This window comes from Mesoplodon densirostris, chromosome 5 (assembly GCF_025265405.1).
Source record: "Mesoplodon densirostris isolate mMesDen1 chromosome 5, mMesDen1 primary haplotype, whole genome shotgun sequence".
In the NCBI taxonomy this organism is placed as follows: Eukaryota; Metazoa; Chordata; class Mammalia; order Artiodactyla; family Ziphiidae; genus Mesoplodon; species Mesoplodon densirostris.
In genome coordinates this window covers 115,783,274-115,845,735 of record NC_082665.1, presented here as the reverse complement: position 1 = coordinate 115,845,735, position 62,462 = coordinate 115,783,274, and the positions used below count along the sequence as shown (strand labels likewise).

At 47.5% G+C, this 62,462-nt stretch overlaps 1 protein-coding gene across 5 annotated transcripts; it reads left to right on the top strand.

Annotated features, from left to right (window-relative positions):
* Window positions 1-6,573: 6,573 nt before the first annotated feature.
* On the top strand, window positions 6,574-55,497 carry TMEM44 (transmembrane protein 44). Of its 5 annotated transcripts, none has more exons than XM_060099314.1 (11): window positions 6,574-6,981; window positions 9,840-9,966; window positions 11,681-11,774; window positions 12,871-13,037; window positions 13,244-13,330; window positions 17,978-18,148; window positions 20,748-20,876; window positions 22,500-22,604; window positions 27,724-27,882; window positions 37,444-37,476; window positions 40,543-41,467. In XM_060099314.1, exons 1-11 carry the CDS (start codon window positions 6,845-6,847, stop codon window positions 40,651-40,653), a joined length of 1,320 nt encoding a protein of 439 aa, XP_059955297.1. In that variant the 5' UTR covers window positions 6,574-6,844; the 3' UTR covers window positions 40,654-41,467. The 5 variants fall into 5 exon arrangements, with proteins under 5 accessions (XP_059955297.1, XP_059955296.1, XP_059955302.1 ...); XM_060099313.1 differs by having other exon boundaries at window positions 20,748-20,888; XM_060099319.1 differs by lacking the exons at window positions 37,444-37,476; window positions 40,543-41,467 and adding an exon at window positions 53,879-55,497 and having other exon boundaries at window positions 20,748-20,888.
* Window positions 55,498-62,462: the final 6,965 nt, after the last annotated feature.

The following is a 62,462-nucleotide window of genomic DNA, read 5'->3' as shown; positions in this document are numbered from 1 at the left end:
CCCGTGCGCCACAACTATTGAGCCCACGCCCTTAGAGCCCATGTTCCGCAAAAAGAGAAGCCACTGCAGTAAGAAGCCCGTGCACCGCAACAAAGTGTAGGCCCTGCTCACTGCAACTAGAGAAAGCCCTCGCAGCAACGAAGACCCAACGCAGCCAAAAATAAATACATTAATTAATTAATTTTTAAAAAAAGCTGAGTTGCCTTGCTTTAAAGCCCCTTTAAAAAAGGACTTTCCTTGATGTGACATCTCAATATCTGTCCGTTCCATTAGCCCTTGCCTAGCTTCTGAGTGACACGCAGGAAGTGACTTTCAGCAATCAGATGTTACGAGGAACTTGAGGGGAAAAAGGTGAAGAAACCCTCACAAGATCCTACAGTGTGTTGATGACAGAGTTTTAAATAGAACCCAGGACCCCAACAGTCCTACCACCTGCTTCAATCACAACACTCCAACTTGTCCACAACGGGACTGATTAAGATTTGGAAAGGCCAGGATAAACAACAAAGTCCTACTGTCTAGCACAAGGAACTATATTCAATATCCTGTGATAAACCACAATGGAAAAGAATATGAAAAAGAATATATATGTATAACTGAGTCACTTTGCTGTACAGCAGAAATTAACACAACGTTGTAAATCAACTCTATTTCAATAAATTTTTTTAAAAGATTTGCAAGAGTCAGTATTGCATTCTCTTAGAATTAACTTCTCTATTTATAGCAGGTAAAACAAACTGATGCAGAACTTTTTTTTTTTTAAACATGAGGGTTGAACATTGAGTGATAAGTTAACTCAAGGAGAAATACATAGGAACTAAGAGAGGAATTCTCATCCTCATTGTACTCTTATTCTAGGACAACTCTTTTTTTTAAATTAGTTTCTGCTTTATAACAAAGTGAATCAGTTATACATATACATCTGTTCCCATATTCCTTCCCTCTTTTTTTAAAATGTTGTTTGAGGAGTAGCCCCAAGCCCTTCCTCTCAATAATGCGTTTTAAAGAACACTGGCAGGAGGCAATGTGTCCTCAGAAGAGAAAAGCTGTTGAGCTGCTAGCCTGTCCCAGCCACCAGCACAAGTGGCTGGGATTTACGGCCTGATTGGCCACCCATTCCTCAGAAATGCCCAGCCCACTGCAGCCCTTCCTTCATCAGGATAATGCCGATGGGCGCGGTGCCTCTACCAACAGGACAAGTTTACGAGCTGTGAGGGAGGACGTGTGTTATGATCCTCTTGTTAGTTTTTCTTTCTGGCAAACTCTGGACCATGGCCAAAAAAACATTCTCTTCTGGGCCTTGGAGGAGCCTGGTAAAGGAACTGAGACACTTCCTGAGGGCGGATCAGGTGGAGAGCCCTATGGAAGGTACTGGAAGAATTTGGGAGGGGTCCTAATGGTAGGGAGGGAGTTGGTTAGAATGCATCATCCTAAGTGTTCCCTACAGGATGAAGTCCTGGCTCCTTCAGGACCGGACCATCTGCCCCTCTCACCCATCTCCCCTCGCTGCAGAACCACTGCTGTTTCCTGTGCCCATAGGCCAGCTCTTCCCACCTCCAGGAGCACCTTTGCAGGACTGGTGCCATGGCCTTGCCACCAAAAGCAAACATTCTCCAAAGCCCAGCTCATGCGCTTCTGGAAAGCCTTCCCCAATGTACCCACACATGCAATGTTAGGTATCACCTAAGCATTTTCTTTCTTTTTTTTTTTTAACATCTTTATTGGAGTATAATTGTTTTACAATGGTGTGTTAGTTTCTGCTGTATAACAAAGTGAATCAGCTGTATGTATACTTATATCCCATATCCCCTCCCTCTTGCGTCTCCCTCCCACCCTCCCTATCCCACCCCTCTAGGTGGTCACAAAGCACGGAGCTGATCTCCCTGTGCCATGCAGCTGCTTCCCACTAGCCATCTATTTTACATCTGGTAGTGTATATAAGTCAATGCCACTCTCTCACTTCAGCCCAGCTTACCCTTCCCTCTCCCCGTGTCCTCAAGTCCATTCTCTACATCTGCGTCTTTATTCCTGTCCTGTCCCTAGGTTCTTCAGAACCATTTTGGATTGGAAGAATCAACATTGTGAAAGTGACTATACTACCCAAAGCATTTTCAATATGTTCTTAAGTACATATCACATTTCTTTGGCCTGTTTAAAAATCAATATTTTCACTCTGTAAATATTTTTCTAACTATGTGCCAGGCACTGAGCTGGGGAGACAGGTAGGAACTAACCAACCCCGGCTGCAAGGTGCTCACGGCCTGGTAGAAAGACAACACTCATGGCACTTGAGAGGCACCCTAACAGAGGAGGAGAGCAGGCACCTACCCCCTCAGGACCAGGACGCCCAATCACCTTCGTAGGGAAGACCACCGGTGGAGCAGCTTTGGGAAGGAAAATCACCCAGTTTGGTGTTAGACGTGCTCAATTAAGACATGCAAGACATGTCACGCATAGGCAGTTGCATATGTGAGTCTAAAGTTTGGGAGCTCTGAGCTGCAGATAACTCACTCTGGAGGCACAAGCACAGAAGACAGATGCTCCTGGAACGTAGTGGGGAAGGGAAGAGAGCTAAGAACTGAGCTCTGTGTCTCCCTCCATTGTTGATCTTCCTTTTCACATTTTCTTTATACCTCTTTTTTTTAGTGGATCTGAGGTTCTTCCTAGGAAGGACAATAACAATAATAATTGCCACTGTTGACATGTGCCAGATGCTTTATCTGCAGGATGTCTAATAATCACAGTAACTCTATGATAGGTACTCCTATTCTCAGTTTACAGGTAAAAATACTCCCATGCAGAGAGAATCAGTGCTTCGTCCCAATCACACCTGCAAGGATGCAGAGTGAGAATTCCAGTCAAGATTCTCCAAAGCCCACGTCTTCCCACTGCATCATCCAATGAGCCAAGATACACAGACTGGGAACAGCTCCCCGCAGCTTCTCCAGCCCCACTGAGGGCCATCTCATAACCTAGTGTGTCTCATAAGAATCTCCTAAGAAGGGACTTCCCTGGTGGCACAGTGGTTAAGAATCTGCCTGCTAATGCAGGGGACATGGGTTCGAGCCCTGGTCCGGGAAGATCCCACATGCTGTGGAGCAACTAAACCCATGCACCATAACTACTGAGCCTATGTCCTAGAGCCCGCGAGCCACAACTCCTGAGCCCGCGTGCCACAACTACTGAAGCCTGCGTGCCTAGAACCTGTGCTCTGCAACAAGAGAAGCCACCGCAATAAGAAGCCTGCATGCTGCAACGAAGAGTAGCCCCCGCTCGCCACAACTAGAGAAAGCCCGCATGCAGCAATGAAGACCCAATGCAGCCAAAAATAAATAAATAAGATAAATAAATTTAAAAAAAAAGAATCTCCTAAGAAGCTTGGGCAAAGCAGTGTAGTTGACTAAATAATGGCCCCCAAAGATTTCAAGTCCTAATCCTTGGAACCTGTAAATGTTACCTTATGTGGAAAAGGGGTCTTTGCAGACGTGATTAAGTTAAAGAACTTGAGACAGGAAGATTATCTGAGTAGGCCACAAATGCAATCTTTATAAGAGAAAGGCAGAGGGAGATTTAACACACAGAAGGGGAGAAGGCAATATAGCCATGGAGGCAGGAGGCAGAGAATGATCAGAGAGATGCAGCCATAAGGCAAGGAACGCTGGCAGCCACCAGAAGCTGGAAGAGGCAGGGTAAGAAACAGCTTCTCCCCCAGGGCTGCCATGGAGAGGCAGCCCAGCCAACACCTTGATTTTGGTCCAGTGAAAACTGATTTCAGACTTTTGGCCCCCAGAACTGAGGAAATACATTTTTGTTTCTTTAAACCACTGCATTTGTGGTGATTTGTTTCAGCAACTGCAGGAAACGAATCCACGTAGATTCCAAGGACACATGCCCAGGGAGTTGGATTTAGTAGGTCTGCTTTTTGACAGGCAGCCAGGGTGATTCTGATACCAACAATCTGTGGGCCACACCGCCTCAACTGCTCAGGCAGGGTACCTGTAGGACTTAAACCCTTAAACTAGGGATTTTTAGTCTGGGTCTATTCTGCTATGGAATCCATAGTTGAATTTCAGGGGTTCCATAAATTCCTTAAGATTATATGAGAAACTGTGTGTGGGTGTGCACACAAGTTCATAGTTTCATATTTTTCAGGGATGAGGTTTTTCTTCGGATTCTCAGAGGAGTCACAGAAAAGGTGGAGAATTAACTACTAATTTAAGAAAAAGACGTTAATGTGTGTAAACCTGGTCCAAGGTGGGTGAGGAGGATTGGCCAAGCAGGGTTCTTAGTTCCCCGACCAGGGATCGAACTGGGGCCATGGCAGTGAAAGCACCGAGTTCTAACCACTGGACCACCAGGGAATTCCCTGAAGCAACTTTTATTTATTTATTTTTTTTCGGCCGCACCATGCAGCTTGTGGGATCTCAGTTCCCCGACCAGGGATCGAACCCGTGCGCCCAGCATTGGAAGCACGGGGCCTTAACCACTGGACAGCCAGGGAAGTCCCCGCAACTTTTAAATTAGGCCCACCTCCCCAGGGTCTATGCTGAGCCTGAGAGAGAAGGAAACCGTAACAAAGATTGAATCAACTTAAATAGTGGTATCTTCAAGTCAAAACAAAACTGAGAGCATAAGGCAACCTTAGGGCCTGGTGAGAGAGCGACACAAGATTGTGGGCTGTGTCCTCACTTCAGTGAGATAATTAGTGGAATAGATTATCTTTGGATAGGACTGCCTTTGGGAGCAGTAAGTAGACAACATCACTAGAGGAACCCAGGATCTAGGCAGTCACCGGTCAGCACCCAGAGGACAGCAAGGCAGAGATGACCATTTGCAAGCACAGAGGACAAACAACGGAAGAGGGAAGAGCCTGAAAAGAACCAGAAGGCAAAAACAAAGAAGAAGAAAAAAAAAAAAGAATCAGAAGGCAGAGGTTTCAGACTAGGAACATCTTTTGTTTATACACTATGAGAAACTTGGGTTACATATATTTTTCCTTTTAATTTAACCCTTTAATCTTGTCTTAGTTGGCATGAATTTTATATCAATTTATCTTAATCATTTTACTAGTTGAATTTTGGCCCTTTTTGTTTAATAACATATTTTAATTTTATCTTTATTTGCTCGATTGCCTGTTTAATATCTCTCTCTTTTCTACTGGACTGTAAATTCCACTGAGGTAGAAAACATCTGTTTTTCTGAACAATGTGTCCCCCGCTCCTAGCACAATGCCTGACAGATAGTGTTTTATTTCTCCCACGTGTGGTCATAACTTTTAAAAATGAATGAACCAATAAAATAGTGTAGCCCCTTTGGAAAAGAGTCCAGTAGTTCCTCGAAACTTGAAACACAGAGTTACCATGGGACCCAGCAATTCCACTTCTAGGTATGTGACCAAGAGGACTGAAAACCTATGTCCACACAAAAACTTGTAGAGAAATGTTCACAGCAGCATTATTCATAACAGCCAAAAAGTGGAAACAACCCAAATGTCCATCAACTGATGAGAAGATAAATAAATGTGGTACAACCATACAATGGATTATTTTTCAGCCATAAAAATAACATATGGATACATGCTACAACATGGATGATGCTTAAAAACATTATGCTAAGTGAAAGAAGTCAGTCACAAAAAGGTCACTATTGGATGATTCCATTTATAAGGAATATCCAGCATAGGCAGCTCCATAGAGACAGAGGTAGATGTGTGGTTGCCTAGGGCTGGGAGTGCTTGAGAGGGGTGGAGAGTAACTGCTAGTAGCTACTAGGTTTTTTGGCAGGTAATGAAAATGTTCTCAAATTAGATAATGGTGGTGGTTGCACAACTCTGTGGATATATTAAAAACCACTGAATTGTACACTTTAAATGGGTGAATTTTATGATATATGAATGGGATCTCAGTAAAGCTATTTTTAAAAATAAAAAAAGAAAGGATATAGTCATGTCCTTTAAGAAAAGTTATTAAAATCAACAAGGAAAATTTTAAATCATCATAATAGTTTGTTTTCAAGAACAATAGCCCTGTGTACTTGAACTGATGGCAGTGTGGCTGGATGGGAGGGGACAGATTTCAAAACTCACGGGGCTCCCTGGCTGCGGGGGTCGCGGGGTAAGTGGACTTCGCCTCTAGAGCCTGGCTTGGGCAACGGAGCAGGGACACAGGGTACAGCTCCAGCCTCAGAAAAGAGCGAGGGAGGATGCAGAGGGGCGCGTTTGATTCCTCCTTCTTGGCCTCCCACAGCACCCTTTGTGCTGTGCCATTTTAACGATCTGGACCAAGCCCCACTCATCGTGGGATCCCCAGCGTCCAAGCAAGCTCCCCAGGCGCCAAGTATGTATTGTTTGACTCAGGAAATATGGTGGGTTAACGAACGGACGAGGTGCCTCACAGTGCGCCGGCAGGTCACTGTATTCCGCTCTGGCCGCCGGGTTTGGGGGTGCGTGACAGCGAAGGGGTCCGCGGGAGCCATGCTGCCGCTGTCTGGGGGGCGTGGGGCGCCGCCTTTGTGCAGAGGCTGCTCCCGGCTTCCGCCACTGGGGGGCGGCCTCCCGCCCGCCGACCCCCGACAATAGCGCGAGGGGTGGGGAGCCGCGCGTTCCCGGAAACTTTTCCCTCGAGTCTTGACCGCCGCCGCCCGCCCCCGGGAGCGCGGAGCTGGGCGCGCCCATCTCCGGCCTGCGGTCGGCGCGCTCGGCTGGGACCGCCGCGAAGGAACAGAATCGGAGAAGGGGACGCGCGGGGAGGCAGCGCCCGGGGCGGCGGGCAGCGGGGGGAGGCTGCGTGCGGGTCCCCGGCCAGGCGGAGGCGCGGGCACCGGGCCAGGCGGAGCCGAGACAGCCATGGGGGAGGCGCCCAGCCCCGCGCCCGCGCTCTGGGACTGGGACTACCTGGACCACTGCTTCGCCCGCCACCGTGTCTGCATCTCCTTCGGCCTGTGGATCTGCGCCTTTTCCTGCTGGATCGCCGTCCACGCGCTGTAATGGGGACTGGGGCCGGGCGGCGTCAGGGCGGGGACCGGGGCGGCCGCGGGGGGAAATGGGGCGCTGCCCCCTGCTAACTCGCACTTGGAAACCTAGAGGGAAGGGGGCAGAAAGGGAGGATGCAGGAGGCAGCACAATTGCAGGATCAAGAGGAATATTTTGCTGTTGATTGAAATCAGATACTTCTTTCCGGATTCCACGCACAAGGAGGCTGGGCTGGGAGCCAGCAGGAGGATGCTGGGTGGTGCAGTGGACGGGGCCGTGGACTGGAAGCAGCCAGTCCTGGGTTCTAGTGTCAACCTTTCCCCGTTTACTGGCCTTGTGAGCTGGGCGAGCTATAAGATCCCTGGGGCTCGTTTTACTCAGGTAAATTGGGATGATAGCACATAGGACGGCTGGGAGGATCAAATAGTACTGGTGAAGCTCTTACTAAGTGCTCATTAAACAGCATTATTATTGCTCCAACACTGCCATCAACCCTTGGCGGAGGACAAGGGCCTTGGACGAGTCTCTCAATGTTTCTGGCCTCAATTTACTGGCCCTCTTAGCTGAGAAGAGGGGAGGCTAGTATCCGACTCTGGCCACAGACTTTGCCCTGGTCTGTCCGACACCTGGAGTGTTTTGGCCAAGTGGTCCCCATAACCTGGGTTCTAAGGGTGAAGTCTGGCTAAAGATGGTCTCCAGATCTTCTGCCACCCTGTCCCAAGCTCTGGAGGATGGTGCCACCCACGTATTCACTGGTAGGGGAGAAGGACCACCCCTGAGGGAGGCTGACACCGGCTCACCTTTGACAGGCAATCATGTTCCCCTCAGGCATTTGACGCTGGTGGAGAGATTCTGCAGCCCCACTGCCCAGTCCCTGGAATATGAATAAGAAGACACTTAGAACGGTTACTGAGGGCCTAGTGCTGCGTTAACTCACTGATCCCTGCCACAGCCCCATGGGGTAGGGACTGTCATTGACCCCGCTTAGATGAGAAGCCTGAGCTGCTGAGAGGTTAACTAACTTGCCTGAGTAAATGGGGAGAACCGAAATCCCAGAACCTACTAGAAAGGGGCAGGCTTGTGAGGTAAACTACCCAGATCAGAGGATGGGAACTAACAAGGCACTTTATGTGCATTATCTCACTTGTCCCTCACCGCCACCCTCTAAAGCCAGTATTATTAGACGTCTTACCCTCCAGGAACGAAGGCTTGGAGAGGTTAAGGAGCTCCCTCGAGAATGCCCAGTGGCCAGGCTGAGAGCACAGCCTCTGCCTTTTCGCCTTGCCTCAGCTGTGTGGGGACTGGGTCAGAGTCAGCCCTAGATCCCTGACCCCTGAGAGCTGGGGAAGTGGCCAAAGAGCCGCAGGGCACACGCAGAGCCGCCATACGTGAAGCAGAAGGCCTGCCGTTAACTCACCTTTCACCATAGACCTCAGTTTTCTCCTTCTCAAATGGGAGGGTTGAAATGAATTATTTCTTTTTTTAAAGAAATTTATTTATTTATATATTTATTTTTCTGGCTGTGTTGGGTCTTGGTTGCTGCGCGCGGGCTTTCTCTAGTTGCGGTGAGTGGGGGCTACTCTTTGTTGTGGTGCGCGGGCTTCTCATGGTGGTGGCTTCTCTTGTTGCAGAGCACGGGCTCCAGGCACGCAAGCCTCAGCAGTTGTGGCACGCGGGCTCAGTAGTTGTGGCTCGCGGGTTCTAGAGCGCTGGCTCAGTAGTTGTGGTGCACGGGCTTAGTTGCTCCGTGGGATGTGGGATCTTCCCGGACCAGGGCTCGAACCCGTGTCCCCTGCATTGGCAGGCGGCTTCTTAACCACTGCGCCACCAGGGAAGCCCTAAATGAATTATTTCTAATTTGGGTCCAACTCAGAGAGTCTCTAATGTAAGAGTCTTCACTCCTGGGCCTTGAAACAGTTTCAGGACCCAAATTAACAGCTGGTGTTCCCACTGTGAGCTTTGGGCTTCGGCCGGCCGGTCGGGGAATGTTTGGGAGCCCAATGGCCTTCTGTCCTCACTCATTAGTCCCAAGGGCTGACGCTCAGAACCAGCCAAATGGTCCTAATGATGTAGAGTGAGTACCGCCCTGTGGTTAAAGGAAGTGAGACCAGAGCTGCAATCATGCCTCAGTTTCTGCATAGAAATGGAGCAGGGAAACATCTAGAACAAAGTATTTCCAAGATCCGATCAATGATGCTGACAGAGAGACATCTGGCCCCTTCCAGTCTGTCCTGCCTGCCTGCGCTTGTTCCTGGGGGTGGAAAGCGGGCAGTAAGGGAGAGAAGCCAGCAGTGGGGCCCCTAGGGGGAGGTCAGCCCAAAGCGCCGTCGCAACTTAGAGGAGTCTCCCCCGGTGTGTGAAGAACATGCACCAAAATGAAATCAGTTTGGATGCAGCTGGCAGAAGCCAGGCCATTGCACTGCACAGATGGATTAGAAGGATTTCATTTTAATTTCAAAGAAGCAGGTTGCCTTTTTAATCCAGGCAATTAACTCTGCTCTGCAGTTAAACTGCAATGATTGGGTTACTTTTATAACCCTCCTGTTTCCTTTCAAAACATAAAAGCTGACAGCTCACTTGTCAGCACTGAGTGGTGGGTCATGAACTTGAGGCAGCCAGATTTGTAGGAGGAATTTCTTTCCTCCTTTCTTAAGGTCTGCCTCCTGCCATGGGCTTGTTGGTCAGAGGCTCGGAGGCTTTCCATCCTTTCTTTAACCATCTGTAAACTAAGGTCAAAACCACCTGCTGAATATCAGGAAGAAAGTGATTCTGAAGGACATAAAGTCACAATTGCCCTTTTCAGACACCTGCTTTGGGAACCCAAACTCACATGTCTGTGTTCTGCCCACACGCCCGTCTGTCCCCGCAGGCTTCTCTATCTGAGATGTGGGAAGAAATCCGGACGGGACCAGTCGGCGCTGTGTGCTGCCTGCTGCCTTCTGACCAGCCTGTGTGACACCATCGGGGCGATTCTGGCCAAACAGCTCACCATCCAGGTGCGTTGAGCCCACAGGTGACAGTGGTTTCTGTCTTGTTCCTTCCCCATGCGAGGCAGTTTCACCTCAGGGCTTGTGCCCCTGCTGGTCTTCCTGCTCCTCCGGTACCCACGTGGCTCACTGCTCACCTCCTTTAAGTCTTTGCTCAAATATCTCCTTCCCAATAAGGCCTCCCTGATCACCTGTTTAAGAGTGTGCCCTGCCTCTACCACAGGTGCTCCAGACAACCTCATCTTGCTCCATTTTTCCCTAATATACCATCGACTTTACTTATTCATTATGTTTATGGCTTATTGTATGTTAGCCCCTACTAGAATGTCAGCTCCATAAGGGCAAAAATTTTCATTCGCTACCATATCCGCATCACTTAAAACACCAGCTGACGCATAGTAGATATCCAGTAAAAAGGGATTGTTGCTGTTACTGTTTTTAGAGCCCAGGTCCCAGCCACAGCGCAGGCAGGGGTGTCTGAATCCTTTCCCAGGTGGTGATGTGGGCTTTGGAGCAAGTGAGAAGCAGTTTCAAGTTTTTCCAAAGTCTAGACCCTCAAACAAATCTGTGTAGAAGGGGCTTATCCCAAAATACATATCCCAAGGAGGATCTATGGGTCCCACTTCAGGGGGCTGGTCCTGGCCTTTTGCCATCCAGGTAGATGTGAAGGAGGGGAGCCTAGTGGTTGGACACAGATTTGGAGAGTTCTAGACCCTGCTGTGAGCAGCCTTCTATCAGAAACAAATCACCTTTCATTCTAGGAGCCCATTCTCATTAGCTGATAGACTATAATGAGGCCTAGCTCAAGTCCAGTAATAATAGCTGATATTTATTAAATACTTAACTATGTACTTGACATTAAGGGCTTTTCATGTATTAACTCATTTAATCCTCAAATCGACCTATGACATGGGTGCTCTCATTATCCCTGTTTTATACATGTGGAAACTGAGGCATAGAGAGGTTCAATAACCTTGCTAAAGTCACCCTCTAGTAAGTACAGAGTCAGGATTCAAACCCCAGAATGCATGCTCTTAAGCACTAAGTACAGTGGGCCCTTGAACAACATGGGTTTGAACTGTGTGTGTCCACTTACACGTGGATTTTTTTCAATAAATACACACTACGGCACTACAGGATCCACAGTTGGTTGAATCCATGGATGCAGAACCTCGGATACAGAGGGATGACTGTAAAGTTATACTTGGAATTTCCACTGCAGAGGAGTCGGTGCCCCAACCCCTGAGTTGTTCAAGTGTCAACTATACTGTCAGTAGCTAGTGCATGTATGGGTGGGTGCATTTTACTTTCCTCTAGTCGCTGGCCTAAGCAACTTCCCGTGTATCGGCCCATACAATCTACTTAACAATGAGGGAGGCACTGTTATTATCCCTGCTTTATAGATGGGGAAACCAAGGCCCAGGGAAGTTCAGTGGCTGGGCCAAAGTTGCACAGCAGAGACTATGCTGTCCCCTGGAAAGTGGGGCAGGCTGAGTTCTTGTCCCATCTCTCTGATGGGCGTCTGCATAATGGGATTGGTTACTTAAGCACCCCATCTCCTCGTTAGTCAAGTGGAGGTGATAACCAACCTTTCCTGGGGTTGGAGGTATCCCTGGAAGCCCTACATCAGTGGAACACACGTGGTAGAGGAAAGCCAGAATGAGAGGTGCTACAGTTGCTGAAAGGTGTTTGAACACCAAGACCCTCTTTCCTTTGCTCCCAGGTCTTCACTGGTGCCTACCTAGCAGCTGTTGACCTGGTGAACTTTGTGTCCATTCTCTTCCCAGTCTGCAGCTCCAAAGTCAAGTCCAGTTCAGGTAAGCGTGCTGCCATCTGTTCCTGTCTTCATCCATCCACTCATTTCATCCATCAGTGTGCTGAGTGCCTCTCCCTGTCACGCCCGAGCCTGGACCCTGCCAGGCACAGACGAATGGGCGAGCTCCCTGGCTTCATCCAGAGGGGGGAGTCAGGGGCCTAAAAGGTAGTTAGCGCTGCTAGTAAGGGGGTGCGGGCACACAATGGGCAACCAGAGGAGGGGAGGGGCTGCAGGTGTCAGAGAAGGATGTGACATCGGAACTGGGACCGCGAGGAAGGGCATTCCAGGTGAAAGAGCAGCATGGGCAGAGGTCAGGAAAGGGAGGGGGCAGGGCTTTGGGGGTGGACAGTGATACTCAGTGTGCAAACCCAGGGGCTCCAAGCGAAGCATCCGGGCTGCCTCAGGCCGAGTGGGGGCTGGAAGTGACTGAGATGGGATGAGTAGCCTTAAGTATGTGGGACTGGGACGTTCCTGAGAAGGGGCAGCAGTGTGCTCGGACCCTTGTCCCAAAAGGAAATGCTTGCATCAGGGGTAATGTAAGATGCTCTCAGCTGCTCGAGGCTGCCCAGAGGAGGAATGTTCTTTTTGGAATTGTTCAGAGGCGGATCTGTCTTCTATTTCAAGGAGACTTTCCAAGACGATGCTTATCCTACTCACAGCTTTGGTGCCTTGGCACCAGTGTGCCCACTCATAATACATTCACCAAGCTTGTGCCGGTTCCACTCTGTGCCGGGCTCCGTGCAGATGATAGAACTGGCCGGGCACAGTGCCTGCCTTCAGCGGTCTCCAGTCTAGGACGGGCGGCTCTGTGTGCATGCAGATGCATATGATAAAGGATCACGTTGCCCTGCCTTGAAACATAAAACACTATGAGAGGCTGAGGACGGGGAAGAGTGCCAGTCATGGGGGGGTGGGGGGGAAGGGGAAGGGGGGAAACCCAACCGCAGGCCCTTGAAGGGGGGTGAGGGGCTGGCCTGTGGAACAGCGTGGGAGCCCATCCTGGCCTCGGGTCTGGGGTCAACACCAGTTCTTCCCACGCAGCTGTCTGTCGAGTTCCAGATCCCGGGAGCCCTGTGGGATCTTGGTGTCTGTTGCAGGTCGGGGTTCCCGGGAGAGAAAGAGGAAGCGGCAGCTCAGGGCCAGCATATTTGCCCTGGTCCTGCCTCTGAGCCTGGGCCCAGGCTGGGCTCTGTGGGCCGCTGTCCCGAAGGCTTCAGGCCCCATCCGAGGGCCACAGCGGAGGCTGCTGGGAAGCCTGGTACAGGTGAGGTCGAGCCTGCTCAGGGGGACCTGACGGGGTTGGGGGGCGGGGAATGCGGGCCCCTCCCCTTCTCCTAGTTCCAACAAATGCCCTGGGGGTGGGCGTCAGGGTTAGGCCTTGTTGGGAAGAACCTTCTAAAAGCAGAAAAGGACGGGCCTGGGGTGCATGGGCATCTCCTCAGGGTGCTGAGTGTATCACTGTTCCCGCAGGACGATACTGAAATCTTTGGCTACCTGCTGGGCGGCATCGCAGCCTTGGGCTCCTGGGCTTCCCGGATCCCCCAGCTCTCCAGAATCGTGAGTCTGGGGCCAGGACTGTGGTTCACCCTGGCAGGTCTTAGGGCATCTGGGAGCATCCTCCCAGCTCCAGGTCACCGGGGTGGAGAGGTGGTGTCTCCGTTCACATGTGCGCCTGTGGGTGTGTACGTGGGTGTGTGTGCGTGTATACACGTGTGTGCAGGCAGCGAACAGCTGCCCCCAGGCCTCGGAGGGTCCTGAGGCTCACAGGGAGAGGGCACTGTGTTCTCTCCATTTCTTGTAGCAAATAAAAATCAGGCTCTCCGGAAGGAGCCCCTAAGTTTGGATGGACAGGCACCCCATTAAGGAATGAGCAGATCTGAGGTTTTAGAGAACAGGATCGTGCAGCTCCTGGGGTCTGTGTATTCAAGAGTGTCTTGTTGGCAGATATTTTCCAGGCATCTGGGGTGAGGGAAGTCATGTGATGGCCAGTCCCTTGGGGGAACAGACGTGCCTTGAGATGCCTTGCTTGTCCTTGGGGAGCTCACAGTCTCCCCAGGGAAGACACAGAAAGGGAAAACAGGATGTTTGAATGCTCTAAGAAAGAATCAAATGTTTGGGGTTTTGGAAGAAAGAGAGAAGCCTCCTACAGTATTCAAATGAGCGAGGGTGAAAACTGTTCACACTGCCAGGCACTGGGTGCTGGCGCGGCCCCAGGTTGACAGCGAAGGCCAGGTGGGGTCTGAGGAGGCAGAGGCGAAGGGAAGGCACTCAGGGCAGAGGAGAGTGTGCGGGAAAGGCCACCGAGGCCGGAGAGCGCCTGCCGAAGAGCCACGTATTATGGATGCGAGAAAATGGCGGGGCCTGACACCAGAAATGTGACGGCCCATCATTTAGTCTTGCCCAAGAGCACTGTGGTTTAATAGCAATCCCAGGAGAACAGGATTTGAGGAGGTGGGTGCTTAGTTGACCACTCGTGGGAGCTGCAGCCTGAAACCTCCTGGGCACAGGGCCTCATCAGCAAAGATTCTGTCTCCAGGGCAAGGGAGGGGAGCGTGGGAAACACTGTGCTCAGTTCAGCCACCGCTGGGATGGGCCTCCAGGGTGTGGTCAGGGCTGGGAAGCCGTGTCACGTGAGGACCTTTGAAGGAACAGCTGCAGTGCCCTGCCCACCTGTATTAGTTTCCTGCCTGCTGCCATAACAAAGTATCCCAGACTCTGAACAACAGAAACATACTGTCTTTAAGTCCTGGAGGCCAGAGGTCCGATACCAAAGGGTCAGCAAGGCCACACTCTTTCTGAAGGCCCTAGAGGGGTATCCATTCCAGGCCTTTCTCTAAGCTTCTGGTAGTTCCTTGGCTGGTGGCAGCACAACCCCAGGATTTGTGTGGAGTTCTCCGTGTGTGTGTGTGTGTGTGTGTGTGTGTGGTCACATGGCTTCCCTCTGTACGTTTCTGGGTCTGACTTTCCCCTTTTCACAAGGACACAGTCATCTTGGATTAGAGCCCACCGTAATACCCTCAGCTTACCTTGATCATCTGCAAAAACCCTATTTCCAGATAAGGCCACATTCACTACTTCTGGTGGCTGGGACTCCAACATCTTTTGGGGGGGGACACAATTCAACTCATAACACCATCCCACCTAAAATAGCCCCAGGCCAGCCCCACCTCTGTGTCCCTCCCTCTGCTTCATTTTCCTCATCGCATTTATCACAGCCTGAATTAGCTCCTTTAGTTATTTACCAGGCTGCTGCCTGGTCCCCTAGCAGAGCATCAGCACCGTGAGAGCAGTGCCCTTGTCTGTTTTATTTCTCACTGTGTTCCAGGTGCTTGGGGTCTGCCCAGGGTAGGTTCCAGCAGACACTTGTTAATGAGTCGCTGCATTTGGCCTAGAAAAAAGGAAGCTCATGGATACAGGAAACAGAGGGCTACCTTGGGGCAGAAAGAGCAGCCTTGTTCTTTGCAGTCTCGGAGAACAGGACCAAGACCAGAATCAATAACCAAGAGGTTACTGGGAGGCCGCTTCCCATTCGGTGAAAGGAAGAATTCCATGGGTTAGACGCTTTTCCCAGTGCCTGGCATATTGAGAACAATTGGTATTGTTATTCCTGCTTTAGGAGGTAGTGGGCTCCTCATCACTAGGGTCATTCAAACCTGATGGCCCCTTGGCAAGAAGATAGAGGGAAATTGCAAGGGGACTGAGCTGGGCAATCTCGGAGGGGCTGCCAGCCCTAAGTGTCTCTGGTCCCATGAATAACCCAGAGCTAGGGTTCCCTCATTAGGGAGAAAGCCAGCAGGGTTGCAGTGCTATGGGAAGCCAAGCCAGCCTGGAGTTGGACCCTGGATCCCCCAGAAGCCGCTTCTAATTTACCCCTGGAGGGGGCGCTGAGGAGCAGCCTGGCTGGGTGGCTTTGGTGGGAAGAGTTCCCATTTTTCCAGGAGCAAGTCTTTGAACAGGACAAAGGGTGTGAAACACGCACTGATCAGTAAAGCATTGTGCTGACAAGACTGGGAGTCACTGCTGCTGTAAGCGTGTCTGAGGCAGAACCCGCTTCCAGTCCCCAGCGCGGATTTGCCAGGAAGCCACCAGGCAGGTCGTCCCCCCAGCCGTCTGTCCTGACCTGCTAGACAGGCCTGTGTGTGCTGGAGAAATTCATACCACATCTCGAGTCACCAAGCCAGTTCCAGTCTTCAAGCAGTGGTGCTTGAAGCAGAGCTGTGTGTTCAGCGCCGCAGGCGGAGCCCTCTAGACCCTAGTACCGACCCTGAGAAGAGCTTGAGTTCTGAGTCAGTGGGCGCTGGGCGTGGGTTGGCATGGGAGTGAGAGCAGAGGGCTTCCCCAGCTTGGCCTCATCCAGCTCAGGGCCTAGCCCGGCTCTGCAAGTCACCTTCCCCTCTGGCCATCAGTGTCCTCTGTAAAATGGGGGTGGGTGGGCTGGAGGACCCCAAAGTCTTCCCGCCATAGCAGTGCTGCTGGGCCGTGTGAGGTGGGACAGGCTGATGGGAAGGGGTGACACTCCACCCGCAGCCTCTGGGGCCAGTGGGCCAGGGGCCACCGTCCGCAGCTGCGTGCCGTCTGCTCAGGGGGTGACAGGCCAGAAACAGGGAGGCCCAGGAACAAAACAGGAAGAGATGCAGAGGGAGACGTAACACTCCTGAGGAATATTTTTTTTTTCTTCCCCTTTCCTTGGCCGCGCTGCGCGGCTTGTGGGATCCTAGTTCCCCAACCAGGGATTGAACCCAGGCCCTTGGCAGTGAAAACATGGAGACCCAACCACTGGACCACCGGGGAATTCCCAGGAATCTTTTTTTTTTTTTTTTAATTTATTTTTGGCTGTGTTGGGTCTTCGTTGCTGTGCGCGGACTTTCTCTAGTTGTGGCGAGCAGGGGCTACTCTTTGTTGCAGTGCATGGACTTCTCGTGGTGGCGGAGCACGGGCTCTAGGCGCGTGGGCTTCAGTAGTTGTGGCATGTGGGCTCAGTAGTTGTGGCTCGTGGGCTCTAGAGTGCAGGCTCAGTAGCTGTGGCACACGGGCTTAGTTGCTCTGTGGCATGTGGGATCTTCCCAGACCAGGGCTCAAACCCGTGTCCCCTGCATTGGCAGGCAGATTCTTATCCACTGCGCCACCAGGGAAGTCCCAGGAATCTTTTTGAGGATTAAAATTAAGATGGAGAAAATCGGCTAAAACATGCTTTTTCTCTTGAATTTTTTCCATTCCTTAACCAAGGCCTGTATGTCTCTAAGTACAGTCATCTAATGAGCAAACTAAGTTTTATATATATATATAATATAATTTATATTTATGTATTAATTTAAATACCTATGTAATTGTATATAATTGGAAATACATAATATTTGTATATATACTTAATGTGTATATAAAGTGACTTTATACCCGTAAAGGATACTTACATATAAATATTGCATGTTTCCTTTTTTAAAAACCAATATTTCCATTGCTCATTCTCCAGAAATATCCCCTTGGCTTCAAAATTTCCAGAATGTTATCTCTAATTTTCCTGACTTTCCCATCCCGCCTGGTTCAGAGCCGGTAGCCCCGAGATGAGAAGGGTGGGCCCTTGGCTCTCCATAATTCAGTCTCCGTCCTGCTCTCCCCACTGACATTCACGAGCCCCTGCCCAGTGCTGGGTTCCAGGGCACCAAGGTGGTGAGGACCTCAGCCCTGCTCTCAGGAGCCCTCTGTCTGTTGGACAGATGTGTAAGGAGCTAAGTCATGATCAGGGTGAAAGGCACTCCAATAGAGGGATATGTCAGAGGTGTGAGGGACCCTGAAGAGGGAATAACTTGCTCCCCTTAGGGTGGAGATGTTAAGGGATGGTTTCCCAGAGTTGGGTTTAAGCCAGGTTCTGAGGGATGAATAGGAGTTCACCAGACAAAGGAAACAGCTTTCGTTTTTTTGGCCATGCCGCGCAGCTTGTGGGATCTTAGTTCGCCAACCAGGGATCGAACCCATGCCCTCTGCAGTGGAAGCGAGGAGCCCTAACCACTGGACTGCCAGGGAATTCCTGGAAGCAGCTTGAAGCCCAACAGAAGTGGCACCTCTGGGGACTGGCCATGGGCAGAGGGCTTGCCCTCCAACCTCTTACATCACCAGGGGCCTGGGTCTTAGAATCAGCTTTAAGGGAGCTGAGGGAGGTAGGTGGCAGTGTTCCTCCCAGCCCAGCCCCCTTCTCTCTCTGCCCAGTGCTGGGGTAGGACATTTCCCTGCATCTACCTGTGGACCCGGCTCCTGTCGGCCCTGGCTGGCCTCCTCTACGCCTCGGCCATCGTGGCCCATGACCGGCGGCCTGAATACCTGCTACGGGCCACACCCTGGTTCCTGACCTCCCTCGGCCGTGCAGCGCTGGACCTCGCCGTATCCACCCCTGGCCCGGGGGCTTGGCTGCTGTGTCTCATCTGCCCTCCTACCCTCTTGCCAGAAAGAATTCTTTCCCAGTAGCCAGGGTGGTGGTTTGAATCCTGGGGGAGGCAGACACAATTGCAATGTTCAGTTTTGTGCTTTGTGTCCTTTTTTAATTTTATTTATTTATTCATTTATTTGGTTGCACCGGGTCTTAGTTGTGGCAGGCTGGCTCCTTATTTGCAGCTCGCTGGCTTCTTAGTTGTGGCATGCGTGTGGGATCTAGTTCCCTGACAAGGGATCGAACCTGGGTTACCTGCATTGGGAGTGCAGAGTCTTACCCACTGCGCCACCAGGGAAGTCCCTCCTCCTTTGTTTTTTTTAAATAAGAAGAAATATCTCTTGACTGGAGCTTTGTGAAACAGCAGAGGGGAGTATGAAGCTTCCTGGCCTTGGGATCACAGAAGAGCCAGGCTCCTGGCTCGGTGCTGCTCCCCACCTGGATTGGTCCCCGCCCTCTGTGAACCTGTTTTCCTCACCTTTGCCTTGTCTTCTCACAGGCTGGGAAGGGCTTTGCAAGCTGACCCGCCCTACACGGGTGATCATCTGCCTTCTGTCCTCTTCGGTGCTGGAGCCTGGGGTGGGAAAGCAGAGAGAAAAGCTGTCAGTGATCGCTGAGCCCCTTTCTGATCCCCAAGGGGGTGTTGCCTGGTGTGCTGACACCCCAGTGACCTTGGTGTGAGGGCCTCAAGGGCAAGCTAAGCTCAGACAGTGACGAGTGGAGATGCTGGGTGGGGTTGGGGGAGGGGTGCAAAACCTGTGGATTTAGCATAAATAGTTTAGAAATGGATTTTCTCACATACTATTTGAGTCTGCGAGGGCTGCTGTAACACATAACCGCAAACGTGATGGCTTAAACCACAGGAATTTATTTTCTCAGCTTTGGAAGCCAGAAGTCCGAAATCCAGGTGGAGCCATACTCTCTCCAGAGGTTCTAGGGGAGAATCTTTCCCTGACTCCTCCAACTTCTGGTGGCTCCTGGGGTTCCTTGGCTTCTGGCAGCATAATTTTTTTTTAACATCTTTATTAGAGTATAATTGCTTTACAATGGTGTGTTAATTTCTGCCTTATAACAAAGAGAATCAGCTATACATATACATATATCCCCATACCCCCTTCCTCTTGCGTCTCCCTCCCACCCTCCCTATCCCACCCCTCTAGGTGGTCACAAAGCACCGAGCTGATCTCCCTGTGCTATGCGGCTGCTTCCCACTAGCTATCCATTTTACATTTAGTAGTGTATATATGTCCATGCCACTCTCTCACTTCGTCCCAGCTTACCCTTCTCCCTCCCCGTGTCCTCAAGTCCATTGTCTACATCGGCGTCTTTATTCCTGTCCTGCCCCTAGGTTCGTCAGAACAATTTTTTTTAATTCCATATATATGTGTTAGCATACAGTATTTGCTTTTCTCTTTCTGACTTACTTCACTCTGTATGACAGTCTCTAGGTCCATCCACCTCACTACAAATAACTCAATTTTGTTTCTTGTTATGGCTGAGTAATATTCCATTGTATATATGTGCCTCATCTTCTTTATCCATTCATCTGTCGATGGACGTTTAGGTTGCTTCCGTGTCCTGGCTATTGTAAATAGAGCTGCAATGAACATTGTGGTACATGGCTCTTTTTGAATTATGGTTTTCTCAGGGTATATGCCCAGTAGTGGGATTGCTGGGTGGTATGGTAATTCTATTTTTAGTTTTTTAAGGACCTCCATACTGTTCTCCATAGTGGCTGTATCAATTTACATTCCCACCAACAGTGCAAGAGGGTTCCCTTTTCTCCACGCCCTCTCCAGCATTTATTGTTTGTAGACTTTTTGATGATGGCCATTCTGACCGGTGTGAGGTGATACCCCACTGTGGTTTTGATTTGCATTCCTCTAATGATTAGTGATGTTGAGCATCCTTTCGTGTGTTTGTTGTCCATCTGTATGTCTTCTTTGGAGAAATGTCTATTTAGGGCTTCTGTCCATTTCGGGATTGGGTTGTTGGTTTTCTGATGTGGAGCTGGCAGCATGATGTTAATTTCTGCCTCCATCTTCACCTGGCCTTTTTCCCTTTGTGTATCTCTGCGTTACTTCTCTTCCTCCCGTGAGGTTCCTGCCACAGGACTTACCTTATCCACCCTAATCCACTACCACCTCATCTTAACTAATTATATCAACAAAGACCCTGTTTCCAAATAAGATCACATTCTGAGGTTCCGAGTGGATATGAGTTTTGGGAGGACACTATTCAACCCACTACGTGTACTGTCCCTGTAAGCCAGGGAAAATGGCTTTCAAAATCCTTTTGTGTAGCAAGTATCTACTAAGTGCTTGTTAGAGGCAGCGTCTGGCTGGGTACTGGGCCCTCAGGGGGACAGGAACTAGGAAGTGTTGGACCTGGCTCTGTCCTCAGATGAGCTGTGTCTGTTCTGGGGCCGACCCGGCAGGATGATCCCGGGGAGGTAAGGGACCAGCCCAGGATGGAGCCCTCAGGGTACAGAGGTGAAGGCAGCACCGGTGGCTGAAGTTCTCCACCTCCGTGGACCTTAACTTCACTTCTCAGATCATTTTCCTTTCCTGGGTGATGAAGAGCAAGATGAGGCACGCCTTGGGATTTGCCTCTGAAGCCACAGAGAATGCCGACACCCAAGCCCTTTTGACCTGTGCAGAGAAGGAGGAAGAAAACCAGGAGGCAAGGACCGAGGCAAGGTCTCACAGCTGGACGGGACCCCCGGTGTTTGTGCACAGCATGGGCAGAGGCAGCGAGCCTCACCGGGGCTGGGCCTGGGAATCCTGGGGGTCCCCACGAGCTTGGCCAGTTGGTCACTTTAAAAAACTACTGTTACGCGCAATGCTGAGTGCCCTGAATAAGTAGGATCCTCTGTTTTCCCAAGTACAAAATATATTTTTTTCAAGTTTGCTATTATGCTATTTGGTAATTTACATATATATATTTAAGTTCACATACTATATAAATTAATACGTTAGTTTAGAAGTAATGTGCTTTTTGCCCTCATTTCGTAAAAACTTAAGTTCCCACTTTTGCATGCATCTGACATCCACGGCATCGCCACCACTAACACAGCTTTTTTTTTAAGTTGGTATTACTAAAAAGCTGATTTTTAAAACTGCTGTTTACAAATAACATCCACCCTTTACAATTATGTCATACCAGTAAATGTGTCTGTCTCTGTCTTTTGCTGATTTAATCAGGTGACCCCTTTAAGTAAGCAGAACTATGCTAACTGAGGCAACTTTTCTTTGTCAAAAGTCCTTGGTGGCAAATAATTGAGAAAGTGCCTCATAATAATAAGAGAGCTTGTAAAGAGTTGAACATAAAGCAGCTCCCCCTTTTCTAAGATCATTTTTTGAGGAAAAAATATCTCACCTACTACCTGGACTCCTCACTACCTTCATTTCTTTCAGAGTAGAAATGAGGCTCCGTGTGAGTGACCCGGGTCCCCTCCTCCGAATTTTCTAGGTTTAACGGTGTAATCTGACTGAGTTAATGAAGTAGAAGATAGTGTGGGTATGACCAAGGTAAAAGGGGAGATACAGGTGATTAGACCAAAGATCCAAGTTCCCAAGAAGGCTCTAGTGGGAAGTTATTTTCATTCCATTCTAGAAACTGTTAGGAAATTATATCCCAATGGGGAGCTAAGGTATTTAAAGAGAGCCCCGTGTGTTTAGTATTTTGAAGAGAGGAAGTGGAGCCTTTGTAATCTCTTCAGCAGTCTTTCCATCAGTGGTTCTCAAAGTGTGGTCCCCGGACGAGCACTGCCTGGAAACTTGTTAGAAATGCAAATTCTAGGGCTCCACCCAGCTCTACCAAATCCGAAACTCGAAACTCGGGTGTTTTTATAAGTCCTCTGGGTGCTTCTGGTATGCAGTAAAGTTCAAGAACCACTGCTTTACAAAAGCATTATTTAGCACCCACTCGAGTGATTCCCAAACTTTGCCATACTTTAGAATTATCTGGGGGGGCTTTTAAACTCTGCAAGTCACATCCATACCAATTAAATCAGAATGTCTGGTGTGGGGCGGGGTGGGGGGTGAGAGCTAAACTTCAGTTGTTTGGTTTTTTAAGAAGCCCAGGTGATTCCACGGTGCATCAAAGTTTGGGACCCACCCACCTACTGTGACCTCAAAGAGACAGATAAGATACATCTTATAGGAAGCAGAAAGGGAGATGTGCCATAAAAGAACAGGAAAAAATACTGTAGGGGTTCTTTTGAAGAAACTGGGATCCTGTTTTTAGAAAAGGTCTCCTGACTTTAAGAATCCCCCTTTCTGTCTCCCCATCCCCGCTTGAAAGAATTCGGACTGGGTGCCTCTCACCACGCTACCGTACTGCAAGCCCCTCAAGAGGATGGCAGCTGTCAGCCGCTACCTGGAGCTGACCATCGAGCCTGTGCAGCAGGTAAGTGGCTGTGGGCCACAGCTGGTTGTCCAGAAGGGTGGGAGGTAGTCCTGGAAGGCTTCCTGGAGGAAGTGACATTTTAGCTGCAGGAGGGGCAGAATGAGGCAGGAAAGCCTGTAAAAAGAGGAAGGAACTCTCGGAGGCCTTGGTGGGGGAGGCCTTGGTGGGGGGCGGGCAGTGGCGGTCAGATGAAGGGGTGCTCGGAGATGAAAGGGTGGAGGCGAGGTAAGTGTGAGATCGTCACACTGCGGAAGCTGACTATCGTCGGAGGGTGACGGGAGTCCAGGAGGCTTCAGGACTAGAGACTTGGGGTCAGACGTGCATTTTAGAGCCGTCACTCAGGCAGTGTTGGGGGGCAGACTAGGGAGTGGAGACTAGAAGCAAGGGGGTCAGTGAGGGACAGTTGTAAGTCCAGGAAAGACATGGTGTGGCCTGAACCAAGGCTGCAGCCGATGGAGAAGCAGAGCTGCAGTGGAGTCGGCAGGTAGAGCAGTGGGGGCAGTGAGCATGTGGTGGTGAGGAGGCCCGCGTGCTCCAGATGACTGCCAGGGTTCTGCACGGGGGGCCTTCAGGAGGAAGAGGGTTGGAGGGAAAGAGGCGACAAGAAGCCCACTCCATGTCCCACACCCCACTAAGTCGTTCCTGTCGAGGCTACAGCGACCTCCCAGTTGCTAAATCCCGGGGTCATTTCTGTCCAGTTGAGGTTCAACTCGTTTGGCCGCCTGCTTCTTCTGATTTCTGGGCCCCTCCCTGTCCTGGTTTTTCCGCCACCTTCCCCTCTGCAGGCTCCTCCTGGTGAGCGGACTTCAAGGTTGCAGTACCCCAGCTCCGCCTCAGGAGGGCTCCCTTCTCTGGGTACACTCTTCCAGTCCCATAGCCCTACCTGCCAGCTCTGGCTGATTTCCCTGGCCTGTGTCTCCATCCTTTTCCTCTCCTTCAGTTCCAGTCTTGACTGCCCCACTACCTCTTCGTCCTCCCTCTTCATCGTCACCATGTGGCATCTCACACGTGCCGTGTCCAATACAGAATTCTGGATTTCCATGTCCAGACCGGCTCCTCTCCCCATCTTCCTCATGTCAGTAAGCGACACCACTGTCCGTGCAGTGGGTCAAACTCAGATTCCTCTCTTTCCCTCACTATACGCCCGTGCCCATATCACCCATTTGTGAGTCTTGCAAATACTTCTTTTAAAGTAGGTCCAACCTAGAGATGATCGTACTGAGGGAAGTAAGACAGAGAAAGACAAATATCATATGATACCACTTATATGTGGAATCTAAAAAATATTACCCCCCAAATTACAAATGAACTTATTTACAAAACAGAAACAGACTCACAGACGTAGAAGACAAACTTACGGTTACCAAAGTGGAAGGGTAGGGGGAGGGATAAATTGGAAGTATGGGATTAACAGATGCACACAACCATATATAAAATAGGTAAACGACAAGGTTTTACTGTATAGCACAGGAAACTATATTCAATATCTTGTAATAGAAAAGAATTGGAAAAAAAGAATCTAGGTATATTCATATAAATATGTAGAAATGAATCACTTTGCTGTACACCTGAAACTAACACAATATTGTAAATCAACTATACTTCAATAAAGAAAGAAAAAAACAAGTAGATCCAGGAGCCTCCTAACTGGTTTTCCACTCACTGCTATTCTTGTCCCACCCCCTCTATTGACAACCAGTAACCAGAAGGGTCTCTTACAAATGTAAATGACATCTTGTTCCTCTTTGGTTTAAAACACTCCTCTGGCTTCCCATTTCATGCAGAATAAAATCTAATCTCCTGACACAGCCCCGCGCTTTCCCCCCCACCACAACTGCCTCCTATTCTCCCCTCTTCACTAATCTCTGCACAGAATTTCTCTCCGTTCCTCTGCCTACATGCTCTTCCTCCTGATTTTTTGCATGGATGCTTCTTTCTTGTCTTTCCAATTTCAGTAAAAATGTCACCTTCTCCTTCCCCCACCACTCATTCTGTGGAAAACTCGCTTCCACCCCTCTGCCATTTATTTTATTACCTTTTAAAATGCTCTGCAAAGCACTTATCGTGATCTTTTACTTTTGTTTGTTTTCTGTTTCCTGCTGGGATATAAACTTTGTCTCCTTCTGTCTTGTTTGCCAAAACCCTGGTGTGTCAGGTCACGGGCTCTCCGTACAGGTGTGTTTGGAATGCAGAGTGCAGTGATAGCCGCCCCACTGGGCTGCCCCTGGGACGTGCTGACGCTCAGACTTTGGGCCTGAGAGAGAGGTTTTACTCTTTGCTGTTGTTCCTTGGAAAGTGGGTGTAAATAACCTGTATGTGACGTAAGTGAAGTTCTGGGAGGTTTGGAGCACGCTTTCACGATTAAAAGTCCACTTCGGCCATTAAACTCTTCTTCTGTCCAGAGGGTGGGTGGGTGGGTGGGTGATGGGAAGCCCTGGGGAAAGCACAGGGAGCCCTGGCAGCATCGGGCCAACGCTTTGCACTAGAAATTTTTAAATCGTGGAACTTGTGAAAAATAATAGTGCAAAAGTTGCATTCACTTGAACCCTTCCAGTACCTGAATCTTGAGTGGATGCCCGCTGGAGAGCAGACTCCTTGAGAGAAGCCTGTGTACCTCTTCCGTTCTCCTCCACTGAGGCCGGCCAGCACATTTTTGAGCAAATACTTCCATTCGGCCTCTTCCTTCTGTGTCCACCAGAGGGCGAGAGTTGCCTCCAAGACAGCTCCCAGCAGGGAGCCAGGAGCCCCGCCCTCTAGCCTGGGCAGAAGCCACCTCCCTGGGCTCTAGGGTCATCATTCGCATGGTGGTCTGTTTACTGAGGGCTAACCACTTGCCAGGCTCTGAGTAAATAATAACAGCCAACACTTCCATGATGCTTATTGTACTTACTGGTCACAGTGCTTGGAGTACTGGTCTAAGTGCTTTACATAGATCAACTCATTTAATCCAACAGCCAACCCTTGAGGTATTATGCTCACTTTACAGAGAAGGAAAATGGGGCCCAGAGAGGTTAAGCAACTTGCTCAAGGTCACATGGTTTGTTGGTGGTAGAACCAGGATTCAGACCTGTCTCTGACGAGTCTGTGCCTTTGACCAAAATGCTATGCTGCTTCTTACTCGGCATGATGGCTGACACCAAGTAAGCGCTTGATAAATGGTTTTTACAATTATTAGCAACGCAGATTCTTATAACAACCTGAGGTAGATACTATTATTATTTCTATTGTCATTTATTAATAGTTAATTATTTTATTTTATTTATTTATTTTTTTTTTTTTTGCGGTACGCGGGCCTCTCACTGTTGTGGCCTCTCCCATTGTGGACCACAGGCTCCAGACGCACAGGCTCAGCAGCCATGGCTCACGGGCCTAGCCGCTCCGCGGCATGTGGGATCTTCCCAGACCGGGGCACGAACCCGCGTCCCCTGCATCTGCAGGCGGACTCAACCACTGCGCCACCAGGGAAGCCCTTATTATTCTTTTAAAATGAGGCACAGGGAAGATTAACTCACTTGCCCAAGATCTCATAGTTAGAAAATCACAGAAATAGGTTTCAGACTAATCCTGTCTGACTCTGGCACCTGAGCTTTTATAGAGAGGACATGCTTTTTATGCCTCCGTTTCATGCCACCATTTCATGCCTGCTGCATTAGCAAATTATTCTCTTTTTTTCATGAGAATGTCCCGGTGGGCATGTTGTGGTGATATTGGTACCCTGTTGCCATGTGCCTTGATACACGTCCTGTTTGATCTACCATCAGGAAGTGGGCAAAAGAGCCAGAGTGGTGCTCACTCTTGCCAGCATCACCTCCCGAGCACTGGTCAAGGAGAGATTTTCCAAGAGATACAGCTGGGGTCAGGCTGAGCCTAGGAGGCCGAGGGTGTGGGGTCCTAGGAGTCAACAGCTTGCAGCATTTGAAAACTCCATTTTATCTGTTGACTCAGGTGTGGTCAGACCTGAGGGATTTATAGATTCTTTCCTTTGTTGTGGCCTGGGAGGCCTCTGCTGCCCCGCCTTCCCCCCCTCTCCCACCCAGAAAGCTGTCTTTGTCTCCTTTGTGGACTTTCCTCCCTTACAGCTGACTCTCACAGGGAACTGTGCCCTTGACCCTTCCGGGGCTGGAGCCCTGCGTGATTTGGGGACCAGTACGAGCAGCTGTTCTTCTCATGTGTCCAGGACGTTTACTAAACCTGAGCCCCATGACACCAGTTCAAAGGAAGCAAGGCAGGGATTACCAGCCCCTTCTATAGATTAGGAAACTGAGACTCAGGAGGATAAGTTTTTTGCCGAGGTCATATGGTTAGTTGGTGGAAGATACGGTCCAGAAGGTGGGTTATTCCCCCTGTGCTGTGTCAGTGGGATGACTGCCCGGCTCTGAGCCCAGCCCAGAGCCTTGAGGATCTCTGGGGAAACCCCTGTGAGGCCTGTGGGAGGGAGCTCTCTTCTGAGATAGATGGACAGACAGACAGACAGGTAATCTCACAAGTTTCTTCCTCCCTTAACCCTTCCCAACTCACTCTCATAGGCTGCTGGCAGGTGCGTTGGTTGAGCCTCTATGGAACACACTTTTGACAAGAGCTATCCAAATTACAAGCGCTCGTGCCCTCGGATCCAGCAAGTCCACTTCTAAGAATTTATCCTTTATATCCTGAAATTTTTAATGTACAGTATAATTTACTGCAGCCAGGATTGATTGTAAAAGCAAGAGACTGGGAATATCCTAAACGTCCATCAGCAGGGGACTGGTTTAAATAGATTGTGAACATCTGTACAATGCTACCAAAAAAAAAAAAAAAACTGCTACAAAACTATTTCTAAGGCATGTTGTTAAGTGAGATAAAGCAAGATGCATAAGAGAGTATAGAGTGTACTACTGTTAGTGGAAATGGGGGAAATATGTACATGCGTTTGCTCGTGTGTGCACAGACTCTTGGGAAGGACACACACAGGAGGGCTGGCTGCCTCTGAGGAGGAGCTGGGTGGCCGCAGGAGGAGGGTGGAGGCGGCTGCGTCCTCTCGTGCCTTTTGAATGCTGAAGCCTTTTGGATGCTCTGACAGTGCAAAAAAACAAAGATGCCAACCAAGTCTCCTGCCTGCTCTTCCCCGCACACCTTGCAGGCGAGCTGCAGTGCCACCAGGCTGCCTGGAGATGGACAGACAAGCACGGGAGCCACGTCCCTGCAGGAGCCCCCCTCGTACCCTCCGGTCCAGGTCATCCGGGCGCATGTGTCCTCCAGTAGCTCCTCCCAGGTCTCCTCCATCAACTCTGACCTCGAGGTAGGTGCTGTGTCCGCCGGCAGGTGCGCGGGTCCTCCTTCACGCCTGCTTGCCGGTGCCTCTGTGGTGCCTGCACTGCTCTGTTCTCCTTGGCCCACGCCAGCCTCATGCCCGCTCAGTAGTGAATAAGCATCTGCCCGAGAACTTTCCCATGCTGTCCGCGCTGAGGAGAACTTTCCACAGTCAAATGAGTCATGGAAACACCGCACGCTGAATCACGGGGCCCATTCAAGTCTTACAGAAATAAATGCTGACTAACACACTTTTTTAAAAGTCTTGGTGTTTCCCAAACCCATTTGACCATGGAAGCCTTTCTTACCCCCCAAGGAGCACCAGGCTGTTCCCTGTGGTGCTGTCAGGTTCATACACAGGGGCCCTCAATGGGCATTGTGCCTGGCACTTTCATAAGCTTTGCCTCATTTTGAATTTTTGGATCTTTGAACAAAACACATCACATTTTGGATACCGGAAATGGGTCTGACTCTCAGGTCTACGGTCCTGTCACTCTCGGCCCCACAGCTGTGGCTCCCAGCCCTGGTCAGGAGGAAGTTTCCCTTTGTCTGTGGCAAGTGAGAACAAGGACAGCATAGTGGACAGGGGGTACCAGCAGGGGGAGGGACTGTCCTTCTTTCTGGGTTTGTTGGGGTCTCCCACTCTTTTGATATTTAAATGCCCTTTTTTGAATTGACGATAACAGGAAGTGCTAAGTTGCTATTGAGGGTTTGGTGTTGGTCTTAATGGCCTTATTTGGCAAAGTAATCAATCATCTGTCCTGAGTCAGTCCCCCAGATTCGTTCAACTCGTAGTGGACCCTGAAATCCGAAAGACTTAGAGCCCCTGATCTGCGGGGTAGAGTTCAGATCCCTTAGTGTGGGGTTCAGGCCTTGCACACCTGCCCCAGCCTCGTGCCCCTCCCCTGCCCTCACCTACATGTCCTCCTTGGCTGTGGACTCTTCCCTCATCCCCAGGGCTCTGGACCTTTCTTCCTGGGATTTCCTCTGGCCCAACTGCCGTGTGTCAGAATCCTACCCAGATGCCACCTGCTGTGTGAACTCCCCTCCCCTCCACGTACACACCAGAGATTAAAGCCTCCTTCCCTTGGGTGCCCAGAGCATACACCTCTCTTCCACCCCTGCTGTTGTTTGCCGTGTAGCCTGAGGGCTGCAGGGACCTGTCTCCCTGGCCAGGCTGTGCACAGGCTTTTAGGTCTAGGGGCCTGGGCTGCCCTCATCTTTATCTCTTGATTCTGGAACACACACAGCTGGTCATTGAGAGGTGGGTTTTGAGGGAGAAATTCTGCTCCAGACCAAGGACCATTTGGTGTCCGTGTATCCCCGAGTCCTTCATTTGGTGCTGTTTACTTCTTGGATCTGGTCTCAGAATGTGTCGGACAACCCAAGGCGCGTGGCTTGGCAGCCCGGAGCCAGCAGTCGGGGCAGAGTCTAAGGCTAAGGGGCGAGAGGGAGAGTGTGTTCAGTGAGGGGAAGGGACAGTTGAGTTGGTGACATGGGGGAGGGGGCTTGGGGAGGGCGGGAAGTAATCTCGCTCTGTGGGAACCCTCAACTGAGCTGAGGATGGGACAGTGACCTTGAAAAATTCAGAAATTTGTCTCTGTGGCTGTTCTGGGCCGTTTCTGTGTTTTGCAGTCCTTTTTCTCCCTCTCCTCTATTCGCTCGTTCCTTTTAAATTCCAAGGGCACAGGGTCGCGCTCATACACGAGGCAAATGGAGATGAATGCTTTTGCCCTTGTTAAACAAGGGGTATATTTTTAGAAGCCCGGGTGCCCCCATCTACCCCACGCACCCCCTCCAGAACCCCCAGCACAGCCTCCTACTTCATTCCCCAAAACACCCATACGCTACACATGACAAAGCGCTGAGTCCCGATTGGAAGTTACTTAGAATCTCACTGAACACAGACACTGAGGAAATATGAGCAGGGGACAGTGTAGCTTGTCAGGCTTGTGGCCCATCCGGCCTTCTGGTAATCTATATATTCTCTCTCTATATTCTCTCTCTAATCTATATATTCCCTCTTAAAAGTAATACACGTTTATTGTAGAAATTTTGGGAGATGTAAAGAAGAAGATTAAAGTTAAGCCACAAGCCTATCAACCATCAGCTGCCTCAGGGTGGTGGGATTGGGTGGGCTCCCCAGTTTTTCAGAGCAATATTCCTTAAAAGTTCTGGCTCCTTGATGGCTGAAGGGGAGCAAGAGGGTGTCTCTTAGCCGACGAGTGTGACACTGCATGTCACCCACCTGTTTGGGTCACTCATTCAGCAAACATGTTCTAAGGGGGGGATTTGAAAGAAAAATGCATGAGGGCAGGGGGGCTGGCCTGACCCACCACACACGGTGGGAGGTACTTGGTAGATTGGTCACAGTCTGATCATGGCCTTGCTCCTCCAGACCACACCTCCAAGGGACTGAAGCCGGGCCCCAGGTCATCACCTCTTCTGGTTTGTGACTTCTCTTACTCCCAAGATGGATTGCACAGTTCAGATATTTCCTAACACTGTGCTGAGACACCCAGGGCATCTGTCTGTACTCTCTGGCTACAGTCCGTCTGTGTCTTTCGCCAGCCAGCTGGGCTTCTGCTTGACCCGCGGGTCCATAAGTGAATGCTTGCGCCTCCCACTCTGGAGGCCTGGGAGGCACTCTTTGTCGCTAAGGTGTTGTGTTTGTCACCTCTGTGGTCCTTTGTGACTTAACTCTCAGAGGGTGCTTTTGTGTCCATGTCCTTGGGGCACATACCCACAGGTTTGGAGACCTACTTCCTGCTGTGCTGGGAGAGGTGGAGAGAAGAGAGGTCCCTCAACACCACGACATACACTGTATCCACAGCACTCAGCTCACTACGCGTTTTTTATTTTTTATTTTTTTTATTTATTTTTTTTAATTTTATTTATTTTTTATTTTTTGCTTTATAACAAATTTAATCAGTTATACATATACATATGTTCCCATATCCCCTCCCTTTTGCATCTCCCTCCCACCCTCCCTATCCCACCCTTCCAGGCGACTACGCGTTTTTTAATTCATTGCTCACAGTGACTGCGTGTGTGTCATGAGGCAGGCGTGGGATGTTCTATACTTTACAAGCACTGTTTGGTATAGTCCTCCTAACAGCCCTGAGGCAAGTACCTTTAAATATTCTTGTTTCCCAGAAGAGGAGACTGGGATTCATTGAGTTTAAGTAACCTGCCCAAGAAATCATCATCATCATCATCATCATCATCATCATCATCATCATCATTGTCATAGTTATAATTGGCAGACCTGGGGATTTGAACCCAGCTCTGTCTGGCTCTGAAACCCTGTTGTTACCCACCACACCCCACTGCCTCGGCAGGAACTACCCAGGGCCGAGTTTCTTATCTATCATTCCCATTTTACAGATGAGAAAACTCTCTCCACAGGACTCTCTCCACTCACCTATGCGCTACCTGTGTTCTTAGGCAGGGTCCTGTCTAATAGACAGGATAAAACATTGGGATTTACAAGGAATTCCAGTGATGCAGAACACCCACAAAAAGAGGGGAAGCAGAGACAGATAAGGCATGGGAGCTTGCGTGGAGGGAGAACTGGGTCATTTTCACCTTTTCTCAAGTGTCCACTGGATGGGCTTGTCAGGGCACCAGACTAATGGCAGTGGAGCCTGAATGTGACCCATGACTTTGTAGACAGGCCATTTGTGTGGGCTGTGTGGATTTCTGGACGTCTCCACAAGACAGGGCACACTCCACGGAGACTGTGCACCTACTCACTCAGCCACTCGACACCAGGCAGCCTGTCTCCTGACACAGCCGTCCGAGAGCGTTCTGAACACATGTAGAGGAAGGGTCACTGGCTCATGGTCTGTGGGTGGGGGACCAGGGCCCAGAGGGAGCAGGGCTTTCCGGAGCGGCCCGCTCACTTGCCAGGGCAGCCAGCACCTGTTTTATGAGTGCAGGGTCGACATTCCCTCAGTGTTGAGACTGCTCCTGTGCCTTTTAAAGGTTTTTTTTTTTCCTCCTAGCCTCTGAGATGCAAGAAAAGACTGAGTCCAGCTTTGTGTTTAGTCATTTTTTCCCTTCTGTGCTTCCTAGCAATGCCATTGAAGCTTTGTAGGAATTCTGCAAGGAGGCTGTTTCTGTCAACAGAAGAAAGTCTGCATGTTGAGAATGACTGTGCCTGGAGCTGGCTCAGTGTGTGTGTGTGTGTGTGTGTGTGTGTGTGTGTGTGTACAGAGCCAAACACCAGACACCAGACTGCTGTCTGAAGAGGCTCGCATCCCAGGCCCCCGTGTCCTGCTAATTCTGTGCCTAAGGCTCTTGACAACCAGGACTGCTTGTTCCCTCTCCAGACCCTGCTTCCAGCACCAGCAGACCGGACACAGTCCCTTGGATGTTTGTCATTCTTAAAGCCAAATCCTTCTTTCAAGGAAAAAACAATTAATTAGTTAATAAAAAGAATACACACCCACACACTGACTCTAAAAGTGCTAATTTTAGAAGTAAATACATATAAGTATGAAGAAAGAGGCCAGAAATTTCTAATAGGTCCCAAAGATGAGAAATTAAGTTCAGGGCATGGTATCTGCCCTGCACAGATCTGTGTGCCCCTATGTGCTCTGCAGCAGTGAGAGATGGTGCGTCTGGAAATGGGTGGACAGTCAGCTAGTTCCCCTGGGGGTAAGGAAAGACTGTACTGGGACCCCCAGGGCAACGGGGCTGAGCAGGAGAGAGAGGGCTGACCAGGGGTCGGGTGGACACTGGCTTGTCCAGGCTCTCGCTGACCTGCCAGGCAGGCGGCCTTGGCTCTGCCTGGACTTCTTGGGTTTTAGTTTCTCCCTCTGTAAATGGGAATCAGGAGACCTGCCCTACTTACATTACGGAGTGATTCTGAGGATCCAATGGGGGTGCTGCTGGGGCCCTGCAAGCCTGCCGATGGTGCTAGATGCAGTGCAGTGGACAACGGGCTGCAAGTGGGCTCGGACACCTACGCTGGCCCTGAGAGCCTTTGAACCAGGCGACGCCGTTCATTTCTCTGGACTTGCTCTGTAAGTGGAGATAATGAGCTCAGGGAGCTGGTGAGGCTCTGACAGAGCACTGTTCCCGCAGATGCTGAGCTTTGAACTGGGCCATCTTTCAGGTCCCATTTAGCAAGTGACCTTAAGTGAGCAAGTGTACTGGGGGAGTTAGGCTGAGGTTAATGACACTGAGTCAGTTCTTAGAAGCGGAAAGGCTTCCATCAGGAAAACAGCAGGGTCAACCACCAGCAAAAGGGGCTGCTGTGTCTGCCTGGGTGCCACTCAGAAAACCTCTTCTGGCTTCCGCAGTCTCTAGAAGCATTTCCATCACGCTGCGTGAAATCCAGGGAGGAGCTCCTGACTGAGCTCCTGTCTCCGTCTCCTCTCCTTTCAGTGCTGTCCTACCCAAGATCTTCCCAACACTCGATCAGCCCCATGGCCTTCCTGCTCTAAGGCCCTCTGTGGCTCCTTACTGCTTACAGTGTATGTCCAGACCCCTTAGCCTGACCTCTAGGACATTTCATTGTCTGGTTCTGGGCTAACTCTCCAGGTTTTCTTCTGCACATCCAGCCAGCTTTCCCTTCTCTGGGTTCCTTTGCTCATCTGTCTTCTCCTGCCCTTCAAGGCCCTGGCTAAATCCTGCTTCCTCCGGGAAGCCTTCCCTGTGTGCCTGAGTAGGGTTGCTAGATTTAACAGGCAAAAAGTACAAGAGGCCAGTGAATTTGAATTTCAGATAAACACACCTATACTAAAACATTATTATCTGAAATTCAGATTTCATGGTGTATCCTGTGTTTTATCTGCAGCAGCCCTGCTCCTGAATCCAACTTGATCATGGCCATTTCCTGCCCTTCCCTGGGCCACTTCTTCGGTTCTGAGCAGCATGTGAATAGCAAAATTTCTTCCAAAAAAATCAGGAACATACAATGTTTTATGTCAATTATATCTCCTGATTTTAATGGGAAAAAATAATTTTAAAAAAATCAGGAACAGGAGCCAAGGTTGTCAAGGACTTTCCCACTGGTGGTCTTGGAGTTTGGCCTAAATACAGTATTTGCATCTCCTTGTGAGTGGAGTTCAGGGGCGCTCGCTCCCAACCCTTGCTGCCCACCGTTGTAATACATAGGGCTTCATCTCGGCTTCCCCTTCATCCCAACCTTGGGATGTCCCTGCAGTGAAACTGTCATCCTTATAAGGGAAACCGGCCCAGTGTGGGTCAGAACTTCTCTCTCACTGATCCGGTTCACCATGGGCCTTGCATACAACACTCCACGGCCTGTGATCCATTTTTCCTCACATCCCATATTCCTCACGACAGCCTAGGAAGGAAGAGCTGAGTGGGGAGTTTGGGCTGGTAGAGAGGAGGAAAGAAGGTATGGAAGGTGAAACCATGCTTGATCCAGAGTAGGTGCTATAGAACTGCTTAATTAACTAAAGAAATTGAAAGGATGAGATTTTTGAAGTGTATGGTGTTAAGATTTAAAAGCCTGTAAGGTACTAGGAAAATCAAAAAGGAAATCTACTTGATGAAATCTAAGATGTAACTATAGCTGGCGTGTATCTGGTCAGTCTCAAAACTTTATGATCAGAAAAAACAAAAAACCTTTATAATGGGTCCTGAGTCCAACACCATTTCACCTCTGCCATCTTGGGGAAGTCACTTCTCCCCAGATATAAGAGGAGGGAGTTGAACAAATGGTCTCTGAGGGCCCATCCAGCTCCCAGTCCTAGAAAGTGACCCTGTTTCCTCAGTGGCTGAGACACACCTCAGAGTCTTCAGGAACAAAGGAGAACTTACCACATGCCCTGTGGACAGGGGCCTATAGGTTGCTTCTTGGTTTCAGAAGCACGAAAAAGTGTGCTTTTAGAAATGAGGTGAATTGAAACCCTACATGCTGTGGTTCACGGAGATGATGGAATTGTGGTCCTAAAGACAATTCAAGGATATGTGGAAATGCTCACTATATTTTAAGAGAGAAAAGTCATTTGCATAATTTGTGTGTGTGTGTGTGTGTGTGTGTGTATTTCAGAGGGCTATTCAATAACTGTTCATAGAGGCCCTCTTTTAGGGATAGAATTCTGGGCAATCTTTATTTGGGGTTTTGAAAATAATTTCTATACAAAAATGAACAAATTTTGCTCTTGAAAGAGGGAAAAGACTACACAAATGTTTATTTATTTTTACTTCTTTGTGGGGGGTGGAGAGAGACCTCAGTTACAAAGATTTGGGTTAATTGTATTCCTTAGGCACATTATCATTAGTTTAGAAAGTAACTTTAGAAAGAAATCCTGGCTACTACTTCCACTAGAGGGTACTCTTCTGAAATTTTAGATTGCTTGTGATGCTGAAGATTTTGGAAAGGTTTCAAGGTTTCATTTCAAATTCAGTTGGAGGACTCTTAAACTTCTTTATTTGTTTGCTTGTCTTTAAATACACGTTTTCTTTTGGAATAATTTTAAATTTACAGAAAAGTTGCAAAGGTAGGACAGAGAGTTCCTGTATACCTTCACCCAATTCCCTCTAATGTTAACATCTTGCACCACCATGCTGCATTTGTCCACACAGAGAAATTAACATTAGTACATTACTGTTAACTAAAGTACAGACTTTATTTGGGTTTCACCAGTTTTTCCATTAATGTTCTTATTCTTAGCATATTTTCTTTCATCTCTCTTTTTATTTCTATTACATTTGCAGAACTTATGTAACTTTTTCCACCCGTGTTGTCATCAACATTTCTGTCTTTTGCAGTGTGTGTGGAAACATCATTTTTAGTAATTTTGTGTGTTCTCCATTTAATCTTTTTTTTAGTTTATGTTCTCCCCAGCAGGATGTCATTAAAAGATGAATGCTATGGAATTATCACAGTTTTGTTAGGTATTAATGGCATTGTGCTTAGGATTTTTTAAGTCCTTATCTATGAGATACATACTGAAGTATTTACAGATGAAATTATTTACTTTAAAATACTTCCGCAAATAAAAAATTGGGGGAGCTAGAGCAAATGAAAGAGAATATGTCCACAGGTGTTCATTAGATTATTCTTTTGCTTTTGCGTATGACTGAAAATCTTATAATTAAAAAGTTGTTCAAAAGAAAAAGGCATGGTACAGCTGAAGTCAGTGGTGACTCAAGTTTTCTAGGTCCATTCTGTCCTCCCGTGGAATGGGGGAAGGAGTTCATAGGTACCAGGCTGGAAGCATGTGACCTGGAAGGGGTGGGTGGGAGAGGGAGGGAAGAGGCAGAAACTGGGGAGACGACTGTCAAGCTTCATTTCTGCCACCCACATCCCCATATCCTGCCCTCCCTCCTGCAGCGGCCACCACATCCTACCCAGCAGGGGGCAGGGAATTCTTGTAGGGGGTACTGACCAAGGACCCAGCTTTGGTGCCCCTTCCCTGCCCTCCTCAGTTTCAAGGTGGGACCTCTGCCCTTCGCCTCCAGTCTTCCAGGTGCCCTGCCACTGAGCTTGGGGCCCAGCTCTGCCAGCACAGCCTGGGTCAGACCTCTGTGCCTGACTCCACCCCTACCTCCAGCTCTGACCCAGCATGGGACTTGTGCAGGCCCCAGAACAGAGCCCCATCTCTGGGCTAGCACAGTTATCAGCAGACAAATAGAGGTGCTCAACAAAGTTTTTATAATCTTAACAGATACACAGCTGCACACACGCATGCACATACAGATTCACGTAACAGACTTGCTGAGTGCATTCCGCCAGCCCTGGCAGTCCTGAAGACTCAGAGTTGAGTCAAACTGCAGCCCTCAAGGAGCTCAGAAAAACCAAACAAAAGCAAACAAACAGAAGTTGTTCAAAATGGAAATTTTAAAAGAATTGAACAGTAGGGGCTTTGTTTCAATGTGACAATAAAGCCAAATCCTGTGTACTGGCAGCAGTTCAGTGTAACAGACATACACAGATCAGTATAACAGACATTTGCAGATTCATAGCTTATGAATACACACACACACACCACACACACACACGTGTCCTGGGCACTACAGGAGGTGCTGGACGAATGAGAGCAGACAGTGACACTACCCTTCAAGAACCTGAGCCAGACATATTTGAGGCTTGGGGTGGAACCAACCGTGCAGTAAAGGCTGATTAAATATGAATCTTGGCTGGTAGCAGATACCCCATAGTTTCAAGATGAGGATTTTATTTGCATCTCTCTTTCTTAGTTTTATGGGTTTGAGTTGACTCATCTCAGCCATGTGGTTAATAAATGGAATCTTTATTATTATGATTATGCCTAATAATAATTTCTAATAATAGTAATTTAAAAATCTGCATAGATGATAATTTTTTCAAGGACCTGTAGCCCTTCATAATTATCACAATTATCTTACTGACCATTTAACTAAGTTGTAGCCACTAGGAGCTGCTGCCTTTTTGCTTGCTGAAGTCAGTTGTTCCTTTGCCTCCGGACCAGCGGAGGGCCTGCCTCCTGGCTCACTGAGCAGACAGAGGCTGGCGCTGATCTCTGCTCTGTGATGGTGGCAAAATCTAGTCAACACTTTTTTTTAAATCTCTCTTTTTATTCTGCAGCAGAAGTATTGGGAAGCCCTAAACTCGGAGCAGGTATGGACAATCGTGTTCTCTCTTTATTCCGCAAGGGACTTCCTGTGGCTTGATTTCAGTTCCTGTTTTTGTGAGCCCCCCTTGGATGGCTGGGCCCATGCCAAATTCCTCTAGGAAAAAAAAGAATTTGAAAATGAGAGGAGAGCCTGAAAGTCGAGGGTTTTTTCCAGGCTCTCCATTTCAGAGTTCTTTCTGCTTTGTCCAAACCGTCTAGTAGGGGCTCAGAGAAGATGCATAACCCAAGGAAGAAACTTGCTAGGAACAAAAGTTTTTGAACAAGAGGAAGCCCAGCAGGTCACTAATGGTAGTGGTGCTGGGAGTGGCTGCAGGAGTTGAGATCAACATTCCCCTATGTTGTCATTGTGAGACCCTGGGCAGCTGGCCGCTGTCTCTATGCCCTCCTCGCCTCCAAGTGACAAATAAGCACATGATTCATGACAGCCACTTGTGCCTGTCACCTCCCAGGATTTTTTTTCTGATAAGAGAGTAGATTATCTTTTGCTCAAATTCTCTGAATGCCTGGATTCCAGTGATGTTTTTATTACTTAAAATGACATTTTAAAACACAATATTCTGGGAATTCAGAAGGAAGAGATTTAAATTGTTTTCGAAGGCTTAATCCACTTTAAAGAGTGCACCTGACCAGGGTGGTGGGCTGTTCCTGTTTGCCGGCAGCGGAATTGGTCAGGAGTAGCAAGGGTAACTCTTAAGAAGACATTTTAGGAGCTGGAGCTGTGGTTCTGACACATCAGGGCGGCTAAGAACCACCCTAGGAGCTTGTTCAAATGCCAAGCCTTAGGTCCCAACCCACAGATAGGGTCTAGGGTGGGTCCCCAGCATCAGTCTTTTTTTTTTTTTTTTTTTTTTTTTGCTGTTGTGGCCTTACTGTTGCCCCTGCCCCAGAGCGGGGGCCACAAAGCAGCCCCGTCTGAATCCCCTGCCACTAGAGGGAGTATTGGCCCAACACTTCTAGAAAACGGGGTCCTTGCAGGCAATTCAGTGGAGGGACACAAATAAATCTTTGCCGACTTCCTGCTGTAGCTCACGAGCGTTCACACCTACGCCTCTTACAAGGTCAGCTGTTTAGCTAAACGTGAGCTCATGTTGTGGCCTCACTGTTGTGGCCTCTCCCGTTGCGGAGCACAGGCTCCGGACATGCAGGCTCAGCGGCCATGGCTCACGGGCCCAGCCGCTCCGCGGCATGTGGGATCCTCCCAAACCGGGGCACGAACCCATGTCCCCTGCATCGGCAGGCGGACTCTCAACCACTGCGCCACCAGGGAAGCCCAGCATCAGTCTTTTTAATGAGCACCCTGGGCCCTCCTGGTGACACTGGCCCAGAACTGAGATCTTGAACGTGGGTCTCCACTTGAAAACAGAATTCATCAAAAAGCACACTGTCCATTCTCAGAGAATGGAACAGGCCCCCATTTCCACTACTAGGCAACTGGGTCTCGGAGGCTGAGGGGCCGGGGAACTCTTTTACTTGGGATCTCTGATACGTCTGGAAGGAATTTGCTTAGAGGTGTCCGCCCAAGTCTACATCCACAGGTAGATGAGAAATTAGCACACGTGTGCCTGACACAGCCCCAGACACGTACAAGGGGCTGAGCTGCACCAACGAAATCAGCTCAGTCCCTGGCCTGCAAGGTCACTGGGGATGAGGTGGTCTTTTTAACGTGATGCTGTTTTTCATGACCAAGTAGTAGAACTCAGTTCAGTTATGAGCAGTAAATCAGTAGTTGAACGGAACTCTCTTTCTGTTGGAAACAAAGCTACAATTTGTGTCTTATGACTAGTGGGGTGTGGGCATTATCTTTCAGTGGCTCAGGGAGCCTTGAGGACCTTGTCCTGACCCTCTAAGGACTGGACTGTTTGATTCTGCTCAGGTTTGAGTAGCTGGTGGAACACTTTTCTTGGAGTGCATGTCCATGCCTGGCTCTATTTTCTTGCCCAAATAGATTGTCTGGCCCGGGCTGACACATCCTATGTGGCCTTTGCTTGTTGTTTCCTGGGTCTTGTTGTTTCCTGGGTCAAATGCAACCTTATGACTCAGAATCACCAGTCATAGAAACTCAGAAATGAGAGATCGTATTATCTAGTTGCTGATTCAGCCTCCCAATTTACACATGGAGAAATCAAGATCCAGAGAAGAGAAAGCAAGTTAGTGGCAGAAAGAGGACCTGAGCCCGACCCCTACTTGCCTCTGTGGCTAGAATCACTAAAGATGATGCCCTTGCTCTTGGCCCACGTGAAAAGCTCTCTCTTTTATCTGTCGTTTTAGAGCAATAGGAGGATTTTGCAAACAGCTTCATCAGTGCTTGTGTGCTCACCTATTTTTTTTTCTTTTAACCTTTTTTTTTTAACCCCTGCGCATTTCAATTTCCCATACTTGTCTGAGTCAGAGTGATGAAATATTCAGTGGCAGTGACCACCACTCTGGATTAGGTTTTAAATGTTTGTTTTTGACAAGTCTGCTGACCTCAGGTTTAGAGGAAACACCATGTGGGGGTCAAGGGCAGACCAGTGCCCTGCTCCTAAGAAGCTCTGTCATCTACCTGAGAGGACAAGGTGGACACCCAGGGCAGGGCTGCCCATGCTCAGCTGCAAACCAGTGGTACAGGCAGTATAGAGAAGCGGGGGAAAGCTCAATGGGTGTCAGGATAGGTTTCTTGGAAGAGGAGGAACTTACCTGGGCCATAAAGAATGGGTTGAGTTTGCCTGGTCTTTTCCAGGAATGAGTTAGGCAGGGAGGTGGGAATTCTCAGGATAAAGGGAACATGACTGAGTCTCACTAGAGAAGGACTTGGTGAAGAGGGGGGAACAGAGAGTAGGAGGGGAAGTAGGGCTGGTCTGTTCAGGGTGGCTGTCCATTAATTCCTTGATTTAAAGTTATACTTGCCCTGTTAGGTCCTAGAAACACAGACCTGGTTAACTTGTCCTTACCTGTTTGTTCTTGTCTGTGTCTGGGCCATGAGAACCAGGATTGGAGCTGTTGTTGGGGAACTTGTAAGAGATGGGAAGGGCCTATTCCACCAAGGTACCTCTTGTGTCTTTTCTCCACAGTGGGATCCTGAAGACGTAAACCTTGGAGGGAACAAAGACAACATGGAGATATTCAGACCCCGGGTGCACAGGTGGTCTATGAAGCCAGTGGACTTGACCTCTGTTAAGTAACACTTTCTGGAGCCAGCTCAGCAGCTCAGAGCCCAAGGTCAAGGTTTTGTCAGGAACTGAGCAGGGATCAACCTGCAGAGACAGCCGTGGCAGGAATTTAAGCTTCTGCCAAGGCCACCCATGAAAGTGAGGAACCAGGAGCTGTCACAGAGCTTGGCTGGTCTGCACCATGGCTCAGAATGGAGCCAAGACCTTGGGCCCTGTGGACAGACCTGGACACAGCCAGAGTTTGTTCTGAAAATTCGAAGTTCACAAACCAATCTTGCTTTGAAATATCATCTAAAATAGTTTAGCCTCTCTTTTCCCTTTCCCTTTGGATTCAACCCTACTCTGAATATCTGCTACAAATGAGTTGATCTAACAAACAGCTAAATGTTTGGATCTTAGTAAAGCCCCACTCCGTAAGACCTGGCTAAGCCTAGAGAGGGGTGGGCCCACATTTGGGGGGTTTGGGACACAGTCACAGGTTCTGATGGGACCTGGCTCCTGCCCTCCAGTCACCCACTTGAGTTTTCTGCTGGAAGTTGAGAGAGGACTGTTTGATCAACTAAGTGTTGGCAAGGTCACTGGTATTGCAAGGGTGAGCAAAGCAAAGTGCTCTAGGTACCAGGACTTGCTCCAGCCTGGCCCAGTGTGTGCTGGGCTAGGGTCTGCAGGTGAAGGGAACTGTCTGCTTCTGGAGGTAACTGAAAGCATGCAAAGGCTAAGAGGCATGGTGGGAGGGGCTCAATTCAGACACCGAAATCCCCTCTCAGGATTATTTTGGAGCTACGGTGGGAGGAACGCTGGAATGAATAAATCCTGATTGAGTGCACTGAAGCATCTCACCATGGAGCACAGAGATACGTCTGAATCCCAGCACAGCCACAGAAGTTGGCCACCAGGGGACCTGGGAGAAATGCCAAGAAACACAGCTCTGCTTCTGGCTGGCCCCTGGCAGCCTGTGTGACTCAGCTGCAGCTGCCCAGTTGCTCCTGAGGGGTCGTGCAAGTCCCAGCAGCACGAAAGAGGGGGTGCCTCAGGGAAGCAGGTTGTTCCACAGGTCTCTGCATAGATTCCAATCCCCTGCATGATCTCTGAACTAGAAGTGAACCTAAAGCCACCCTATTTATCCAACTGCTTTGGACCCTGGTTGTCTTTTTTTTTCCTTCTTCTTTTTTTTTTTTTTTTTGCAGTACGCGGGCCTCTCACTGTTGTGGCCTCTCCCGTTGCGGAGCACAGGCTCCGGACGTGCAGGCTCAGTGGCCATGGCCCACGGACCCAGCCGCTCTGCGGCATGTGGGATCTTCCCGGAACGGGGCACGAACTCTCGTCCCCTGCATCGGCAGGTGGACTCCCAACCACTGCGCCACCAGGGAAGCCCCCTGGTTGTCTTTTAATGGAGTTTGCTAAAGTCAATTTTGCTTTGTGACCTTAATCACTGAAGCCGTACTTTGAGGGAAGATGAAACATTTAACTGGGGACAGGGTGGGGGTTGGGAGAACATTCCAGCAGATGAAACCACACAGAGGATTGGAAGCAGGGAAGGGGGGAATCTAGCTAAGGAAAGAGGACTCTGATGTGGCCAGAATGGGTGTAGGGGGTGGGTGAAGAGGCTGGAAAGGAACCTGGGAGTTGGTGCTTAATTCTGTGGCTGACTGGTAGCTATTGCAAGATACAGAGTAGGAAGCTGACTGACATGCCTCAGGTGGGCCACAGCTGATTGGGGAGTTTTACATCCCTACAGCCACAACTTTTCAAGAAGCAGAAATGTACAGTCATGGATACAGTACCAACTTGGGGAACATGTTTAATTTGATTAGTAACAGCAGGGCAGGAGGAGGGCTCATCTTTGGAAACGCAGAAGGCCTGGGGATAGGATGACATCCCTGGAGTTTGTCTTTAGCACATCGCCCCTCCCAACGGGAGGCCGGCTCATGTCCCTGGGGCACCAGAAATTGGCTGGATCCTAATGGAAATGGCTATTCACTCAAGAATATCAAATGATCTTGCTGACTTTGCACAGCACAAACTACTTGAGCTCCAGATGTTAACCATCTCTCTAGATCCCATCGTCCCTGCCTCTTCCTTCACAAACCAGTTGTTACCAGTTGTTACTCCATGGCATGTGGGATCTTCCCAGACCGGGGCACGAACCCGTGTCCCCTGCATCGGCAGGCGGACTCTCAACCACTGCGCCACCAGGGAAGCCCCCAGAATGAACCTTTAAACTGACAATTTTGGCAGCAAAGTTTGGCCTCATTGTTCAATGAGAATCTGCCTGTTATGCAAAGCTCTGGAACTCTGGAGCCTTTGGGAAGAGATGCCAACCCAAATGCCTTACTCCTAGCAGGAGTGTTCCCATCCTGGGCCTCCGCTGCAGCTTCATGCCTATCCGTTAGTCAGACCAGGAGGATAACGGGAGTTACTTGCCCTGAAGACCCACTGAGCAGTGCAAGGGGGTTACCTACACTAGGGAGAAGCTGGGGAACCAACTGTGTAATCATCCTCTCCTGCCCACTCATCTGGAGATGAGAGAGGGTATAATAGCTGTAGTTGTGCTGCCTATTGTCTGCATGGCTTGGAGCTTGTTACCTAACCTTTGTGAACTCCTGGGGTAGACTGAGAATAATACCTATCTAGAAAGCTTGTGAAGATTAAATAATGTATATGAAATGCATAACACTACGTGACTCAAAGTAGACATTGAAGAGGGATTAGTTTCCTTCCTCCCTATAATTCCTGGCCACATATGACCTGCAAGCCAGTTGGTAACCAAAGAATCAGACCCACAGATGAAAGGGACTTCAGAGGATTGAATTGCTTTGACAACAACCCCAATAAGTGATTACAGTGATTACCCACCCCCTTCATAAGCTACTCAAAAAAGAAAAAAAAAAAGGATTTCACCCATTTTAATCTCCCAAGGAAAGAAGTCTGTATGATTTAGGGAGAGCTCCTCTATCCCTAAGATTTTCTTAAAACCCTGTCTAGATCCTGAAGAACCAATCCCCTTATCTCCCCCAGTACTTCAGTATGATGAAGAGATTTATGAGCAGTCATCTGATGCCACACTCACATCTGATTGTTACAATTGGGTATGAGCTCCTCCAGAGCAAGGAGAAGCACTGGGCCAAGGAGCCTGGCTGGGCTCCAGTTCCTATGTCTGATTCAGCGTGATCCTTGTTAAGTCATTTCCCTTTCTGATCACAGTTTTCTCATCTGTAAAATGAAAGGACAGATTTCTTTCCTTTTTTTTTTAACCTTTTATGAATATGCCAGTGAATTTTTTTTCCTACAGAAGACTGACATCTTCATAAACTCTCAAGAAAGAGACAATATCAAGAGAAATTTCAGATATATTAAAAAAAATAGGTTTCATTATATAATATACACTTCTCTCTGTTTGGATTTTACTATCCATTTAAGATAAAATTCCCCTTTTATGAAGAACCGAGGCTTTGCTGTAACAAGAAGAGATCACAGCATTTGACGTTTAAAATTTTTGCAGTTTCCTTCCAGTACTGAAAAATTTTAAATATGATATATGAATATTTTCCAGCGACAGAAAAAGAATTCTGTATTGATCATTAAGAAAAAGAAGAGGGCTTCCCTGGTGGCGCAGTGGTTGAGAGTCCGCCTGCCGATGCAGGGGACACGGGTTCGTGCCCCGGTCTGGGAAGATCCCACATGCCGCGGAGCAGCTGGGCCCGTGAGCCATGGCCGCTGAGCCTGCGCGTCCGGAGTCTGTACTCCGCAACGGGAGAGGCCACAACAGTGAGAGGCCCGCGTACCGCAAAAAAAAAAAAGAAAGAAAAAGAAGAGCAGTGTCTTCGTGTTTCAAGACTAATTTTGCAACATTTCCAAGATTCTCTCCACTTCTTTTGCTGTCCCTTCTTGATCATCCCCCTCCACAGTTTCCAACTATGAGGGCATTGCTCTATTCTCTTCCACTTTTCATTGTTTTTTTCTGACATTCAAGTCGATGTTTGACAGAGGAGCCTCTACCTTGAACGAGCCCAAGATTTGGTGAAATGGTGACTAACATCTCTTCAAGAAGTTTACACGTGCCTGTCTAGTATTATTCTAAAGGTCATCATCGCGTGAGAGAGACAGTCTTAGATCAGGGAATAGTGCTAAATCAAGTGACTTAGAGCACATCTGATTTGCTGTTTCCTTACCCAACTCTGAAAGCCAAACAAGGTACCAGGCATCCAGCACCGCTGCTTCTGGACTGGACACTTCATTGACAGAGTGTTAACTTCCAGTGTCTCCGTTAATCTGTCGCCTAGAGAACTTAGCATACCCTCCCAATTCCATTGGAAATTTTCCACGGGAAGTCGATATTGGCGGCAGAGGGCCAAGCTCTTCTCTTCCTGGTCCTCGGGGTCCTGCAGCTGTGGTTGCAAGAGGACTTAGTCCCTGTCGTAGGTCAGGGGCGCTCGCCCCCTCTTCACCGTCCACTGGGCTCCTCCACGACCGTCCTGGCGGGGCAGTAAGTGGTCTCCTCAAGCTGCCACGACGAAGGAGGCCACTGTTGGCACCGTCAGAAGTGAATCCCGACCTCCTACTGGCTACTTCTCCCTCAGAGAAGCGGCCTAACCCCGGCAGCCTGCTTCCCATTCAAACCACTGTCCTGGGACTGCCGGGAAGAGAAGAAATGCCCGGCCCCGCGAGTGAGTGTGCACTAAGCAGCCGCCGCCTCACGCGAGTCCGGCGCATCCCACGCCGCCTCCGGGGCCCCAGACCGGCACGGGGTCCTGTTTCGCCGCCTCCGGGGAGCTGCTGAGGGCGGCTCCTGGGGTGCATTTCACTTCCAAACCGCTGGTTTTGGAAGGGGATGATAACAAGATTACGGTTCCGAAATTATTGACAGCATTCAGCATCCTTTATGGTGTACTGGAAAACATCCTATTTGTTTTTAAGTACATTTGAAATGTTTTTTGAAATATACTGCAGGTACACAGTTTTTAAAAAGAGAATCAGATTGTAACAAAAGGTTTATGAAGGAAAACGGCAGTGCCCTGCTCCTTCGACCCCAAAGATCCTCCTTCTCGCGCGTCCATTTTTTTTTTAAGATCTTTATTGGAGTATAATTGGTTTACAGTGGTGTGTTACTTTCTGCTGTATAACAAAGTGAATCAGCTATACGTATACTTATATCCCCATATCTCCTCCTTCTTGTGTCTCCCTCCCACCCTCCCTATCCCACCCCTCTAGGTGGTCACAAAGAACCGAGCTGATCTCCCTGTGCTATGTGGCTGCTTCCCACTAGCTATCTATTTTACGTTTGGTGGTGTATGTATGTCCATGCCACTCTCTCACTTCGTCCCAGCTTACACTTCCCCGTCCCCGTGTCCTCAAGTCCATTCTCTACGTCAGCGTCTTTATTCCTGTCCTGCCCCTAGATTCGTCAGAACAATTTTTTTTAATTCCATATATATGTGTTAGCATACGGTATTTATTTTTCTCTTTCTGACTTAGTTCACTCTGTGTGACACTCTCTAGGTCCATCCACCTCACTACAAATAACTCAATTTTGTTTCTTTTTATGGCTGAGTGATATTCCATTGTATATATGTGCCACATCTTCTTTATCCATTCATCTGTCGATGGACACTTAGGTTGCTTCCATGTCCTGGGTATTGTAAATAAGGCTGCAATGGACATTGTGGTACATGACTCTTTTTGAATTATGGTTTTCTCAGGGTATATGCCCCGTAGTGGGATTGCTGGGTGGTATGGTAGTTCTACTTTTAGTTTTTTAAGGAACCTCCATACTGTTCTCCATAGTGGCTGTATCAATTTACATTCCCACCAACAGGCAAGAGGGTTCCCTTTTCTCCACACTGTCTTCAGCATTTATTGTTGGTAGATTTTTTGAGGATGACCATCCTGACCAGTGTGAGGTGATACCTCATTGTAGTTTTGATTTGCATTTCTCTAATGATTAGTGATTTTGAGCATCCTTTCATGTGTTTGTTGGCAATCTGTATATCTTCTTTGGAGAAATGTCTATTTATGTCTTCTGCCCATTTTTGGATTGGGTTGTTTGTTTTTTTGGTATTGAGCTGCATGAGCTGCTTGTAACTTTGGGAGATTAATCCTTTGTCAGTTGCTTTGTTGGCAAATATTTTCTCCCATTCTGAGGGTTGTCCTTTTGTCTTGTTTATGGCTTCCTTTGCTGTGCAAAAGCTTTGAAGTTTCACTAGGTCCTATTTGTTTATTTTTGTTTTTATTTCCATTTCTCTAGGAGGTGGTTCAAAAAGGATCTTGCTGTGATTTATGTCATAGAGTGTTCTGCCTATGTTTTCTTCTAAGAGTTTGATAGTGTCTGGCCTTATATTTAGGCCTTTAATTCATTTTGAGTTTATTTTTGTGTGTGGTGTTAGGGAGTTTTCTAATTTCATACCTTTACATGTAGCTGTCCAGTTTTCCAAGCACCACTTATTGAAGAGGCTGTCTTTTCTCCATGGTGTATTCTTGCCTCCTTTATCAAAGATAAGTTGACCATATGTGCATGGGTTTATCTCTGGGCTCTCTATCCTGTTCCATTGATCTATATTTCTGTTTTTGTGCCAGTACCATACTGTCTTGATTACTGTAGCTTTGTAGTATAGTTTGAAGTCAGGGAGCCTGATTCCTCCAGCTCCATTTTTCTTTCTCAAGATTGCTTTGGCTATTCAGGGTCTTTTGTGTTTCCATACAAATTGTGAAATTTTTGTCCTAGTTCTGTGAAAAATGCCATTGGTAGTTTGGTAGGGATTGTATTGAATCTGTAGATTGCTTTGGGTAGTATAGTCATTTTCACAATGTTGATTCTTCCAATCCAAGAACATGGTATATCTCTCCATCTGTTTGTATCATCTTTAATTTCTTTCATCAGTGTCTTATAGTTTTCTGCATACAGGTCTTTTGTCTCCTAAGGTAGGTTTATTCCTAGGTATTGTTTTCTTTTTGTTGCAATGGTAAATGGGAGTGTTTCCTTAATTTCTCTTTCAGATTTTTCATCATTAGCATATAGGAATGCAAGAGATTTCTGTGCATTAATTATGTATCCTGCTACTTTACCAAATTCATTGATTAGCTCTAGTAATTTTGTGGTAGCATCTTTAGGATTATCTATGTATAATACCATGTCATTTGCAAACAGTGACAGCTTTACTTCTTCTTTTCTGATTTGGATTCCTTTTATTTCTTTTTCTTCTCTGATTGCTGTGGCTAAAACTTCCAAAACTATGTTGAATAATAGTGGTGAGAGTGGACAACCTTGTCTTGTTCCTGATCTTAGAGGAAATTGTTTCAGTTTTTCACCATTGAGAGTGATGTTGGCTGTGGGTTTGTCATATATGGCATGTATTGTATTGAGGCAAGTTCTCTCTGTGCCTACTTTCTGGAGGGTTTTTTATCATAAACGGGTGCTGAATTTTGTCGAAAACTTTTTGTGCATCTATTGAGATGATCATATAGTTTTTATCCTTCAGTTTGTTAATATGGTTTATCACATTGATTGATTTGCATATATTGAAGAATCCTTTCATTCCTGGGATAAACCCCACTTGATCATGGTGTATGATCCTTTTAATATGCTGTTGGATTCTGTTTGCTAGTATTTTGTTGAGGATTTTTGCATCTATGTTCATCAGTGATATTGGCCTGTAGTTTTCTTTCTTTGTGATATCTTTGTCTGGTTTTGGTATCAGGGTGATGGTGGCCTCGTAGAATGAGTTTGGGAGTGTTCCTCCCTCTGCTATATTTTGGAAGAGTTTGAGAAGGATAGATGTTAATTCTTCTCTAAATGTTTGATAGAATTTGCCTGTGAGCTGTCTGGTCCTGGACTTTTGTTTGTTGGAACATTTTTAGTCACAGTTTCAATTTCAGTGCTTGTGATTGGTCTGTTTATATTTTCTATTTCTTCTTGGTTCAGTCTTGGAAAGTTGTGCTTTTCTAAGAATTTGTCCATTTCTTCCAGGTTGTCCATTTTATCGACATATAGTTGCATGTAGTAATCTCTCATGATCCTTTATATTTCTGCAGTGTCTGTTGTAACTTCTCCTTTTTCATTTCTAATTTTATTGATTTGAGTCCTCTCCCTCTTTTTCTTGATGAGTCTGGCTAATGATTTATCAATTTTGTTTATCTTCTCAAAGAACCAGGATTTAGTTTTATTGATCTTTGCTATTGTTTTCTGTGTTTCTATTTAATTTATTTCTGCTCTGATCTTTATGATTTCTTTCTTTCTATTAACTTTGGGTTTTGTTTGTTCTTCTTTCTCTAGTTCCTTTAGGTGTAATGTTAGATTGTTTATTTGAGATTTTTCTTGTTTCTTGAGGTAGGCTTGTATAGCTATAAACTTCCCTCTTAGAACTGCTTTTCCTGCATCCTATTTGTTTCGAATCATTGTGTTTTCATTGTCATTTGTCTCTAGGTATTTTTTGATTTCCTCTTTGACTTCTTTAGTGATCTCTAGGTTATTTAGTAATGTTTTGTTTAGCCTCCATGTGTTTGTGTGTTTTATGTTTTTTTTCCCTGTAATTGATTTGTAATCTCATAGCATTGTGGTCAGAAAAGGTGCTTGATACGATTTCAATTTTCTTAAATTTACTGAGGCTTTATTTGTGACCCAAGACGTGACATATCCTGGAGAATGTTCTATATGCACTTGAGAAAAAAATGTATTCTGCCACTTTTGGGTGGAATGTTCTATAAATACCAATTAAATCTATCTGGTCTATTGTGTCATTTAAAGCTTGTGTTTCCTTGTTTATTTTGTTTGGATGATCTGTCCATTGATGCAAGTGGGGTGTTAAAGTCCCCTACTATGATTGTGTTACTGTGGATTTCCCCTTTTATGGCTGTTAGCATTTGCCTTATATATTGAGGTGCTCCTATATTGGGTGCATAAATGTTTACAGTTGTTATATCTTCTTCTTGGATTGATCCCTTGATTCTTTTTTTTTAATGCCTCTCCCCTTACCAGACTTCTTTTATTTATTTATTTGTTTGTTTGTTTGTTTATTATTTTTGGCTGTGTTGGGTCTTCATTTCTCTGCAAGGGCTTTCTCTAGTTGTAGCAAGCAGGGGCCACTCTTCATCACGGTGCGTGGGCCTTTCACTGTTGCGGCCTCTCTTGTTGTGGGGCAGAGTCTCCAGACGCGCAGGCTCAGTAGTTTTGGCTCGTGGGCCCAGTTGCTGCATGACATGTGGGATCTTCCCAGACCAGGGCTCGAACCTGTGTCCCCTGCATTGGCAGGCAGATTCTCAACCACTGCTCCACCAGAGAAGCCCGATTCCTTGATTTGTATGTAGTGTCCTTCTTTGTCTCTTGTAATAGTCTTTGTTTTGAAGTCTATTTTTTCTGATATGAGAATTTCTACTCCACCTTTCTTTTGATTTCCAGTTACATGGAATATCTTTTTCCATCCCCTCACTTTCAGTCTGTATGTGTACCTAGGTCTGAAGTGGGTCTGTTGTAGACAGCATATATACAGGTCTTGTTTTTGTATCCATTCAGCCAGTCTATGTCTTTTGGTGGGAGCATTTAATCCATTTACATTTAAGGTAATTATCAATATGTATGTTCCAATTACCATTTTCTTAATTGTTTTGGGCTTGTTATTGTAGGTCTTTTCCTCCTCTTGTGTTTCCTGCCTAGAGAAGTTCCTTTAACATTTGTTGTAAAGCTGGTTTGGTGGTGTGAATTCTCTTAGCTTTTGCTTGTCTGTAAAGGTTTTAATTTCTCCATTGAATCTGAATGAGATCCTTGCTGGGTAGAGTAATCTTGGTTGCAGGTTTTTCCCTTTCATCCCCTTAAATATGTCCTGCCACTCTCTTCTGGCTTGCAGAGTTTCTGCTGAAAGATCAGCTGTTAACCTTATGGGGATTCCCTTGTATGTTATTTGTTGCTTTTGCCTTGCTGCTTTTAGTATTTTTTCTTTGTACTTAATTTTTGATCATTTGATTAACATGTGTCTTGCTGTGTTTCTTCTTGGATTTATCCTGTATGGGACTCTCTGTGCTTCCTGGACTTGATTGACTATTTCCTTTCCTATATTAGGGAAGTTTTCAACTATAATCTCTTCAAGAATTTTCTCAGTCCCTTTTTTGTCTCTACTTCTTCTCGGACCCCTATAATTCAAATGTTGGTGTGTTCAATGTTGTTCCAGAAGTCTCTGAGACTGTCTTCAATTCTTTTCTTTCTTTTTTCTTTATTCTGCTCTTCAGTAATTATTTCCACTATTTTATCCTGCAGGTCACTTATCTGTTCTTCTGCCTCAGTTATTCTGCTATCGATTACTTCTAGAGAATTTAGAATTTCATTTATTGTGTTGTTCATCATTTTTTGTTTGCTCTTTAGCTTTTCTAGGTCCTTGTTAAATGCTGCCTGTATTTTCTCCATTCTATTCCCAAGATTTTGAATCATCTTTACTTTCATTACTTTGAATTCTTTTTCAGGTAGACTGCCTACTTCCTCTTCATTTGCTTGGTCTGGTGGGTTTTATCTTGCTCCTTCATGTGCTGCGTATTTCTCTGTCTTCTCATTTTGCTTAACTTACTGTGTTTGGAGTCTCCTTTTCACAGGCTGCAGGTTTGAAGTTCCCGTTGTTTTTGGTGTCTGCCCCCAGCAGCTAAGGCTGGTTCAGTGCGTTGGGTAGACTTCCCGGTGGAGGGGACTGGTGCCTGTGTTCTGGTGGATGAGGCTGGATCTTGTCTTTCTGGTGGGCAGAACTGCCTCTGGTGGTGTGTTTTGGGGTGCCTGTGACGTTATTATGATTTTAGGCAACCTCTCTGCTAATGGGTGTGGTTGTGTTCCTGTCTTGCTAGTTGTTTGGCACAGGGTTTCCAGCACTGTAGCTTGCTGGTTGTTGAGTGGAGCTGGGCCTTCGTGTTGAGATGGAGATCTCTGGGAGAGCTTTCGCCATTTGATATTACATGGAGCCAGGAGGTCTCTAGTGGACCAGTGTCCTGAACTTGGCTCTCTGACCTCAGAGGCTCAGGCCTGACACCCAGCCAGAGCACCAAGACCCTGTCAGCCACACAGCTCAGAAGAAAAGGGAGACAAAGAAAGAAAGAAAGATAAATAAAATAAAGTTATTAAAATAAAAAAATTATTAAAAATAAAAAAATTAAAAAGTAATGTAAAGAAATTTAAAAAGAAAGAAAGAAGAGAACAACCAAACCAAAAAACAAATACACCAATGATAACAAGTGCTAAAAAGTATACTAAAAAAATAAACAAAAAACAAAGGCAGAACCCTAGGACAAATGGTAAAAGCAAAGCTATACAAACAAAATCACACAAAGAAGTATACACATACACACTCACAAAAAGAGAAAAAGGAAAAAATATATATATATATTCGTATATAAACGAAGAGAGCAACCAAATCTATAAACAAATCTACCAGTGATAATAAGCTCTAAATACTAAATTAAGATAAACATAAAATCAGAAACAAATTAGATGCAGAAAGCAAACCCCAAGTCTACAGCTGCTCCCAAAGTCCAGTGCCTCAATTTTGGGATGATTCGTTGTCTATTCAGGTATTCCACAGATGCAAGGTACATCAAGTTGACTGTGGAGATTTAATCCGCTGCTCCTGAGGCTGCTGGGAGAGATTTCCCTTTCTCTTCTTTGTTCGCACAGCTCCCGGGGTTCAGCTTTGGATTTGGCCGTGCCTCTGCGTGTAGGTCGCCTGAGGGCGTCTGTTCCTGCCCAGACAGGCGGGGGTTAAAGGAGCAGCTGATGCGGGGGCTCTGGCTCACTCAGGCTCGGGGGGAGGGAGGGGTATGGAATGCGGGGCAAGCCTGCAGCGGCAGAGGCCGGCGTGACGTTGCAACAACCTGAGGTGCGCCGTGTGTTCTCCCGGGGAATTTGTCCCTGGATCACGGGACCCTGGCAGTGGCAGGCTGCACAGCCTCCCGGGATGGGAGGTGTGGATAGTGACCTGTGCTTGCACACAGGCTTCCTGGTGGCTGCAGCAGCAGCCTTAGCATCTCATGCATATTTCTGGGGTCTGCTCATAGACGCGGCTTGCGCCTGTCTCTGGAGCTTGTCTAGGCAGTGTTCTGAATCCCCTCCCCTCACTCACCCTTTTGGGGAGTCTGAGGTCTTCTGCCAGCGTTCAGTAGGTGTTCTGTAGGAGTTGTTCCACGTGTAGATGTCTTTCTGATGTATTTGTGGGGAGGAAGGTGATTTCCACGTCTTATTCCTCCGCCATCTTGAAGGTCCCTCTCTGGAGTTAATTCTTGAGAGGAATTTATTTCATATATCTGCCTTCTGCCTCTGGCCTCTCATTGCTGCTTGTCTTGTCATTGGCTGAACCCAAGTGAAAGCCAGAGGGCAAAGCAATCCATTGATTTTGTTTATAGAGGCACCTCCTGTAAGCTGGGGTTTTTATGCATCTGAAGTGGCTTCTCCACTGTCTCTTTTCCTTTCTGCCAACTGAAGCAGAAGACAGAAGACTCTGAGGCTTTAGAACAGGGCAGTACTCCTCAACATTGTCGAGGTCATCAAAAATGAGGAAAGTAGGAGAAATTGTCACAGCTAAGAGGAGCCTATGGAGACATGAAGACTAAATGTAATGCTGTATCAAATCAGCAATGTTGAGGAAATTTTCTGAACTTTCCCAGATTGCTAGTCCATATCGCAGAGAGTTATTTAATAAGGCTAATTATTGGCAATGTTCTGAAAAGGTAACAACACCAATAAACTTTTCTGGGCTTGCAAAGAAAAAAGAAAAAACAGCTGGTTCTGCTGGCAGTCCAGTTTCCAGGGCTAATTGATGTGCCATCTGCTTGCAGCATAGAGTGGGAACCATGGTTCACGTGTCACACCCTAGGCCACCAGTTTTTTAATTGTTTTGTTTGTTCTAGCAGTTTTCTCTTTTAGGCTTGATATCAAACATGCTTTCCAGCTGTAAGGTTCTAAGATTATACTGTATTTTTTTGTTTGTTTTCAGGAGATTACCTCTAACTTCCATTAAGTACAGGCTAATGAGACACTGCAGCTAGGACAGGACCACCAGTGTATTGAGAACGTTTGTCAAAGCTGTCTTCACATCCTGCAGGTTCCTGTGGAATCCTTCGTGGGAGGGCCCCTTCCCCACGCCGTTATTCCTGAGCTAGTTTCCAGCTTCTGAGTCCAGACTGCACCAACTCAAATGTGCTTTCAGAGCAACCTGTCAAGTTCCATGCCTCTGCTCTGAACTTGACCCTGACCTTCATCCTTTTGTCTTTCCTGCAGGTGTCCTAGTATTTGGGGCGTCTCCAGTGCAAGTCTGAGAAATTTTCTAAACCCACAGCTGGAACAAGGGCTCTTGTACTCTGCAGCTGCAACAATCTTTCCCAAGGGCAGCCTGACCACGTGTGACAAGAGCTATCCCATAGGCCTTTCCTCTGACCAGCAATTGCACTTAGGAATATGTAGGTCCTAAAGCTCTGATGTGTGTGATATCTGTTCAAATATAGGCTCTTAGTCTCCACCCCAGGGATTTCCTAGATCTTGGCAGGGTCTGGGAATCTTTAACAAGCTCCTCAGTTGATTCTTTGAGAACACTGCCCTCATGAAGTTACTTTTAAAGTGATCTATTTGGGGGCTTCCCTGGTGGCACAGTGGTTGAGAGTCCGCCTGCCGATGCAGGGGACACGGGTTCGTGCCCTCGTCCGGGAAGATCCCACATGCCGTGGAGCAGCGGGGCCCATGAGCCATGGCCGCTGAGCCTATGCGTCCAGAGCTTGTGCTCTGCAACGGGAGAGGCCACAGCAGCGAGAGGTCCGCGTACTGCAAAAAAAAAAAAAAGTGATCTATTTGTATGAGATATTCTCATAAAACTATTTAGAATAGGGGGGGAAAAACTGATAAGGCCCCCAAACTCCACTTGTTCAGAAAGATTAAACATTATAGTTTCATGAAGAAATGCTATTTTGGCATTAAACCTAAAAGATTACAGACCCGTAGACTGAGGAACAGACTTGAATTACCTTGAAATCATCTAGTTCAGTGCCTGAGCGGCCTGCTCATTTTCACAACATGAATTCCCAGTTCTAACATGGTAAGAAAAATCTGCAGAAGACAATGTCAGGTAATAAAGTAGAATCCAAGAGAGTGTGTGCCACTATCAGCAATTATTTTCAAAACACTGTGTACTGACAATATCAGATGAGTCTTATTATGAGACTTTCCATAGTCAGGGGATTATGTGGATTCTTGTACTAATGGTTTCTGACTGTGGAAGCAGTTGAATACATCCTCCAATTAAAAAATAGTTCCCCCTAAATTCCCTTTCCTTTCAAGTTTGCAGCATAAAACTTTGTTTCCAAAGGAAACCACTTGGCTCAAGAAGCTGTTGTAGTTCCAGTTAATTGCCAATCACATCCCCCAAGACCAAAGAATGGTAAAGGGAGACCAGATAGCATCGACTCCCAAACTAGGGAAAACAGGCAGCAGAGAGCCCCTGAGAAAATATTACAACCTAGTTACTATTTAAAAGCAAGGCAGGACTTCCCTGGTGGTGCAGTGGTTAAGAGTCCGCCTGCCAATGTGGGGGACACGGGTTCGATCCCTGGTCCGGGAAGATCCCACATGCTGCGGAGCAGCTAGGCCCGTGCATCACCACTGCTGAGCCTGCACTCTAGAGCTTGCGAGCCACAACTACTGAGCATGAGTGCCACAACCACTGACGCTGGTGTGCCTAGAACCCGTGCTCTGCAACAAGAGAAGCCACAAATCATTGCAACTAGAGGAAGCCCACATGCAACAATGAGGACCCAATGTAGCCAAAAAAAATAAATAAAATTAAATCAAAAACAAAATACAGTACTTATACTATTTCATTTAAAAAATAATAAATAAAAATAAACGCAAGGCAGGAAAATTAAAAGGACAGAATTTTTTTGAGTTCTTAGTATGAATAAGAAAAGAGGCATATGAAAAAGTATGTATTATATAAGTAACTGTCATGGATACATTTATGAATGTTATGCTTTTTAATACTTTTGGGTGCTTCATAAACTTTATAAAAAATTTTTATTGGAGTATTTGGAGTATAGTTGACTTACAATGTGTTCATTTCAGATGTACAACACAGTGAATCAGAATATATATGAATATTTATATATATATATATATATATATATATATATATATATATATATATATATATCTCCATCCATTCCTTTTCAGATTCTTTTCCCATGTAGGTTGTTACAGAATATTATAAACTTTTTCAGTTAGTATATTTCTATTATATAATCAGATAAAATAAACTGAAGAAAGTTATAAATACATATATGGTCCCCCAAATAACGATCACAGAAACATTAGAAGAGGGGAAGTTTATAAGTAACTATACTGTGTATCGTGCATGTATTTTTATCTTGCTCTCTGTGTGTATGTAGAAATTATATTTCCATTATACTTTTCATTATTCTATACCTTTTCCATAATGAGTATTTCTTTTCTAGGTTAAAAACAATGTGATCCACCATAATAATAGTTGACAAACAAGGACCTCAATAATTGCTAAAAACACGTGAAAGGTTATTGGGAGTAGGATACTCACAGGGTCTCAACGTACCACCTGTTGATGAAAATTCAATTAACAATCAAGCTAAGAAGAAAAAAAAAGGAATTTTGTTTGAGCCATACTGAGGATTATAACCCAGGAAACAGACTCTGAGAAAGCTCTGAGAACTGTTCCACCTGTTAGAAGTCAAAGGCACAGTCATATCATTCTCAAAACAAAGGATCATACATCAAATGATATTTTACATAAGGTTCACCAAGGTTACTTAGTCCAGGTAAGCATGTACAAAGTGGGCTGCAAGTCAGCACAGCCCCCTACAGAGTTTGGAAAGAATGCTGTTCTTCAAAGAAGTTACATTACTAGTGTCAGAAGAAAGGGGGAAAAAGTTATCTTTTTTTATTTTAAACAGGATTTATGTATTTATTTGTTAAATCTGATTATTTATTTATTTATATTTTGGCTGCATTGGGTCTTTGTTGCTGTGCGCGGGCTTTCTCTAGTTGTGGCGAGCAGGGGCTACTCTTCTTTGCGGTGCGCGGGCTTCTCATTGCGGTGGCTTCTCTTGTTGCAAAGCACGGGCTCTAGGCACACCGGCGTCAGTAGTTATGGCACATGGGCTCAGTAGTTGTCGCTCGCGGGCTCTAGAGCACAGGCTCAGTAGTTGTGGCGCACGGGCTTAGTTGCTCCGTGGCATGTGGGATCTTCCCGGACCAGGGCTCGAACCCGTGTCCCCCGCATTGGCAGGCGGCTTCTTAACCACTGCGCCACCAGGGAAGTCCCGAAAAACGTTATCTTTATGGTGAAGGTACTGCCGTCTTTGAGAAGTTCTGGTTAATGTGTAATGCAGATGCACACTGCACATTAGGGAGAGAAGGAGGAGGCACAAACGGATGCAGAGAGAGGATTTTATGTTTAAATTTTCTTGATCTGCCTTAAAAGATAAATTTTGTTTCATCACACCCTGCAGAGTAGTTTATGAATTAGAAATGGAAGTGGGTTTGCTTATAATGGGGAAATCTGGATATCACCATGGGGGTGATATGAGGATATCACCTTAACCAAGTTATCAAGTTCACATTACCAAGATGGGACAAATTGACATCGTGTGCCTCCTGTTGTAATATCCTGATCAGGATACAACATCACCTGTGAAATATTCTTGTCAAATATTTTCATAGGAAATCCATTTTTGAGGAAATAATCAGGCAAATCCAAATTGTGGGCCATTCTGTAAAGCAACTACCTTGAATGTTTTTTAATGTCAATGTCATAAAAAACAAAGAAAAAGACTAGAGAACTGCACTAGTTTAAAGGAGCCTAAAGGCGGGGGATGGGAAGCTACATGGGATTATTGGGACAGTTGAGGACCTTGGAATATGTACAGTATATTAGCTAACATTATTATTTCATTTTCTTGAGAATGATAATAGTATTATGTTTGTATAGGAGAACGCCCTATTCTTAGGATAGACATGCCAACTATTTAGGAGAGAAGCATCATGATTTGGCATGTTTTAAATGTTCAGACCAAAAAAGTATACATGTTTCAGGTATTTATGTATATGGAGAGAAAGAGGTAAACGTGACAAAATGGGATCAACTGATGAATCCAGGTGAATAGTATAAGCACGTTCATTGTATTATTGTTGCGACTTTTCTGTAGGTTTGAAGTTTTTCAGAGTAAAATTTGAGGGGGGAATTACAGGAGTGAAGACTCTCACGGTCAGCTTCACCACGAGGTCGCTCACCATCACCCTTGCCGGTAGAGGACCCTGAAATCCTAGGGCTTTGCGAAGGAAGCAGCTGGATTACTGGTGACTGCAGCTTCCCCACGCAGCTGGCTTCTGAGCCCGCTAATTGTGGGATGATGTCAGGCCACAAAGGGTAGACAGATTCCAGTTAGTCTGGTACTGGGAAAAAAATAGTCCCTGTATCTTAGACAGCCCTGATAAGGCGCCTCCGTGGATATGAGTAATGATCAGACACAGGGGATGAACCGGGGCTGAGAAAGCTGGACAATGGAAAGCCAGGAGCACCATGACAAGGAAATTCTTCCCTTGAATTGCCTTTTCCTATTGAGATAAGATAGTACGCAATAAAGCACCAGACTCAGAGGTGCTGTCACCGGCGGTAGCAGCTGGCGTGGGGCCTGAGTTGCAGCACATGAGTGCCTAGTGTTGTCAAGCATCTAGGGGGTCTCTCGAGGGCTCGCTCTGGCCTGCCGCACAAGGGGCAAAGTCAATGACCTCAGACCCAGAAGGCCTGGGGGCAAGTCCTGATCCCACGACTCACCAGCTCGGAGACTGATTCTTTTTTCTTGTTCACAAAATAAATGTCTACTTCTCTCCTACCTGCCTTACTGATGGGTTGCAAAAACTGAAAACAAACCATGAAAGTGTTTTTCAACCCAAAGGCCGTTGAGATATCAGTATTATCATGACTTCCTAGGCATAAAGCAATTCATTTTGTAGCTTTCCCCCGCCTCAGGCCCAACTCACCTGAATGTCTTTTAGGCCCTGAATACATTTTTAATATGAGGTTGTATGAGTAAACCCTTTCAAACTTCTGAGGAAGCAGGATGGAGATGCTTTGAGATGCTCTAGTTTCTCCTGAACAGGCAGAGTGTGGCAGCGAATGTTACCCCTTTGTTATACCTTAACTGGGAAATATATCCCCATAGGCAAGCAGTGACTCACCCACACTGTCCCGAGTGAGTCAGTGTCCCAGCTGAGCGAGCATGGGTGGCCCTGGGCCAGAGTGCCACAAGGGAGGGGAATCAGGGACTCAACTCAGTCCAGGATGTGGGCCTTGGCATCTCAGGGGCAGTAGAGCAGAACCGACCGAGTGAAAAGGGAGCAAGCCTTAGGCTGGTCTTCAGGAGAGGACTGAGCTAGTGGGCATATGCTACAGAGAAGGAGTTTAACTCAGTGCAAGGGAGAGCTTTCCTTTGGCCCTGTCCCAGCTGCGGTGGTGGCCAGGAGCTCCCTGGTACTAGAGCGATCCCACGCAGCTCCATCACCCCTCCTCTAAGATGTTTTGGGAAGATGCACCACTGACCAGAGATGGATCAGATGGTATTCCGGGGCTCTTCCAACCCTAAGAATCTGAGCTGCTTTTGTCAAGCAGTAAATTTGCATTAACCCATCCTCTGCTTACTAGTCATGTGACCTTGGACAGGTTTATTAGTTTTCTGATCCTTAGTTTTCTCAGATGTAAAATGAGATTATTAACATCTACCCTACTTATTGGGTTGCTAGAAACATCAACACAGATGAGAAGGGATTCCTGGTGAAATCATAAACGTTCTCCCCACTCCCTCAGGCCTCTGCCCACAGTTCCTGGGTGACCAGGAGAGTGCCTGGACTGGCATGTCCCATGGGTCAGAGCAGAGGTCACAAATGCTCAAGGGGTCAGCACTAAATCCAATTTCACTAGCCATCCTCCGTCCCTGCTTAGCACTTTGCCCTGTCTGGCTTCCCCATCCCTCTATCTTTACCCTTCCCTTCTTCCTTTCCCTTATGCTCAGTCAGCTAGCACTTTCTGAGGGGGTACTATGTCTCAGACACGCTGCTGGGCTGGGGAGCATGTAAAAAATACCCAGTCCTGCGAGTGCATCTTTCCTGGTTGTGGGGAGAACATAGAGAACAGATGAGGTGGGCAGTGGTCTGAGGGAGGGTTGTGCTGGGGCTCACAGGGGCAAGCCTTTGTAGGGGCGAGGCCGGGAGGGCAGGCTGGACGGGAGAAGTATCCGCCAAGAATAAGACATTTGAGCCTGTCTTTCAACAGATCACTTTCCAAGTAGAGAAGGCAAGCGGAGGGCATGAACAAAGAGCATGTGGATGTGAGGCTTGGGCCCCATGGGCTTGGCTTCTCTGCTGGTCCTTAGCCAGCTCCTTCCCTCTGCTCAGCTTCCACAGGGAGCTTCCTTCTGTGCAGGAGGATTTGGAAACTCGAAACAGTTTCTGGAAACACTGCTGCCTGGTTACTGGGGGCTGTGAAATGTTACTATGAAATAAAGGCAGTAATTCTCAACCTTGGCTGCAACCTTGGCTGCACACCAGCATCACCTGTGGTTTGTTTTCGGTTTGTTTTAAATTCACATTTACTGGTCCCACCCTTCATGTACTCTCATTCAGTAAATCTGGGGCGGGACCTCTGAGACTGGTGTGATCTGCTTTCACAAAATTGGAGGTAGAAATATTGTCCCACTTTTGTTTTTCCAGTTCCTCACTAAGGACTGCACATGTTTTATTGCGGGAAGTTCAGTATCGCCTAGTCAAGATTCCCAACTAGCTTCGGTTTTCTGAGAATCCTAAAGGCTTAGAAGTTCCAAAAAAGCGGTGGAACTGTGGTGGGATTAGATGGGATTAGTCCGGCCTCCATTCCTGGAGGGGAGAGAACAATAGCGAGCAGTCCACTACTTATATCTTCTCTGGGCCTCACTTTCCTCATCTGTGAAATGGGAATATGAACAGTTCCCACCTCATAAGATAGTGGTGAAGACTAAAAGAGCACAGAGAACACAATATATAGCACGTAGTAAGCGCTCAGTCAACAATGGTTAATGTTATGGAGGCAACAAGACCTGCCTGGCAGTTAGAGGGGTGGGCTCTGGAGCCAGACTGCCTGGTTCACAGTCTGCCAGCTACCCACCATATAACCTCCATGCCTCAATTTCCTTTTCTGTACAAAAGGGGTGATAATAACTCCCTCACAGAACTGTTACTAAATGAATGAATAAGTGCCAAGCACTTAAATCAGTGCTGGCAAACCACACCAAAGAAACCTCAGCAGGGAATCATGATTTCTGCTGTGACCTCTAGCTGCCTCGTGGTGTCACTGTTGGACACTGGTCCTACCCGCTCCTCAGCTGGTATCCGCTGATGCTCCCAGCAGCCTTTCAGGCCCAGCGGTGGCCCTGCGAGAAGGAACCACTGCCTCCCCCTTTACTAACCGTGGCCAGGGGAGACGTGATCTCCTAATATAGCAGTTCACCTACACAGCCTCCTCCCAGGACATCAGCCAGCCTCCCAATGCTGAGTCAGGCCCAGTTTCAGCCCCACCAGCTGGCAGAGCCAGAATCTCCTCTCCCACCTTCTTCCCCGCAAAGATCTACCCCAGGGTCCAAGGTGTCTTCGACCATCTTGGAGCCTAAAGCATCTGAGTACGTCCCTTTCCCCAGGGAGGCTACTCTTTTAAAGGAAGTTATTAGGGTAAGTCTTGGGTCCCCAAAGCCCCTCTTTGTTCAGAAGGCTGTCTGTCCTCCTTGGCGCCAAGCAATTGGCCCTCGTTAGGGAGATTGCCCAAGAGATTAGCAGGTGCCAACACATACCCTTCTGTTGGAACCACTGCCAGGGATTCTAAAGTGCTTTTTTGGCATGTTAGAGAAGAGACGAGAAACCCCACCCCTGCTTGGAAATCATATTATACGTAATTAAAAAAAAAAAAAAAAACACCATGCATGATTCTATTGAGAACATTCCACCAGGGTAAGAATCACTAAAGTAAGAAGACGAGACCTAATGGTTATTAAAACTCACCTGTACCAATGGGAGGCTGTGGGCTTATACCCTGGAGGCTGCCGTCCTCAGAACATTTTGATCCGAGAATACAGGAGCTAAATTTGTCCCTAGAGGGCGGCTGGCTCAATGATTCCCAAATTCAGTGCAGCAGAATCACGGGGTCTGCCTATCGCACAGATTCTCAAGTCTTGCTGATTCAGGAGGTCTGGGGGTGGAGGAGTGGGGAGGAATCCCAAATCCCAGTGAGATGCCATGGAAGAGCCTCGTGGGGAGGGGGGGAGGCAAAGTGGGTGGAAGGCTGCCCACAGAGTGCCGCCTAAGCAGGGGCTTATGAGAGGCAAGGGGGCTTCTGAGGGAGGCTCAGGTGGGAGGGAGTTGTCATCGTGTAGTGCTCAAAGTTAAAGCTCAAATCTCTTGCTAAGTAATATATCTCCTCTCTGGCTATCGGGACATATTTTCAGATGGAAGAAAGTATATGTCCAAAGCAGGAATCCCAGTATCAGAACCCTCCGTGGGAGCGGAGGTGAACCCCTGGGAATGCAAGCCAGGAAGACAATTGCTGCCACTGGTCAGTGAGGAAAGCCTTGGGCTCCGATGACCTCATGGCTCTTTTCTGTCGCCGGTGACGGGACACACCCTTCCCCTCTGCCCACCTCCACCCACGGGCATATCAGACAGATGACCGCATGAGCACAGGGGAAAAGTGTTCCCCGTCGATAACACACATTCTCACGTGCTGCCGCCACTGGCCTCATCTTCCAAATGTCCCATGATGTCAGGC

Coding starts and splice junctions, on each gene's coding strand:
- TMEM44 (XM_060099313.1), top strand. CDS start 6,845: ATGGGGGAGGCGCCCAGCCCCGCGCCCGCGCTCTGGGACTGGGACTAC. Junction 9,967..11,680: donor CCAAACAGCTCACCATCCAG/GTGCGTTGAGCC, acceptor CTTTGCTCCCAG/GTCTTCACTGGTGCCTACCT. Junction 37,477..40,542: donor AAGCCCTAAACTCGGAGCAG/GTATGGACAATC, acceptor TTTTCTCCACAG/TGGGATCCTGAAGACGTAAA.